The sequence below is a fragment of the Sapajus apella genome, unplaced genomic scaffold, assembly GCF_009761245.1.
Source record: "Sapajus apella isolate SASKATOON/1434 unplaced genomic scaffold, GSC_monkey_1.0 scaffold33, whole genome shotgun sequence".
In the NCBI taxonomy this organism is placed as follows: Eukaryota; Metazoa; Chordata; class Mammalia; order Primates; family Cebidae; genus Sapajus; species Sapajus apella.
This window is the reverse complement of record NW_022436973.1, coordinates 2,812,278-2,884,056: the sequence shown is the minus strand read 5'-3', so window position 1 is coordinate 2,884,056 and position 71,779 is coordinate 2,812,278. Positions and strand designations below refer to the sequence as shown.

At 46.0% G+C, this 71,779-nt stretch overlaps 1 protein-coding gene and 2 long non-coding RNA genes across 3 annotated transcripts in view; 1 reads left to right on the top strand and 2 right to left on the bottom strand.

Annotated features, from left to right (window-relative positions):
- The window catches only part of LOC116562682, a 92,605-nt gene extending 81,809 nt beyond the window's left edge, over positions 1-10,796 (bottom strand). Inside the window, exon 1 of the long non-coding RNA XR_004274055.1 lies at positions 10,158-10,796. This is a non-coding gene — a long non-coding RNA (uncharacterized LOC116562682). The remainder of the gene's footprint in view (positions 1-10,157) is intronic.
- On the bottom strand, positions 2,854-6,270 carry MAFB (MAF bZIP transcription factor B). Its single transcript, XM_032294940.1, has one exon. It carries the CDS (start codon positions 5,860-5,862, stop codon positions 4,891-4,893), a length of 972 nt encoding a protein of 323 aa, XP_032150831.1. The 5' UTR covers positions 5,863-6,270; the 3' UTR covers positions 2,854-4,890.
- A 23,630-nt stretch (positions 10,797-34,426) lies between the features above and the next one.
- LOC116562680 lies at positions 34,427-61,583 on the top strand. The gene is made up of 2 exons (XR_004274054.1): positions 34,427-34,883; positions 57,732-61,583. It is a non-coding gene; the product is annotated as an uncharacterized LOC116562680 (long non-coding RNA).
- Positions 61,584-71,779: the final 10,196 nt, after the last annotated feature.

Below are 71,779 nucleotides of genomic sequence, written 5' to 3'. Positions count from 1 at the left end.
ATGAAAACGGAAGGAGAAAGTTTTCTGCAATGAAAGAGGTTACGAAGGACGGGCTAAAAGAATGGGAAATATTACAGAAAGAAAAAGGATGCCGGGAGGCAAGGGAATGGGGCCTCAGGCTCCCACCCGTCCCCGTGCACGAGGACCCGAGGCTCCCAGCAAGCCCTTGTCAAGCGCCTTCCCCGAACCGCCTCGGTGAAGGTGGCGGCGGCAGATTCAGCCCGCAAAGCCTCCCGCACATCCCTGAGATCCGGGATCGCAAGAGGCGAGATTCGCCCAGGACTGGACGGCAGCCACTCCAGCTAGGGGCGCGGTCCGCTGCGAAGCCCTAGATCGGTGGCCTGCGTGTGCTCCGTGCGTGCGTCCCGGTGTCTGAGCGTGTCTGTCTCTGAGTGCGTCTCCGGGTGCAGGCGCCAGCCTGTCTAGGTGGGATTGGTGCTGGCTGGAGGACTCCCGGCGCTGGAAGGATTTTCCACCCGGGATGTGAAGGATTGTGAGGAGCCCGCGAGCCACGGGGAGCGGTGGGAACGGAAAAGGAGGATGACGGCGGCGGGGTGCCGCTGGGGTGGGACGTGCGAAAGGGCCTTGGGACCCAGTTTGCTTTTCCTGGGCTTGTAGGCTCTAGGGCGTCTTGGCGGGTCTGGACGGCAGGCAGCAGGCCGAGACGTGGCCGGGGCTTGCCTGCTGTGCGAGTCCGCCCTGGAGGCTCGGGAAGCCCGGGCCTCCTCCAAGGAGCTGCCGGCTCCGCCTAACCCTCGCCCGCTTGCGCCCCGGGCGGGTTAGTGCTCACTTGGTGGATTGGTACGGGAACTGACAGTGCCTCAACGGCAGTACCCGCACCATCAATGTGGGCAACAATGTGCATGCAGGGTGTAGGTGTCTGTATATCTGTGTGTCAGTGTGCCTTTACGACTGTGTTCTGGGATTGTCAGACTCTCCGAGATGCAGCTGGTCACTCCAAACCGTCCTGAAGCACTTTGGCTTCTGGATGCAATGTGATGGCATTGGTCACTGGGTCAGTGTCTGTGCTTCTGTGCTCCGGGGAAGAAAAGCCAACACGAGTTTCGACCCTCCCCAGGTCAGAGGCTAAGGATGGAGGATGTCAGTCTGCTTGGGACGATTCCAAAGGGAGTCAGGCCACCGGATTTAGGGCCTCCACCAGCCAGGAGTTCATGAACTTTTTTGTCTCTGAAACCATGCAGTGGGTTTCTTCTGGCACCCCACATGAGCAAAGCCTCTTTCACCGCATAGAGGATACATGTGTACATGCAAAAACGTTCTGTGCAGGAACATGAGCGTCTGCAGTTACCGGGCTAATCAAAGCCCCTTGTTCCTTCATTCATGCACTTGCAAGCAAAGGTACCACAGAGCCAGGCTCAGCTGCCTCCTCCTTCCAGATCACAGCCAAAGCCTTCCCCACCAGACGCATCTTTCATCTTTGGGCTGGTGAAATGAACTGGGTCTTGGAATTAAATTCGAGCTAGAATCCCAAGCTTCTCTCCTATTGAACGACACCAACACATTCTATAAATGTACATGACTATTAATGTTATCTGTATCCTTAATTTTTAGGTTCCCCTCCTCTTCTCTAGACCTCAGCCATCACTACCTCTGGGCTTCCAGGGATTCAGGCCAAAATCTATTCCCTGTTAGTTTCACTCTCCCCTTCCTTCTTTCAGCTCGGATTCCCAGCTGGGGCTTCACTTCTTGGGTCTCCTATGCCTCCCCATTAGGGTTCTGAAACTCCATGTTAAGAACCCTGAGCACAGAGGACCCCAGGGCCTAAAGGCTCAGCCTTCTGGACTGCAGATAATGAGTCTGAGGAGACCGGAGCCCCTCGGAGCTGGCCATTGCCAAAGGATCACACAACTCTAAAGGCGTTGGAGATCCTACTTCACGTCCTAGATGTGTCGGAGGCCAACCCTGTTACAGACAGGAATCCAACGAGGCTGGGAGGGGTTTGGGGTGATCTAGGTGGGCACTACTCTTCCAAAAATACAGAAAAGGAAAGATTCTAGGGCCACCTTCCGTTCAGGGATCTCCAAGCTGCAGCTGAAGCTCCTGCACTGGAGGGATGACCCAAACCCCTCCAACACCCAATCCGAGGAGCCACTAAAATTCAGACTGGGCCACACAGTGCCAGTCTGCAGAGCTGAGGAATCCAGGCCTGAGTGCCAGTGCACCCGAGGCATATTACCCTCAAAAACACAAGTCCACAGAGAGGAGCTTCCTGTCTGGAGGGTTTTGCACCCCAAGATCTAGTGCTAGGTTGTACCTGCTTCCATTAGCTTTGGGGTGAGGGAGACAGACCCCATTCAGAGAAGGTATCTGGCTCCAGGCAGCTCCAGTTGCTCCCAGAGAGATGCGCTGGGTAGGAGAAAGGAAACTTGCACCCCAGGCAGGAGGGGAAGGGCCCCGCCTCAGCTGGGCCAGAGCCCCTAAAAGACTCAGCTTCCCCATCAAGGTGGCAGCTCTTGGCTTCCTAGTCTCAATCACTATTTCAGAGCAGACAGATTAGCAAGTCAGTCCTGGTGACCAAGACTGAAAGCATTTAAAAAGTGCCTGAAAGCACTGAAAAAGTGGCGTGTGCCTGATACCCAGGGACTCCAAGGCTTTTTGACCTGCGCCCTCTCAGCTCACAAGCCAGTTCTCTTGACAGGGGTCTGTACCTAAGTTGGGAAGCAGAGAACACATTTGAGTTTCATGTATACACACACTCACACACTCAAGGAAGGGATTTCCTAGGACTTGGTTTGCTCTTCCATTGGCCATGGAGTGAGAGTACCCCAAAGTTGGTGCGACTCTTGAGGAAGCAAGAGAAGAAAGTCAAAATCATGCGAACGCAGAGTCTTCTAAATAAACAGCATTTCCATGGTTTTAATAAGCAAAATAGGAAACCATTTTAATAACCAAAAAACAGAAACCAGTCTGAATAAAACTACAATAGACTAGGTTTTAATATTTTCATATCATAAGCAGGGTTTGAAATTGATCCCTTATTTTACATGAAATAAAAACAATTTCTGTTGCGGCAGGTTTGATTTCAACACAGTTGAATCTGTAAAAACCAAAGCTCGTTTCTGATGCAGGACAAATATCCACAATATTTAAAACTGCAAGCACCATGCGGTTCATACAATCTTGTTATTACTGTTAATTTATCAACTAATACAAACTCAAAAATGCATCCGGCCAGCAGCGCCAGCAATTTCAAATGGGAACTTAAAAATACACTTTATTTTGGCATTTTTGTCAGTGCAACTTAAATCCTTTTACTGACCTGCAGAAAAAAAAGTAATAATAAAGAAAAACACCCATATCTTCCCTATAACTACTATACAACTGAAGAATTGAAGGGGGGGGACACCACCAAGAACTCTTCCTACTATCTCAAAAGCAGGGAAAGAAACACAATGCATTGGTCTAAAGGCTTCACTTGAAAGTTGCAAAATTACTAGCCAATGTTTGAGTTTCTGGAACATTCTAAAACATGGCAGTTGGTTCAGTGCAATGTCTGGTTACCAGTGCACTGCCAGGGTCAGGGATGGCTAAGCCGCTCACCCTAGGAGCCCTGTGGCTCCTACAATTATCGCAGGCCCAGCAGATTCAGAAGGAACCTCAGGATGTTTCTGGTTACAATAAAAAGCAGAGGGGAGGATCTGTTTTCCTTTCTTTCTAGTTAAGGGTGTCAGTTTGACCCTAAGACAAGGCTGGAGTCCAGTACACTCCTCTGGAATGCAGAACTTGGTAGCTGCCCTGTCCTGCCCTGCCCTTGTATTCCGGAGCTGGGACCTCGGTTCTCTTTCTCAATACCTCTCTCAACACCTACAATGTTGAAAACTAAAGCGGGAGAGGAAAAAGAGGACGGAATGGGGATACGGAAAGGAAAGAAAACATGCAACTTCCAAGCGTGCCCCAAGACAAAGTTGTTTTCTGATGCAAAATGCCCGGAACTTTTTCTTTTTCTTTTCCACTTACAAACAAAAATATCGTAATAATAAACCCAAACAAAGACCCTCAGCTTGCTGCCACGTTCTCTAAGCGGTTTGGCGGGGCGGGTATTTACAAGCCTACCTCTGGGACTGAAACCCCGCACGCAGCCGCCGGAGTTTCCAAACAAACTGCGATCCCTTCTCACCCAAAGAAACAAGGGGAGTATGATCCATGATCAACAACATGCTAAAGTTAAACAAGAAAATGGTACAAAATAGAAATTATTACCATACATGTCCAGCATGCAGGATTAATATTTTTAATGCAGATTTTTTGTATTTTTCTATATAATCGAGCAGGCAATAAAACTGATGAGATTTGGGCGCCGAACGTCCTAACTGAGGCCCATGTCTCAGGGCTGAGAGCCAGTGTTCTCCAAACCCTGACAGACAGATCCGTCTGTCTTTCCTTCTTTTGCTCAGCCTCGCCTCTCGCCTGCCGGGACGCCAGAGTCCCTCTCCTCTCCTCTCCTCGCTGCTCTCTTCCTGGCGAGGGCTACGCTCCGGGCGGCAAACCAGCGGTCCCGGCTTAAAGCGCAAAGTTCAGAAAGCCAGGAGTCTCCAGATGGCCTTGGTCACTTCTCGGGACTATGCCTCGCCGCCCTCCAGCCTGGAGAGAAGTTGCTCCGGGAACTCCCACCCTCTTGTCTCTCTCCGGCTCTGCTCGAGTCTCGGAGGCGGCGCTGGCGTGCGCTACTCTCGCCTTAGCCAAGGTCCCCTGCCCGCCCGCGAGCCCACCCGTCGCCCGCGGCCCGCGCGCCCTTCCTCCCTCTCGCTCAAGTCAAGCAGGTCAAGGCTGGGGCCGCGGCAGGGGCAGGGTCCGGGGTAGTCTGGGACTGGGGACACAGGAAAGGGAGTCCGGGCCGGGGCAAGGGCGGGGGCCAGGACCGGCCACGACTCACAGAAAGAACTCAGGAGAGGAGGGGCTGTCGCTGGTGGAGCCCGCCTCCCTGAAGCCGGAGTTGGCGAGTTTCTCGCACTTGACCTTGTAGGCGTCTCTCTCGCGGGCCAGCCGGGACACCTCCTGCTTAAGCTGCTCCACCTGCTGAATGAGCTGCGTCTTCTCATTCTCCAGGTGGTGCTTCTGCTGGACGCGTTTATACCTGCAAGACTGGGCGTAGCCCCGGTTCTTCAGGGTCCGCCGCTTCTGCTTCAGGCGGATCACCTCGTCCTTGGTGAAGCCCCGCAGGTGGCGGTTCAGCTCGCGCACGGACATGGACACGAGCTGGTCGTCGGAGAAGCGGTCCTCCACGCTGCCGTTGCCGCCTGCCGCCGTCGCCGAGGCCGTTGCGTGCGGCCCAGGCCCGGGGTGGCTAGTGGGCAGCTGTTGCGCCGGGCTGGCAGCGCTGGACGGCGGCGGCGACGCTTGGTGATGGTGGTGATGGTGCGGGTGAGCGTGCGGACCCAGCTCCTCGTGGGCCACGCCAGCGCCCGGGTACGCGTGGTGCGGGTGAGGGTGGTGGTGATGGTGGTGGTGGTGAGCACCGCGAAAGCCGTCGAAGCTTTGCAGCGGCTGTGGCACTGGGTGCGAGCCGATGAGGGCTTCCACCGCGTCCTCGGGCGTCAGGTTGAGCGCCTCGGGGTTCATCTGCTGGTAGTTGCTCGCCATCCAGTACAGATCCTCGAGGTGCGTCTTCTGTTCAGTCGGGCTGAAGCTGGGCGACGAGGGCACGGAGCTACACGGCGTACTGAGCGGTGTGGAGGACACCGAGCCGGCTGGCTGCAGGCGCGTGCAGGGCCTGCCCGGACGTTCCGCGCGCCCCATGGGCTCCTTCTTCACGTCGAACTTGAGCAGGTCGAAGTCGTTGACATACTCCATGGCCAGCGGGCTGGTGGGCAGCTCTGGCCCCATGCTCAGCTCCGCGGCCATCGCTGACGCGAGGCGCAGCCGCCGCTGCCGCCCGGGAAACTTTGCGGCCGGCCGGAGCGCGCCGAGCCAAGCGCGGGGGCGAAGAGCAGCGAGCCGGGGAGGCGGGGAGCGAGGGCGCAGCGGGCCGGGGCCGCCGGCCAAGCCTTTGTCTAGGGACGCGGCGGCGCGCCGGAGAGTCCCGAGGCTGCCAGCACCGCCCCAGAGCTCGGGGCTGTGCCCGCGCCGGACCGGGCCGGGTCTAGTCGGGTGGGGTGGAGAGGCAAGCAGAGCGCGCGGTGGGGCGGAGGGGAGGCGTGGGGCGAGTGCCCGTTGCTCGCTCTCTAGCTCTCTTGCTCTTACGCTCTCTCTCTCGCTCGCAGCCGCTCGCAGCTCGGCGGTGCAGCTGTGTTGGATCGGCGGCGCCGCTGCCTTTTATCGCCTTCCTGATGTCACTGGGGTGCGGGGGCCCGGGCGGCCCGGCGCGCGGGCCAATGGCTGCACGGCCTCCGCGGACCCGCGGCGCAGGGCGGGGCGCGCCTGACAGCTCCCCCGCCCCCTGCGTCAGCTGACTGGCGGCCCGAGCTGCCCGGGAGCTGCGGAGGCCTGGCGGAGCGCTGGAGCGGAGTGGGACGGCAAGCCTGGGCTCACCCCCCTACCCTGCAGGTCCTGGCCCCCGCACGGTCGCCTGGAGTGCACGCCCCACCTCTAGGCCAAGCCACTGCTTTCACCTCCTCGCGCGCTCTCCTCCCTCAGTTCCCTTTGCACCCCACCCCCAGCCCGTGTCACCCCCAAGGAGGCTCAGAATGAGCACCGGGACAACGCCTCCTGGGCCCTTTGTTCCCAAGCGGCCCCCGCCCAGTGGGCGACGCTCTGTGTGTCCTCGTGGCTTCTGGCCGTGTGTGCGGTGCGTTCTTGTTTCTGGAGATCTGCGCGTGTTGTGTGTTGGGGAGGGCGCGGGCTTAGGGCTCGAAGAGTTAAGTTCAGACCCAACTCTTAACCTCGGGGGATCTTTCTTGGGCCAATCGAAGGCCATCCCCCTCCTGGCTGGTGCAGTGGCAAAGCCCTGAGATTCGACTCCACTGGCCCCGCAGCTCCCCGCGCTCACGCACCCCCCCACCACCACCACCAACAATGCTCATGGGGAAGGGGACGGGAAAAGAATCAGCCCAAGGGCTCTGAATTCCTTTCCCCCACCACAATCCTGAGCGCCCGGAGCCTTGGGGCCGAAGCCTGCCCGGGACGGTGCTCCGAGTCGCTCTTCGCTGCTGGAGAGCCAGCCCTGTTTTTGTTTGAACGTTTTGTAACGATTAAGCAGATCCCGGCGTCAGCCCGCCGCGGAGAGGCTCAAACAGGCATAAAGTGCGACCCCAAGTGGCCACTGTGAGCAAAGGCGCCGCGACTGCCGGGCCCACTGCCAGAAGGTTTGGACGGCGCCTCGGACCCAGCCAGGTCTCCCCTACCCGGACCAACCCAAGCCAGCCCAGAACGCATGCTGTGTGTGCACCAGAGCCCAGGATAGGTTCTCCTCGAGCCATGTACAGGCCCTCGGGTCCCGTCTTCTTACTCAGCCGCGAGCCGCGAGCTCTGCGCTGGGAGCCCCTGTTGAAATTCCGTGCCCCAGCGTTCAGGAGTGCCCGTCGCTGCTCCCTGTGCCAGAAGGCCCTGGGCGGAGGAGGGCCGGTAGCCAAAAGTGGAAACGCCACAATGAAGGGGCCCAGAGCTGCCGGATGAGAAACCTCCCCGAAGCGCAGACGGGGACACCGAAGCGCACCGCACTGGGCATCCAAACCGGGCTTGGGCACCGCACACCCTCCCTACGCAGATTCAGGATGGCCAGCATTAACGGGTTCTTCCTGAGACCTCGGCTCAGGCGCTGAAACCGGATAGATTGCGAATTCGCTGGACCCGGAGACCCGACCCGCCTCCCGCGTCGCCTTCTGCTTTCCAGTTTTGGGCGCGCGCAGTGAAAGGCCGGAGAGGCGCGCACTGGGTGAGTGAGTCCCGGCCGCTGTCTGCGCTGGACCAGCCCGACTGACGCCGCGCGTAGGGGTCGCGTGAGCCACACCAGTGAGGACGCGCCCAGATTATTTTTAAGTGTTAGAAGGTAAAGTACTTGCCACCAATTAATATGAAAACCCTCTATTCTCTTGAGCCCTTGGAGAGGCTGGGGTACAGCGTGGTCTTGAGCAGCCTATTTTTAATAAAATGAGTGTATCTTAACTAAAACTTGAACTCAGTATTATGGGGTGGCAACTTAAATGCTGGAAGCGTGAGTCTACAACCCTCTTCAAGAAGCGTGCTCTCCGCAGAAATGAGTTGGCCGCCTGGAGGGACAGCCTGGGCGGTGCCGCTGCACCACACCTGCCAGAAGCTGGGGGTTGGGGACTCGCACTTGGTAAATGTCCAGGTCTTGTTTGCATGCATTGAGAACACACTCAGACCGTGGCTCAGTGGAGAACGTTTGCAGACCACTCAGGACCAGGTGTCTCGCTCGGGTCTGTGCAGACTACGTATGGCTCCGGCCTCAGGCGGCCAGGGCAGGACAAGCACGCCGGACTCTGTTGGTTCCGACTGAACTAGAGCCGGCAGCACCCTCCCTCAGGGCCCTAAGAGACCCTTGGCTCCCAGAATGTTTCTGCCACTATGGACCTCTGCGTGGGCACCAAGGCGGACTAGCCTAGCTGTGACCCACTCCACCCTGGCCCGCGCGTCCCCTTGGCTCTGCGTAACACTCGCCGTCGAGAACTGAGACCCGAGTCTCAGGAGCGTGGCCCACTGAGGCCCTGGGGATTCCTGCGGCCCCAGGTCTGCGGTTCTGGACCTCCTGTTCTCCTGCCAACAGTCTGCCTCCGTCTCAGGGTCTCTTGGACGTGGGCTTTGTCTGGGAAAGTGCGCTCATCTTTGTCCCTGTACCTCTGTCTCTGTTGTGGTCACTCCCTTCGCCTGGGCTTTGAGGTATCTCTGTCCATCCCCAGGCTCACCTCCCCACCGAAATCCGTTTCTCTGCCCCTCTCCCAGCTTAGCCACTCCCTTCTCTGCACACCCCACCCCCAGACTCCCCCACCAAAAAATGTTGGAAACAGCCCTACCCCTGCCAGACTGGGTGAATGATGGAGACAAGCCGGTGGCCGCAGAGTAAAGGCTGCTACTGCGCAGCCTACCCCACTTCATGGCCCAGCCTCCCCCATCCCGGTTACTGCTGCACTGAGCAGCGGGGTCTTAGAGCCCCAAGCCCTCTGGTCTCCTGCTCCCGACTGCCATCGCGAGATGCCACTTCTCATCTCTGGGGTCTCTGAATCCGAATTCTGGGCCACCGGTCATGGATACACAGCAGTACCCGGAGGTTTCACCCTATCCCTAAAACATAGGCAGGGTCGAGGTGAGGAGGGTAGGGGATTACTGCTGCATACCCATTGACTGGGAGTCCAACACGCTGAAAGAATAAAACAGAAGGGATAACAGAAGAAGTGATGAGTCTATGAGGAGTAAAGGGAGAGCAGGAGACACGGAGCGGTGTGTGGAGTCCTAAGGCACAATCAAAGGAAGTCGGAGATTTTGCAGCAGCCACGGCCGCACTAGTGAACAGCTTATTGTCTCTAGCTGCTAAAACTCCAAATTTAAGGTGTTCACTCAAAAGCGACCTCCTCTCTACCCACCCCAGGTTGGGTCAGGGGCTGTGCCTCTGGGTCGCACCTCCTCAAGATTCTTTAGTCACAAATGGTGATGGAGGAAACTCTGCAGGGTCCAAGCCGCCGCAGAGCCTTGGATCGTTCGGGGTAAAAGTAGGGGAAGAGTTTATTCCCTAAGGGAATGCAGGGCCCACAGCCAGCCGCCAGGTATGAGGTTCGCCGTGCTGCCTTCGCAGGCCTCTACTCAGCTAAGGGGATAACTCCAGAGAGGCCCGGCGGCAGCGCGCCCTCCCATGTGCCTGCAAATCAGAGCGGCACTCCTGGCATCCACATTCAGCCCGAAGGTGCGCCGTTCACCCGCCTTTTCCTTACGGGTTGCAGGCGGTTGGTGAGCGAGGAGGCGCCTCTGTGCACACATGGGTGCTGTTGGAGGCGTGCGGGAGGGGTATGTTCGTGTGTGTGTGTGTTTGCGCGCGCGTTTGTGCGGAGAGGCGCAGCAGCACGCGGGATGCGGGAGCAGTAAACTTCCAGTTCAAAGCTCAGTGAGTTACTGGATTGTACTATGCCGAGTCGCTAAGCAGAGGCCAGTGGTCTCAAGGGCCCCAGAGGCGAGTTCTGCCAGGGAGGATCCTGAATCAGGGGACATCCCGCCTCCCGCCTCCCGCCGGCGGCAGGAGCCTGACTTACGCTTTTGCCATCACCCCGATGTAGTGTCACCTGTCTTTTCCAAGGAGCCCTGAGGTCTCTGACACCTTTTGCAAGGCTCAGTGGAAAGGTATTCTGTTGCTCCCATTCCGTGGGATCTGCAGGGAAGTTGTTGTCAAAGTCTATGGCTCCCGACAGGAGACAGGAGGGTTTTCTGGGGGATTTTTGTTTTTGTTTCTTGTCCTTCCTCTTCCTCTTCCCAAAGGCAGCTGTCACTTCCACTTTCCCTTGCCCCATACAACCACTGTCAGATTCCAACTCAGTGCTCCCAAAAAGGTATTCTTGGCTTTCTGGGTCTTGGTGGTCTTTAGGCAACCCAGAGATTTAGAGAGTCCCAATAGGAAGCCAGAGTTACACTGACTTTGAAGATCCTGGCTGCCTCCCCAGGGGACCAGGGATAATGCCCCAATATATGCAGGAATGTGCACACAAGCAAGCTCTCTCTCTCCCCCCATAGGAATTTATTATTAAAACTATTTCACTGTTTCTTTTTACTGTGTTTTAATGTAACCAATAAATAATTGTAAATTACATATTTGGCTTACATTCTATTTCTGTTAGACAAGGCTGCATTAGATAGCCACTGGATAGCATTGCCTCCAGTACAGATGGGATATTTGATAATAGTCACTCTCATTTGTACAGGGAGTTGCAAAGCCTTTTGTCATTCACCTTTTTGTTGTTTGTTATTGTTGTTGTTTGTTTTTGTTTGTTTTATTTTGTTTTTTGAGATAGAGTCTCACTCTGTCACCCAGGCTGCAGACTGAAGTACAGTGGTGTAATCTAGCTCACTGCAACCTCCACCTCCCGGGTTCAAGCGACTCTCCTGCCTCAGCCTCCCAAGTAGCTAAGATTACAGGTGCATGCCGCCACACTTGGCTAATTTTTGTATTTTCAGTAGAGATGGGGTTTCACCATGTTGGCCAGGCTGGTCTCCAACTCCTGACCTCAGATCATCCACCCACCTCAGCCTCTGTCATTCACCTTTTCACTCAACTCTCCCGACTCTGTGAATAGCAACTATTATTATCTCTATTTTACAGAGATAGGTAGGCAGGGAGATAAGAGGGTGGATGCAGATATATCACAGTGTCTTAAGAGCATTATGCATTTCAACTCATTCAGTCATCACAACTGCCCTATAAGATGAGTAGGGTTATCTGCATCTTACACAAAGAATGAGGCTCAAGAGGCTAAATGATTTCTTTACGCTTATACAGCAGTGATGAGCTGGAACTTCTGGTCCCAAGTCCAGTGCTCTCAATACTATGAAGTGTGTGATCTCTGTCTCAACTGAGTAGCTACCTGGGAATTCTGGTGTCAGTGCAGTGCTTCCCCAGCTGTTCTAAGGGTCAGGATTTTCAGCTGTTCACAGAATTGGTGACTCTGTTCAGGTAACGGCTGAACCTTTACCAAGTGCCAAGTCCCTACCAAGGATTCAATTACGAGGGCAGTGTTTAATGTGCCTTCTTGTCAGCGGCAGTCAAACTTTTCTTTCCCTTTTCTCTTCCCTGACTGTGTGGGGCTGGAGAGAAATGAAGGCAGGGGTACCAGCCAAAGGAGAACAATTTTGCAGAGTCCTCTCATCCTGTCCTTTACCCTTGGCCTCAGCCTGGTTTCTGATCCTTGATCCTGCCTCTGGTCTGAGTTTGACCTTCAGCACCAATTCATACATCCCTAAATATTCAAGGAAAGGATAGAGAGAAAGAGCGGGGAGAGGTGGTTCAGTGCTGATGAGAAGCTCAATGCTACTCAAAGCCACTGTCCGGTGAATGCTAACAAGGACAGTTCCCTTCCCACCTACATCCCCCACCATGACCCCAGAGCCAGTGGCAGAAATTCTGAAACCTCATTATTGCTCCCCAGGGCTGAGGCTCTCACCTCCCATAGTCCAACTGTCGCCTATCTATCCTTCCACCAGGTATCTCTGGCTCTTCTTCTAGTACCTTAACCTTCATCCAAGCCACCCTTATCTTTTGCTTAGAGGATTGCAAAGGCTTTGGCTATAGCCTTTCTGCTTCTCCACAGGGCAATAGAGCCAGTTTTTATATGAATCTGGCCATTCCCCTCACCAGCTGCCTGGCTTAAATACAAACACTTTAACACTTGGAAAAAGAACCAAATTCCTAGGCACAGCCTTCAGGCCATGGATGGTCTAGCTTTGTTACCCTCTTCTGCCTCTTCTTGCTGCATCCCTCATCACAATGCTTCAGGCACACTGATTTATTTAAGTTCTTCCACAGCCCAAGCTGTGTTCTGTCACAGGACCTTTGCACATGCCATTCCCCTGCTTACAATGAGTCCATCTCTTGTTTTTGAAGAACTTAGACAGAAGACATGGTCCATGGATCTTCCCAGGCCTTGGAAGGACTTGATTGTAACTGGGGATGGGAGTGGGGTAAAAAGCCTATTAGCAAGGACAAGGTCCTTGCCATTCTAGGGAAATCCCACACACTGGAGTCATAGGGCAAAGCTTGTACTTCCATCCCATCCTTTTTTAGCCTGGATCAGAGCAGACCTCAGGTTTGGGAGAGGCCTTAGGAAATAACATAGGAATGTTCAAGGAAATGGTTTGGTCAGCTAGTCCAAATGTTTTACATTTGAGGAAATGGATTACAAACACAAATTTGTAAGCCACAGTTTGATTTTATAGGTCTGAGTAGAGCCCAAGAATCTGCATTTTAAGAAATTTCCTAGGTGATTCTGATACACGGAGTCCAAGAAACACGCCTTGAGGAACTAGATGGAATTTGATCATGAGCTCCCAGAGGACGTGTCCAGGAGGTGGAGTTGTCTCTGTGTCCTTAGTAGCCAGTGCAATGCCCATACAAGAGGAACTCAATTACAGGTGTGGAATAAATGAATGAATAAATGAAATTAACAACTAGGCAAAGGCTGGTGCTTCCTTACAGTGTGAGGTCTCTGAATTTTCAGGCCTTTTCTGCATACCCTCCAGCCCCCTCCTCTCCCTTCATTAACAGTCATTCTTGAACCAATCCTTCCTTCTTCCTCTGGAGGCCAAGGACCAACTCAGGAAATTTGCATGATTTGAGTCATCCCACCCTCAGGGCCTCCCTGCTTTCACTTTCTTCCTCCTTTGTCTGGATGCTCTTCAAGGGCCCGGGATCCCAGCTTCCCACTACATGCTCACCACCACAGGGAGAGCAAACTTCCCAGGTACAGGAGAGGTAGATGATCTGGGTAGGTGGTAGAGGAAATAATGCAGATTGGCTGTGCCAAAACCCAGGCTCCATTCAGCCAGGAGCTGCTGTGGTCATTCATTCTCTTTTTAAAACAAATTACAGAAGATTGCTTTTTAATTGTGAAAAAATGCGGCAAGGTAGTTTTAACATCTGTGTCTAGAGCTACAGCTTGCTTTTGATTTTTACTCAGCAAATGCTGTGTCAATACGTGGAGACCTACTTCGTTTTAACTAATGCATAGCATTCTGTCCAATGGATGCCCTACAGTTTTTTATCCAAGCTGTATTGATGGACATTTAAGCTATTTCTAATCTTTTGCTATTGCAAACAATGCTGCAACTCACAGCTTTTTACATGCGCCTTTCTGCCCATGTGCAGAAAGCAAAAAATAAAATTGCTGGGTTGAAAGATGTATTTTCTGTGTTAATATTGTCAAATTAGCCTCTAACAAGATGGTACCTATTTAATTTACTATCAGAAATGGAAAATCTGTTTCCCCATAGCCATACCAACAATGAATTTCATCAAGGCTTTTCATTTTTGTTTCAATTTTATCACCAGTGCTGGGAGATGAGGGTTCAGGAGTGAACATGGCTTTTTTCCTCCCCTCCAGGGCACTGCAAACCTTCCCATTGTCACATGGAAGGTATTGTGATGGCAGCATGTCCACAGTGCTGCTGGATCCCAAGTAAATGATCCCTGGTTCTATTGGAAGAAATGGGGAGGGAGGCAGAAAATGCTGCAGAGAAAAGGTGACACTTGGTTAAGGCTTTGAAAGCTGAGCAAAAATTTGCCAAAAGCAGAAATACAGGAAGAACTGATGGTAGGACTGGTCCAAGCAAAGGTATGGAGCAAAGGCACTGCATTGTGCACTTGGGAGCTATTTCAGGGAGTCTGGAGACAGAGCTGAAGGCTTCTGCAGGAGCCAGTACTTAAAGGGTCTTGAATGCCATGCCAAAGAGTTAGAGTTCTGTCCTGAGGGCCTAGAAGATCATCTCCACATCGGATGGCATCTTTTTTGGTGGACTGACAGGCACACACTATGTGCTCAGTAAACATTTGTGGCAATAAAAAGGAGAATCTCAAAGGTATTTAAGCAACATGCTTAATTATGTTTAATTCCTCATGGAGACAGGGTGCATTCCATGCCAGGGACTGAGACCCATGCTTCATTTGGGACACTGGAGAGGTGGCACAGACACACTCAGCTCAGGAATTCTTTTCTGGGCTGCAGCCCCCTTCCCGGCCCTGTGCCAGGTCCCTTTCCCCTCTGCCCGTTAGAGATTGCTTTTGGTTGCTGTGTTGACATGCCCTGTTTCTGTGTTTGGAGCGGCTGTTCAGTGCCATTTCCTGATTTAATATCAGCGCCTGCATAGAGCAAGGATGCACAGTTAGCAGTTTTTGCTCCAAGTATTTTTCAAGTTCCCTTTTGATGTAAGGGTTGGGTTTGCAGCTTCCCTGATTTCACAGAGCAGGGAGGGTGAGATTGGGGGAAGGAACTGGGGGGTGGGATAAGAGGACCCTGAGAAGATTCATCTAGTCCAGCTGAGCTGAGAGACTCCAAGCTCCTTCTGCAAGGGGATGGCAGAGGGATCAGCAAAGACGAGGGGACAGGCTAGAGGGTTTCCTGGGAGGTGTGGCCTCTGAAGCAAGGCTGCTATTATCCTTCTGCATGGGCTTAAAGATGTACATGTGTCAGTGAATATTTGACTCTGTCACAAAAACAAAAGGCTAAAAAGGTTCAATAATCTAACATGATGCAATTCAAACCACCAGGAAATGAAAACAAAATTGGTCCAAAGCAAAACTTAAGAGGGGTACAAGTCCCAGTGGTTCTCAGTTTTTCGGGGTTTGGGGTTGCTTGTTTGTTTGTTTTTGACTGAGCATCTACTATGCCCAAGGATCTCTTCAGGGCTCAGTGCTAAGAGCAGACACTGAAAAGCTCATATTCGTCTGATGGAAACAGATCTTTTTCACTACATTATGGCCAATGTAACATGGGAACATGCTCAGGGACTGTGCACACACAGAAACACACACACATTTGAGGACAGGACACAAAAAGACTGGGCACTTCTTCACCAGAGTCCTTGAAGGCCTGCACTCCCCCACCTTAGACACCTCTGTGACCTGCTGCTGGGACTCCATTCTACCTCTTCTACAACCCACGTGTTGGACTCTTCTCCAAGGTCTTCTGTGACATTTGGGGGTCTTCTGAGAATCAGAAGCCAAAATAGGATTCTATGTGGAAGAGGTTTACTGGGGGACAAGTAAACCTCTTGTTACATGGGGGACAGTGAGGGACTATGTTATATTTAGTTATACTGTGAAGTATAAAGGAAGAGAAGAAAAGAGGAGGCAGGGAAAGCCTTCAGACTGACCGTGATGCTGGTCTCACCCTCATGAAAGGAGAGGGGGAAGGAAGAGTCTTAGATTGCAGCACTGCTCTAGGAAAGTTCCAACCAGGCTCATGGAGATTCCCCAGGCCAAAGTCACCCATTGGGAGTCCCGCGTCTTATAGAAATGAGCCAGCACTAGCATCACCTTCCCTCTCCTGTGCCTAATCAGTGGCTGGGAACAACTGGGAAAAAGCACAGCCTCCTCCGGAACATACCGGTGGAGCCTGAGGGGTGGTAGCTGGGGCTGTCATTCTTTTATGCTCCCTGCAGCAATTTCTCTTGAAGGAGACTTAAGCAGCATGTTTCCCTGGCTGCCCTCTCCCTCCTTCTTCCATCCAGTCAAGGCAGACTTCCCTAGGTAATGAAATTAGCCCAGCAAACATCTTATTGTGTGTTTTCTACGTGTGAGGGACTGTGTTATATTTAGCTTGCATCATCCCACTTAGTCCTTCACAATAACCTTAAGAGACAGGTACTATTATCATTATTACCCCATTGTATAGGCTGATGCTTAAATAAGAGGCCACAGGCTTGCCAGAGACCACAGGTTACAAATGGCAGAGGAAAGATTCAAAGACTATTTGACTCTAATTATTGCTCTGGACTGCTGTGGCCAGGAGGAGGCTTGGAAAGGGTAAGTGGGACCCTCATTTCTCTCTTTGCACCCATCTCTCCTGTTTCTAGGCCCAGGGATGTGTTAACAGCACAGCTCCCAAGAGGGCTTTTCTGGTCTAATCAGGGCTGATGCCAGCTCATTCCAGGTTGGCCTGCCTGACAGTCGACCCCAAGCAGAAGATCCAAAATGCTCACCTGAAATAGGCACTCTCTAGCAGTCACACATCTGCTTTTCTCTTGGGTATCATCTCCTTCCGGAAGCCTCCCTGCTGGCTGGCCCATGTTTCCACAGCACCTTATATATACACTTTGCCCAGAGCATCTGTAATATCTATGTCCACCACCAAACAGCCTCTCTAGAATCAGAACCAGGTCTGAGTCATGTCAGCACCCAGCACAGAAGGGCATAGCACTGGAGGGATGACAATACATGCACCTGGTGCTCAGACAAAGAAACGTGTCCCGGGGCATCAAGAAGGCACCCTTAGAGAGCATGGGACCTTGTCATGAAAGCCATTGCTTTAGCCTTCAAAAGTGCAAACTGGACTCCCTGGCCTGGCTGCCAGGGGCCTCACTAACGCCCAGGCAGTGTTAACAATTGCATTTCTCACTTCTCTGCAGCAGATAACACCTCCCACCCTCACCTCAACTTCTCTTGGGGGCCAGGGCCAGGCTTATACCCCTGCTTCCCAAAGCCTCAGCATCTGCTTGGCTGCCAGTGGCCCAGTGGGTAGCCCCAGCCAAGGAGGAGAGTTATTTTTATTTATTTCTTCTTAATCATGAACTTAATTTAGCTGCTAATCAGGTTACCATGGTGACTTGCACTGGATTTATAGCAGTTTCCTAAAGCGCCTTTTTCACACTCTTTTGGGTAAATGAATAAAATTTGGGTGATGCGCAAAGCGCATAAATATTGGGTGTCCTAGAAAAAGGTCAGATGCATCCGTTTTGTATTTGCCTTTTGCCCTGACTGATCAGGCATAAGAAAGAGCCATGGCTGTGAACAGACTCCAGGTTCCTCTCCCCTGCCCTCCCTTTAAAACCTTCAATGGATCCCTACTGCCAACCAGGTAAAGTCTGAGATTTTTGCAGTGCTTTTTTTGCAGACCTGCCCCTCCATCCTCCCTTCACTAGCACTCCACCTTCCAGTTCTCCTGTGCTGTTTCTTGCATGCTTGTGCCTCTCTGCTTTTGCTTGTGCTGTGGTCTGATCTGGAAAGCCCTTCCCAGACAGCAGGAAAGCCCTCGCCTTCTGAGATCTCCAGAAGGGTTAATTCTCTCCTCTGTTCTGGGAATGACAGTAGCCTGGCTTGTCTGGGAAAGGTTTTCCCCCTTGTTTTGGGACCACTCCCATCCCAGTGTGCTATTTTAGAAAATCTTTGAGCATTCTTACTGTCTCCACTATTGCTTGGACAGGGGTGGGGGGCTACAGCGCTGATCAGCCCAGGAGAGTGGGGCAGGGAAGCTACAAGGAGATGAAACGAGGAGTCGGCATTTTGACAGCTTTCCGTATTCCACTGTGTGAACCTCACCTCCTATTCTATCCAGGTGTTTGGGAAGAGAGGGCTCATCCCGTGGGCTCAGAAGCACTCCTGCCTTAGGCCCTCTGCAAGCCCTCAGTTGTAGCTCCCAGAAGGGAGAATGTCTCTAAGCTGGAGACCACAGTTTCCAGGTTTCCCTTGAGGACCTTGGGGCCGGCTGCCAATCAGTCTGGGGATCAGCCACAATCCATTAGCGAATGCCCAGGGCTCAAGGCGCCAACAGAGTCACCAGACGTCGGCGCCAGATCCTACTCAGGGAACCCAAAGCCACCTTCAATTATTGTCTTGGCCTTTGTAATCAGACAAGCTGGACCCATGGACCACAGTCTGTTTCCCTAAGCTCAGAAGTCCCTCCAGCTCCAGTGCTGGCACGCTGAGTTCACCAGGCACTCACCAGGCCAGGATGTACATGCAACCCAACAGGAGACCACTCTCTGAACCCCCGACCCCTCTGCGGCAGCCCATGCTGTAGGTAGGGCTATGTGAGCACATTAAGTTACCACTCCCCTCTGAGCCTCACTTTCCCATCTGGAAGGTAGAACTATAGTCATGGCAGATGCACTGGCATCAGTGATCACAGACTTACTTCCCTTCTGGCCTTCTAGTCTTGGAGTCAGAAGAACTGAGTTCGAATTCTTGCTCTGCACCTTTATTTGATTTTGCTTCAAGACTGAAGCCAGGAGAGAGGAAAAGTCTGTTTCCAGAATGCCTTTGGAAGAGTGAGATCAGCAGGCCCAGACATCTACAATAGTGACCAAGAAGTGAACATCTTGTGATATGCCAGGCAAGTCCTGAATGGCTGCACAATTTCAGCAGGTATGTTTATCCGTATGTACCATCAGAGGAGTTCTGGCCAAAATGACTCAGAGGATCTGGGGATAGGGAGTAGACATACTGCTCCTCTAACTCAGCATGGAAAGACCCAGGTATCCAGACACAATCACCCAAGGCTTGAGAGAGTCTGGGGTTCTAACCCTAGCACAGTGGCAAACTTACTGTGTGATCTTGGGGAAGTCACTTAACCTCACTGGGCATCAGAGAGTTTTTCTGGAGATGTGAATCCTTCCCAAATAGGGGTGAGGCCTTATGTTATCCAAACCCTTCTCCAGCATGTGAGTTTATGAAGCTGTTTCTGGCCCATCCAACAGTAGTTGGGTGTGGGGAACAATTCTGAGACTTTGTAAAAGACTCAGAATAAAACACAGAAACCCCTCCAGCCACTGGGGGCTGCCTTACTCCACCCCTGCACATATCTTAAGGTGGGAATTAATAGGTATCCATTCCTGGTAAGGACTCAACAAGCATCTTGCATGGAGAAAAGCCAGGAGCTCCTCCTTGACTTTGTAGATGTTACACAGCACTGTGTTTAAGAGCACAGGCTCTGGAGCCTGACTCCCTGGGTTCAAATCCCAGCTCTGTCTTTTACTAGCTGTATGGCCTTGGGCATGTTACCTAACCTTTCTGTCTGCTTTTCCTCACATGTACAATGGGACTCATAGTAGCATATACCTTATTGGATTGTTGGGAGAATTAAGTGAGTAAATACACATTAAGTACTCAGTCTTGAGGGTTGAGTATGTCTCAAACATTTCTCCCACATATTAGTTCTCAAAGCTACTATTATCAGCCCCACCTTACACTCAAGAAAACTGAAACGCAGAGACATTAACCTTCTTACCTGGGCCCTGTGCTCTCTGCCAGTGCATTTGCCATCAGACCTTACTGCTCCCACCTCTGCTCAATATGATCAATGCTCTCCACTGACTTGTTTTGCAAAACAAGTTCATATAGCAATGGAAATAGAGAAGGGAGTTGGGAGTTAATTAGGGCAGGGTGAGCCACCGATCAATTTTAACATTGTTAAAGGAGAGACGACTAGACATTAACATGTGATACAACAAAAAACGATCACAACACCATCTATGGAGGCTTCTAGCCAAAAATCGAATACGACTCTGATCAGGCCTATGGATCAAACTACTGGTTTCCAGGAAACATGGGATGGAGGAACATGTTACATGACACCACAAGGAGGCGCTCAGCTGAATCTAGAATGTGAAACAATCTGCAGGAGAATGACCAAAATTCATCAAGAAACAAATGGCATTTAGAAAAGAGAAATAAATCACATTTTTAAATGTGAGAAAAAGGGAGAACTGTTATAAAGAAACCTAAGAGACATAGCAGTCTAATGCAATGTTTACAGCCTCACTCCAACTAAATGCAAAAAGGAGTTTTTGAGACAACTGGGAATATTTGAATCTCTACCAGATATTACATGAATTAGTTTTTTCTTTGTGTTGGATGTGATAATGATATTGTGGTTATGTTAAAAGAAATTGTAAGTCCTTATCTATTAACAATACCCCCTAAAATACTTATATATGAAATGAGATGATGTCTGGGATTTGTTTTAAATACACCAGCAAGAGGGTAGGGGGCGAGGATACATGCAGGTTTATAGTGATTTTATCTTCTTTTGTAAGTTTGGAAAATGTCATAATAAAACATTTAAAAGGAAAAGGAGGGCAGAGGATGGAGGCAGATCACTAAGTATGAAGAGCTGTAGGTACGGGTTTCAGAAACATTGGTAGGGAATGAGGTTTGGCCTCACGGAGATGGGACTGGGAGGGCACTCAGCCCCTCATGCATTCTCTGGCCACCTAATTGAAAGTAAGCCTTTGCACATCACTCTGGAATTCATTCGTTTTTTCACTCACTCACTCTCCAATTCATTTATCCATCCATAATCCATCCATCAGTTTATTGTGCACTCAACGTACCAGTTTGTTGAGAGCCTACAATGTACCAGACACTGAGGATACAAAGGTGATCATCTGTCCTTGCGGCACATACAGTGAAGGCAGGAGAGTTGAACACTTGTTAAATCTGCCACCATGCAGATACAGCTTCACAAACCCTGAAAAGTCTGAGGAAGGAAGTAGATGGCATGCCATCAAGAAGTTTAACATGGGGAAACAAGACTTGGTCTGGGATGAGAGATGGTCAGGGAAGGTTTCTCTATAACATTTTAGCCGAGACTTGAATGATGAAAAGGAGATAGCCATGTTAAGAGTCCAGAGAAGGGAATTCAGTCAAAAAGAAAAGCAAGAGAAAATGTCCTGGGGCAGGAAGGAGCCAGGGATTTTCAGAAGTGTTCAGTATATAGCAGCTACAGCAGAGTGGGGAGCGAGACTTACAGGCTGGGGGACATCTGGGGCTGTTAACTGCTCCTCTTGAACCAAGAGAAATATCTCCCCCATACACAGAACATGTCATATAGACGCAGAGGCCTCAGGCCAGATGACAAATGCTCCACCAGTTATCAAGACAGGTATGGGGAAAGTGCATGTGGATGAGAGAAAATGTTCTACTTCCTTGAAGAATTTTAATTTGGGACTAAGGTGGAGAGGAAGGGAAGAAGGCCGCCCTGGGCAGAGAAGAGGCTATGACAAAGGGAACCATTGGAATGGCTAAGCAAGTAATACTCCCAGTTAGAGATCTGAAAATCAATGGTGAAAAGCAGGCTTGTGCTCAGCTCAGCCCTCCCTCCTTTGGCCAGCCTCAGTCAGGGAAAGGAAGTCGTAGCCAACTGTTGGGACAGTTGCCCAGTGATTTATGGCCCTGAGACAAAGGCTCCCAAGGAAAGGCCCTGCGAAACTCAGACGTGTTGTTGGAACAATTAGAGCCCATCCATCTATTTGAGTAAGCACAGCATCCGGAAAATGGGCCTGGCCCAGGCTGATCACCAGCTCTTCACGTGGGATTTTCCACATGGTGTACACACACAAGAGCCCAGCAGCTGGAGGGGGGAAAAACCCCATTTTTCAGATAAGGAAAATGAAGCTCTCAGAAAGACAACTGCTCAAGGTCACCAGCTAGGAGATTCAAACTCAGATCTGCTGGCCTCCCAAGGCCACACTCTTTTTGGCATTTATTTCTTACTATCTCCCTGGCAATTTCTGCAGCTGTCCCGGGTGGCTAGTCTCTTGGGGGCTGCTGGGCTCTTTCTTCAGTTTTCCAAGATGGGGCTGCTGTTGCCCCTGCAGAAAGGTTTGGGCCTCAGATCTTGATTCACTCTATAAAGCCAAGCTGGTGTATCCAAAGCCAAGAGCAGGCCCCTCTGATTCTGTAGGGACCTGGAAAGGGTCAGTTGTGTTGGGCCCTTGCCTCCAAACTATGTGCAGTGTCCTGGGCTCTTCTAAGAGATGCATGTTATAAGTACCCCTCAGGGCACATGCACAGCCCCCTGAGCTCATCCCTGCACCTGCACCTCAGGAGTGCTATGTCTGACTCAGCTCTGTGACCCCAGCACAGTGTCTGATCCAGAGAAGCACACAGCAAATGTTTGCTGAATAAAGGAACAGACCTTTGGCATTGGAGATATAGCAGCAAACCCAACTCCAGGAGAAAAAAAAAAGGGATGGCTCATTAAAATAATGAAGAGATGGGAAAACGCTTGTGGCATAATATTCATTGTAAAAAGTGGATGACACAATCAAATAGCGGGAAAAAAACCCACAAAAATTCAGTATACATTTAATACTGTAAAGCAACATGCATATATTTGTGCACTGTGAAAATTCTAGATTAAAATGTCAGCCAAAATGTTAACAGCCCTAGCACTGTGCAGTTGGCTTATGTGTAGTTTTATTTGTTTCTTGAATTTTTTTTCCAAAGTTATAAGAGCATGTGCTATTTTCACAATAAAAGGGAAAAGCTGTAACTATTTTTTTCCATAACAGAATTTTTACATAATACAGTTTAGGATGTTGCCTCCGTCTCTGAATCCAGAGGCAGCTGTGGGGTGCCAGGCAAGGCTCAGATATTGTGTGAGCTCAAAGTCAGCTTCCCCAGTCTACAGACCCCAGGTCCACAGGACCCACACTGAGGCACCAGGAGCTGCCCATTCCCTGTCCCAGTCCTTAGGATAAGGAACGTGGATGCCAGACCTCACAGCCATCTGCCAAATTCTTACCACAGCCAGGTACATTTCCACAACTCCTTTCTCCATAAGCAAGTCAGTAAATCAAAGTGCATCTCATACACAAGGTGGGCCCTTTCTGGTAAAACACAAAAAAACTTAATCTTTGGTCCAGAAGCAGTAGATTGCGGCGGCAAGTCGGCAGCCAAAACCATTAATCTTTGCTGCGTTCCCCAACTGGCCTGAGTAGTAAAGAAGATAATACCCCAGCAGAATCAGTGACCCACTACAAATTGGTCCTGAAAGGTCCACCAGCATAAATAGACTTTTGCTGATCCAACACTTGTTAGGAACCCCAACAAAGAGACTATTGGCTCATCTGATGAGCCGCTTGCAAGGGGCCCTTGCAATGGCTGGTGATGGATGACCACCCTCCCTTGGAGGGGAAGATGCAGCTCCTGGTATGGGGCCCTTTCTCATCTTAAATTTGTCCTCAATAAATCACAGGTGCAGAGAAGCCGGCATCAGTTTCATTACACCTACATGCTCCAGTATCAATCACGCCACCATGGCGGCCTGTCTGGGCGCAGTTCATTTCAAGTGGCTGTTTCTGTCCTGATTCTGTTTCCACTGCAATGTATGCCTCCAAGGGGCTGGGGCCTGGATAATGGGCAGCAGCAGCTTTTCTGTAAAGGCCTATGCTTCCCTGGCCTCAGCACCTACTCCCTCCTCCTTCTCTGTTCACTATTCCCCAAATGGGTGTCACTTGGAGCTCCGTATCCAGTACCTGTGCAAAGGGCTGAAGCCCCAGGATCAGAAAGACTTGTTTTTAGATCATAGTTCTGATATTTGCCACCTTGGAGCAAGTCATTTTCCTTTGCCAGGCTCAGCTTCCTCATCTGGAAAATGGGGCTAATGACACCTGCCTCTGGAGATGAAACACAGAAATAGTTGTAGAGGACCTGGCACAGGCTGGGCACAAAGTGAATCTTCAGTTCATGTCAGTCACAGCTCCTCTCAGCTCATCCCTGGCTGAGAGGCTGGTTGAAGAGAAAGTATTGCAGGGATGACTGACCTTGCTTTCCCTCGTGTACTCAGGCCAATGAGAAAGTGGAAAGTCTGTGGTTCCTCTTCCCTGTGTCCACCTGCCTGGACCATTCCTGGTGCCAGCAAAGGTATGTCAATTATGGCTTAGAATTTATGAGGATGCTGCCACAGCTCGTTTTTTGTCTTGTTCCTTTCATTGTAGGCAGTTAAAATACACTTAAAACTAAGGACACTAGAGAGCTCTCAGACCTCTTCTTAATGCACATAATCAAATACTTTAATGTCATTAAATGCATATATAAGGCTCATCATAAAAGCTGTGAACTTCTTTTTTAACGAATCATAAACGGGAGTAAATGGTTTCTTTTTAGGTAGGTCCTAAGCCAGTTCCCTACAACCACTAGAGGCAGGACAGAAGCACCCCTCTAAGCCTGTCAATAGGCCTCCTCCAGAGGGCACAGCCCAGCTGCCTCTGCTGTGGGGTGGAGCTCTCAGGACCCAGTGGCAGGCCTGTAAATTGTTAACTAAATGAGTAGATCTTTGAGCAGAAGAGAGGGGGGTGCTAAGGACCCTGCTCCTGAGATGGTAAGGAATGTCAGACAGAACAAGCTTTTCAGAAAGACACTTCCATTCACTCTAAACCTACAAGAAAGCCAGAGTGACAGGGCCATTTATTCGCAGAAGAGCTGGGGAGGGGGTAGAAAGGGAATCAGAGATAAGGAGAAGGAGCAGGGAGATAAGTAAAGGAGGGAGAGGCAGCAGGGGAGAGAAAGAAGGTTGGCAAAGCAGGTAGAGAGGGAAACAGAAAAGGAAAGAGGACAGGCTCTACCCCAGGGTCCAGTGTCTCATGCATCACCAGCCATTGCAAGGGCCCCAGTGGTCCAGGATCCAATGTCTTGGTACTGCATATTGGCTCAGAATTCTGAGACCAAGCCTACAGAGCTGCATATATATGCAATACATCTCAGAGGACAGAATATAATAGCAATAAAGACGATGGTGATGATATTGAACATTTACTCTGTGTCCAGTCTAATGTCTAAGTTCTTCACCAGCATGACCTCATTTAATTCTCCTAACAACTCTATACAGTAGCTACTCTATTTCATCAATTCTAAGACATACACTTTCTTTTTCCCATTTTAACGTCTCTAAAATTGAGATGCTTTTAAAAATCACTATCAGCCTGGCAGCAGTCTTAATGTCACTGTCTTATCTGGGAACACACATCAAAACTTGCAGAACAAGTATTTGCAGTTTAAAATCCTGAGGACAATAGAGGAGTGGTTTTTAAAGAAATGCTACCACAAACACCTGCAATGTGACAGCAGATGACAGTCTGTTGAAATGCATGAACACTGACAATGCTGAGTCAGTCTTTGAATGTGAGGTAGTTTTAGAAATATCTTAAACGGATTATTTCACTTTTATTTTCTTTTTCATGTATGTATACAAAGGTCTTATGATAAACGTCTATGTCTAAATAAACCTAAAAGTTCTTTTCATAAGTATAAAAATAAAATTCTAAGTGATAAGAAAGGATTATGTCATGGTTTCACTGGCAATGATTTGACTTTTGCTTTTTAGCATTTCATAAAATGGTACAACATACAAGCTCTCTAAGTCCCATCTTATAGATGAGCAAACTGAGGCACTTTTATTACTTGCTCAAAGCCACACAGATAGTCCAAACCCCAGGTCTTTCTGATTCTAGAACTTATTATCTCAGCCATTATTGCTCTTCATCTCTGACATCTCTGAATTCAGATCAACATAGGTTCTGATGCCAGCTTTGCCACTTTCTGGCTGTGTGACCCATGAGACTGATGTCCAGCAGTCTCTGAGCCATAAAGCAGAAATGCTAATGAAGCCTGCTTCTCAAAGATATAGGTGGGAAAATTTATATATGAAAAGGTTCCGCACAGTTCCTGGCCCCAGAAAGTACCCAGGATGTGGGAGGCTGAAGGAGGGTCTACGTATAAGTCCGTGCACATCCAAATCCGAAAAGCATCCCTTTGCCTCTGCAGCATTGGACGAAAGACGGGTGGCACCAAGAGCTCAGATCTAAGACTGGAACTGTGTCAGTACAAGATGCTCGTAGCACTATCTCAGGCCAGGCCAGTCTGTATAAACTTCCCGGTGCCTGCGAGATGCTCAACTATTCCTTCCTACTAACAAAACAACAGCTTCAGTGACCGTAATAAGTGTATTACTTTATTATTACCATTTATATCTTTTGAATGCCTACAGGGCAGGACTGTTCTAAGGCCTTTGCCCACATTGTAATCTCACAATAACCCCAGGAGAAGGCACATGAAAGATGATGGGAAGGTTCAGAGAGTTGAAGAACACATAGGGCTGTCTCTAGGCATCCTGGGCTGATGCAGAGAACACATATGCCCAGTGTCTTAGGTTAATTTGGTACTTTGGGGTCCAGTGATTCATTCCCATTAGGTCTGAGATTCAAGTTAAGAAGCTGACCTCTAAAAGTCATAAAGGATTTCTTCTCCCCCTGCCCTATCCCAATAATAAATAAAATACGTTTACTGAGGAAAATTTGGAAAATATTTGTAAAAAAAGACACGGTCACACATAACCCCATTGCACAGAGAACACCTCCTGGTGTATATATATATATATATATATATATATATATATATATATATATTTGCTCCTTTTCTCCATTCTTATTTCTAACCATATTTTACAGTTTATGTTATACACACAGTCTTGTATCTTGCTTTTTTCTCTTGGCATAAGCATTTCCCATGTTATTAGAAACTCCTTCACATCATTTTTATTGTTACCAATATTGTTGAATGGGTAGACCATAAGGTCATTAACTAGTCCCTTAATGTGAGAGATTTCACGTAGGAAATTTAATGTCCTCAGGCACAAACGTGTGTGCCTAAACCTTGGCTTACATTTCTATTTCCTTGGGATAAATTATTTACAATAGCATTACGTCAAATGACTTGTACATTTTTAAGACTCCTGATATTGTCAAAATGCGATTCATATTTAAGAATATCTGTTTCAACATATTCTTGCCACCATTGAATATTAGCTTTTTTTTTTTTTTTTTTTTGCTGGGGGAGACAAGACTCTCACTTCATCGCCCAAGCTGGAATACAGTGGTACGATCTTGACTCACTGCAACCTCCGGGTTCAAGTGATTCTCATGCCTCAGCCACCCCAGTAGCTGGGATTATATGCATGTGCCACCACACACCGCTAACTTTTGTATTTTTAGTAGAGATGGGTTTCACCATGTTGGCCAGACTGGTCTCAAACTCCTGACCTCAAGTGATCTGCCCACTTCAGCCTCCTAAAATGCTGGGATTACAGGTGTGAGCTACGACGCCCAGCCAAATATTAACACTTCTTTTATTCTTATTTTGATAACGAAATTTTTCTGATTGTTTTCAACATATCTTTACTAGTAAACATGAACTTTAAAAAAAAAAAAAACTTATTTAACAATTGTATCTGTGAATTTGTGAGGTTACAGCAAAGCAGTTAGGAGCCCCTGCCTGCTAGATTAAGCTGCCTGATTTTGAATCCTGACCCCTCACTTACAATATGCATGATCTTGGGATGATTATTTAACTTCTCAAAGCTTTATTTTTTTTTCCTCATCTTTTAATAGGAATGAGAATAATAACACCTACCTCATAGGATCTTTGTAAAGAATGAATGAGAAATCCCATGTAAATTATGCCTGGCATATAGTAAGTGCTCACTAAATATTAGCTACTTGAATTTATTTGCAAATTATTTTTCATATACTCTTCTCATTTATCTTTTGAGATCTAAATATCTTTCTTATCCATTTGAAAGAGTTATTTTTATAGGAAGAACATTAGCCCTTTGCCACATATGTTGTGAATATTTTCTAATTGGCTCTTAAAGCTACATTCTTTCTGTCTAGATAGTCTCCATGAGAGTATTTTTGGGCAATTCACACTCAGTGAAGCTGAAGGGAAGAGTTAGGTTTATTCAGGAAAGATATAGAAAAATTAAGGAGTTTTTCATTTCCAGTGATGCACCCCAGAAAACATTGCTTCCATTGACAATGCTGCATTTCTAATAGATGCGGTAAGAATTGATGGGGTTTGTTGTACTCACAAAATGATGCCCAACTGGGGAAGCACAGAGAACGTTGCCACGGCTCAGACACGTTGATGCCAGACACTGCACGAAGCACCTCGTGTCAGGGAAAGACGCGCTGGAGCTTTCTGGAACTCACTCTTTCTCTGTTCGGAAGTTGTCCTCATGTTCACAAGGATATTTTGGTAGAAAACCTCCTTTTCCAGTATCTCCATTTGTCTGTCGCCACTTCTGTGTACTCAGTTCTTTTCTGTCAATGAGGGTTCCAAGGAGTGAGAAAGCCTGTTTTTGCTTTCATTTTTTATGTCTATTAAAAATAAACATGCTGAGAAGCTGCCTCCAAGTCTCTTTATCAAGCCCCAAATGACATGTAGCCCTTGTCAACTCAGCATTGACGAACGCAACCAGCATTTTCAAAATCACATTTGTAAGGCATCGGGAATAAACTTAGCTAAGGCCAGGTTTCCCCTCCATTGATCAAAACGGGTTTTTGCCGAATGACGGGCAGTCAGTCGGTCCCTCAATGTAAGTAAGCGTACAGGCAGGCAGATGCTGTTCCCAGCCCACCCACCTGGGCCCAGTTCACAGGACACCTGGCAGGTTCTTCTGCTAAGAAAGCTGAGAAACCCACCTCTTTATGGGTCAGCACAAATGGGGCACATTTTACGCTGAGTCAATTTAATCAATACTTTTCTTGCTTTGGAAACCCAGAGCATTTAGAGAGAGCAAAGCCACACTACACAGTAAAGCAGCTTTAAATTCTAATGAGCTTCTCTGTGCTAATTAATGACTTTGCTAACTGGAAGCTTTCTTTGTTAGAAAACACACTCTTGCCTTGGAGTGACGCAAGATGACAGCTTTTCCTTTCCTGAATATCTTTTATTATCAAACCAGAAAGAAAAGTACTTCATTCCTCTCATCCTGTTAGAACTAATAGATTTTTATTATTTTTTAAAATAATTTTATTTTAGTAACCAGCATTGCATTTTGCCTTGTAAAAGCTAGAAAGTGCAAGAGATCAATTTCTCCTAAATCTTACCTGTCACCCGCCTGGCAGGAAACGGAGCTCTAGAGGGTAAATACAGCCTCTTCTGGAGTAGACACAACAGCATGCCCCCTCCGGCCCCCTCCCACTGCACAGTGAGATTTGGTAATTTGCAAATTGAGCAGCCATCATTATTTTTTAAGGAGCAAACAGGGTCTCCACTCCTCACTAGGAGAATGTGGCCCAATCATTTGTCTCGGCAACACGCGAATTCTAGAGCACTTGAGAATTCTTAGCCGCAAAGCTGATTACTAACATAGGGATGGTTATAAAGAAAAAAAATCTTTTTAATCTGGGAAGGAGGGGAGGGGAAGATGAAGGGCAAGTAGGAAAAGATACATAGAGCTCACTGCTGTGGTTATCAGCCCAAATCAGAGCTTGAACCCTGATTTTTTGTGAATCAGAATTCACACGTGAATGTAGAGATGGAATTTCTTTCTGTCTCTCTTTTCTGCCTTGTTGTTGTTGCTGTCTGACAAGAAAATCCGTCTGGGTCTCTCTGTCACTATCGCCATCTCTGTTCCTCTGTCCTTTCTGAGTACTTGATGAAGACACCCTGCCTGGAAATAATTGCATTCAGACCCCTGAGTCCCACTTAAAAGTCTTTGGGACTGATCGAGATAAATCCCATCAGGCTTTTGTTTCCACTCAAAGTGCCCCCATCATTTATTAGACGAATTAAAGTATCAATTTCTGTTTAAACATTAACAGGGTGATGCCAAATATTAGTCAGTTCCTAATAATTCTGAGGGATTAAAAAGATAATAAAAGTAATAGTCCATTACATTACCTACTTCAGCAAGATTGTAATGAACGTAATAAATTCTGGATCAGGGTTATAACAACTTCCATCTATTTAAAATGAATTTGTAGGGTTACTTTCATTAACTATGTATATGGGGAAAATGATCTGACATATTACTTTAAAAGAGCTGTAAAACCGATTAGGAGAAAATATGCTTTCCAGACAGGGATGCCGGCCACTGGGGACAACTGCATCCTTGGGAAGTCGGAACCAGCTGCCGAGATAGCCCGATTTCGTCCTTCCAGCTCCACCCGCCCACTACTCCGAAACAAAATCATGACAGCATCAGCGCTGGTGAACGAGGGTGAGGGAACCTTCTTTTTCCCCTTCTCCTTTTTTTTTTTTTTTTTTTTTTTTCCTTCCCAGGTATATTCCTACTAATGAACCAGGGCTCACTCTGGGAACTTCTGCAAGGAAATAAACCCTAAGCCTGCAGCCCAGCCTGGCCTTTGGACCCCCAGGGGAAAGCTGCCATATTAAAGGGGCCTATGCCCTCATTGCTAGAGGAGACAAGGGAGCGAGCACTTGACTGCACCACAGAAATTACTGCTGTACCTCGAATGCCCGCTTCATTTATCAATTTCATAGCAGAAAAACCCATATGACTGCCTTGTTCACTCGCACGCTAAATCTAGTCACAGAAAGCTCCCCACTGCCAGTCAAGTGTATTACGCACAAGCCTGGATAAAGTAACTTGAAATACCACTAATGATTTATACTTAATTGAACTTCTAAGTGATTAAAGTGGCAGTAATGAATGAATAACACCCTCCTCATTCCCTTGACCACTCCGCCCAGCCCCTCCAGACAGAGTGGGCCTTGCCTGGGGAAGTCAGCAGGGATGTCAGCGGGGATAGCCGACCGAAGCCATCCTCTGGGCTCCCCAACACTGCTCATCCTGGCTCAAGTGCTCTCACTTGCAGTAAATGACTCCATAAGCACTGAATCAGACCATTGATCCTTTTTATTAGATTACCCAATTGTAAGGTTAATGCGTTTGCATTTGGCAAACAGGGTCGGTGAGCTCAAATCCCAAGCAGGGATCATCAGCGTTTAAAAGGACACATGTGGGGAGCAACTCTGTCAACACATAGATTTGCTGGTGGCAGTAGCCAGATGCTGATACCCTTCCTTCCCCTGGCCCCCTCACCAAAGAAGGTGCCATAAGAATCCACTTCCAGCCTGTGTCTTCCTTAACAGAAGCTCCCGTGACATCCAGGGGGCCAAACCTGCTGCCCATGTCCTCCCCACCCCCGGTGCTTCTGTTTCTGGAAGAAGTAAGAATACTGCAAAAGTTTCAGCCACCTCAGACAGGGACAAAGGTGGATAGTTCACCTCTGGCCAGGAACCTTGCTGCCTTCTCTAAATGGAGGAGAGCCAGGACTTAAATCAGTGACAAGGACACAGGCTTCAGAAACCAAAAATTCTTCTTTTCTGATAGTCATAGAGTCAGACAGGGGCAGCCATTTATACCTAGGCCTCTACACCCAATGTGGATTTATTCTTGGATTTTCTAAATGCATTAACCAAATCCTATTTAAGTGGTCTGCCTTCCTTAGGATTTTCTAGTAAAGAAATTTGTAAGTTGGAAAAACACACTTTGTTGATCTCATATGAGTTCTACATTGGAGAATATAACCATGGTTTAGGGGAAATTAGGTTACCCAGAGAAATCACCCCAGAAAACCATGTCATTTTATAGAAAAGGAAAATGGGGGTGCAGAAAGAATGAAACTTACCCAAGGACCACCCCCACCACAGTGAGTTCATGGAAAAACTCCCATCTTCTGCCTTCCACATCAGCCTGATGGGCCATCCTCGGGTAAGAAAGCAGTACTCGCAGAAGAGGGGGTTTTGAGGCTGCAGCAGTAAAGAAACAGTCTTTTTATACAAATGTCCTATGACACAAGCCATATTTCATACTCAGCTGCATAAACTGGGTCTTTGTCTAAATTGTTCTATGGAGTAAGATTCACTCTAAGTATTGCTTACAGGATGGATTTGTTCAGCATCTTGCCTCTGAGGACGAGGAAGCTGGTTTCATCATTTCCATTCAGTTCACTTTTTCTGCTGTTCATTTTCTAAAGGTGGCTAGGATGCTGGGGAACAACCCATCACGTGAAGTCAGATACTGAGGATTCAAGCCACAGCCCTGTCACTTATGGGGCATGTTATTGTTCTAAGCCTCAGCCTCCTTCATTGCAATAATTCCTCCTTGCTAGATTGTTTTGAAATTAAATGGGATAATATATCTATGAAAACGACCAGTGCAGATGAATCTGTTATCCAGGTAGGGCTCCTTATCCATGACTTTTCTCCCTCCTGGTTTCATAGAAAAAGAGTGATCCCCTGGGCTTTACAGGCAGTAACTGACTGGTGACAGGGAGTCTAGAGACAGCCCACATCCGTAAAGGGAATTATTTCCCATCCCAGCTCCCTCTTGCTTTGCAAGAGAGGCCCAGGCCCTTGCCAGCCTCTCACTTGCCTCCTCTGCTGAAGGCTGGAGACCGTGCCTTCTCTGAATCACTGCTCAGACCTTGTCTGAGTCTCCTAGGGCTTAAGAGGCCATGAAGATAGGGGTAGGGCAATTGCTATAACAACAATTCAATCACACTCCAAATGCCATAATAGTCATTCTTATTTACTTATATTTTTTGAGCACTCTGCCATTTAAGTACTTTTTACATGTGTTTAACCTCACTTAAGCCTCTCAGCAATCCTATGAAATTCAAATGGCCATGCCCACTTTACAGAAGCAGAAATCGAGGCTTACATAGGTAAAGTGACATTCCAAAGTGACACGGCTGGGAGGGGGCAGAGCTAGGTTTTAAGCCCAACCCAGTCAGGCTCCAGGATCTGTACTCCATCACTGTGCCCTGCTCCTAGGACTCACGTTACCTTTGTGGCAGGACCCAAGCCAGACGTCAACAGGGACCTGACCTCTCCTTCCTATTTTAGCCAGCTGACCCATTGAGCCCCAGGGGCAGGTATCTGTTCTCAGAGAAAGCAGAGCATCAGAGGAGAAGGGGAAAAAACATCTAAGTGAGCAACAGCTGACCTCTGTGAGTTATTGAGAAAAATGCCGAGGTGGCAAGACTGGTGGTGACAGGGCCCTGGGGGCCTAAAGGAAGGGCGCTTATCTGATTGGGAGTGCATACGGGCAGATTCTACCTGGAGATAGTTGTAGCTGGGCTGTCTGGGAAGAGCGCAAAGAGAGGCCCCAGCTGGAATAGGCTAGTAATCCAGAAAGGAGTTCCCAGCATTAGAGCTTGCCTCCCAACAAGCTTCAGGCCTGAGTAGGCCAAATCCCGTATCCCCATAGGCCAGGCCATCAGCCGTGGCCTCTGTTCTAAAGAGGACACACAGAATACTGGGGGTAGGGAGGTAGATGCCTTGGGAGAAGAAGCCTGTATATGCATAGACACCAACAGACTCTGTCTCTAAGTGGGTCTGTGCTTGTCTGCAGGGGTGTGTGCGTGTGTGTGTGCATGTGCATGTGTGGGCCCACACAGCATCTGAGAGTGATGTGTGGGACAGTGTCTCTGTATGGTTGTATCTCTCTGCAAGGATGAGGGTGAGTGGGCATGTGTATGAGTGACCATGGCTGGCCCCAGGACCAGCATCTATGGATGTGTGGAGGTCTTCCTGCCCATGACTCAGCTGAGGTGAAGGATGATGAGGAAACAGTTGGTGCCATCAGTGGGAATGTCATGATTCATAGAAGCAGGTTCTGGGGGGCCGAGAAGGAAGGGTTTTCAAGAGTCAGGAAGGGCTGCCTGGAAGAAGGGGCATTCGCTACGTGGAATCTTCCTCCTGAGTCTCTAATGGGCTGGACCTGAACCAGAATGTGTGGAAACCCCTGTTACCTCCCAGTCATATTTGGTTTATTGTCCCAAAGCAGTTTGAGATAGGTCAAGCAGCACAATGAGCTGAAGAGTTAACCAGCCTCTCCCCCTGAAATATAAGCACAAGCTCCCCATCAAGTGCTGTGTTTATGGAAGGAGATGGGAGTAACCAGTACAGTCCCTGGCTTCCTCTGACTCCTGGACTTGGGGCCCCGGAGTACTGCCTGGTGGGTGTTTCCCTGCTGGACTGACCTGATTTTTTATGCACAATGCAGAACAGACCCCTGCCCGGAGCTGGGCTCTGACCCTGTGCCCAGGGCTGCTGTGGGCAACAGAGCTTGTCTCTACCTCTGGTCTGGAGGCTGCAGTGCTTGAAACCCACTTCTAGCACCACCTTTACTGCTGTATGATTTGGGACAAGCCCTTTCAGCAACGTGAGCTTCGGTTTCCTCCTCTGTCAGATACAGATGATTATTTTCCCCCTACCTCAGTCACTGATCCTTGGTAGCTGTGCCTCAAGCAACTCGCTAAGCCCTCTGAGGTTCAGTTTGCGCATCTGTAAAAAAGGGAGAAGAACAACAAATGAGATCATGTGGAGGAAAGCACTTTAAAATGTAAAAAGTACCTAGCATTTGAAAGAAATCACCCGTGAGATGGAAAAGCTTGGCCAGATTCTCAGTTCTTGGCTCCATCTGCAACCCTGGCTGGGCATTTCTCAGAGGATGCAGGCCTCTGGGTGTTGATTCAGTGGCCAAGGAGACTCAGACAGAGAGCTCCAGGGCCCCAAGGACAGGAAGACCCAGGGACGGAGTCTGCTGGTCAGAAGGCACTGGCCCGTGGCTCCCTGGAGCTGTACAGCAATGATTCAGGAAAAGGCTGACAAGGATATTAGCAGCACGGGTTTTTTTTTTTTTAATCCTGAGTCCAGAGAAAATGCACGGTCAGGAATAAAGGCGCCCAAGAGAGCAAGGAGAAGGAAAAATAATCAGAATTAGCCAGCAGGCGGGCAGCGGGAAAAGGGGAAATGCAGCCCCACCAGGGTCGGAGCCTCCGCAGGACCAGCTAAGGAGGTGGCCAGGGAGTGGGCAGGCCTGGGCAGGCACATGAAGGAACTGGGGCCGGCTGGAGCCCAGCAAGCAGGCAGAAGGGAAGACAATAAAAGAAGCCATCATCAGGTGAGTCCAGCACCCCCTGGGGCTGCTGTGGGGCCCCCTGGCCCCAAGGCAGTGGAAAGGGTGCTGACAGAGGGTCTCAGTGTTCTGCGCCCCCATTGTTCAAGGGGCTCCGGATGTGGACACCAGGCTTGCAGGGCAGCCAAGACACTGCCCAGATACTGCAGAAAGGCTGCAGAAGCCTCTGTGTCGAGAGGCCTTCACATCCCACTCTCTCAAAGCTGAAACCAGACAAGGATGACAGAGACCATGGCCCTAAAATTTCATGGGGGCTCTCTCCCTGGCAGTTGGACAGGGCGTATCAAGGCATTCAGGGCGGTGATCCCAGGGCCTGCTTTAAGAGCAGAAAGAAATGGATTTTGATGAGCTGGGGCAGAGAAATCCATTTCCATGGGCACTGGAACTGATGTTGTTCCTAATTGAAACGTGCTTTTCACAAATCATTTAGACTATTAGATGACTTAAGAAAAAGCCCTGGTTCTGAGAGAGAGAGAGAGAGAGAGAGAGAGAGAGAGAGAGAGAGTGTGTGTGTGTGTGTGTGTGTGTGTGTGTTTTGGGAAAGGGCAGAATTAATACATCCACCCTTGATTCCACTGCAGATTCCAAATTAATGAAGTATAAATTAATGACAAACGTGTGTGGCATCCTGGAAGCCCAATGCTTCTGCAACACCCCCTGACGCTGGGTCCTCAGGCAAAGTGCTTTCCTGAGCAGCTTTACTACTAATCTGATATGGAGGAACGGGAATGCATGTCCCCAAGTCTCCCTTGCCATGGCCGGGACCGCAACACCCATTCAGCCAGCTTTTTTTTTTAACCAGGAAAGGCCTGAAATTGAAGATTTGACAGTGTCTATATTAATAGCACAATTATACAGAATTAAATTGTGTGTATGTTAAAAGCATTCATTGGTTAAATGTAATATTTATTACACCACAATTTTGGTAAAGATACCATTTCGGCCTATTTCTCTGCAATATTTAATATTCCAGGAGCCTCAATAAATAAAGGAATCAGGACCTCTCTAACCTCTGAACTTTGTTCCCAGTTCCTATCATGTAGGTTCCTTTCACTGTCAATTTGAGGTAAACTGGGATCTTAGGATTCAGGAGAAGCCTAGAAGGAGTAGAGGGTTACTTCCCTTGAGTACTGCTGATTGCCCAAACCTCTCTGTTAAAAGCTCTAAATTACACTGACTGACACGGGGAGCCCGGCAGACATTCCTGAGAACCACCGCAAGCTCTCAGCGTTACTCTCTCCCATCAGAGCTGCGCTGACTCCGGGTCAGTAACTAAGCAAACACCCTTTTGCATTTGCACTCCTCTCTTGGGTGCCAGGTCAAGGCAGGAATCACCTGGACCTCTCACCTCCCCAGCCCACTGTCTATGGGTCACCTATGTGAACATCAAACCCAAATCGCAAGCCCCCAAATTTAATTTATTTCTACCTAAACAAGTTCTTTTATCATAAAGCAATAAATTTGTCTTGGTGCTAGCAATTTGTTGCGGGTGACATAACATTGCAAATTGATTAATCGCTACTGTACGCAGCAAAATGAGAAAAGCAAGGAATTATTATGAATAGCGTCCGTCTTTTACGGGAGGGATTCATTATTCAAAAGTGCTCGCTGGTGCTTACATGTGCCCTCGGTACAGATTACATCCATTTGCAGACTTCCCACATCATGCTTACACAAATCAACAAACGTGCATTTATTAAGACGTAGAATGAAATCTATTTAAAAGTGAAAAATGGCCTTTTGCATTACTTTTCTTCAAGGAAGGCAAATCTGGGTGGGATGTTCCTGGGACACATCTGCATGGTTGTCACATCAGTGTCTCTGGGTTCTATGCACTCTGGCTCATGCAGGTGCCACCAAATCTGCCTGCTCTACCTTTGACAGTCCCAGGATCAGAAATACCCCACCAGTGGTTTTGGAACCTTTGCTGTAGCTCAGGAGACTTAAACAATTGGCTGTCACTGCCTGCTAGGGAAATGCAGCAGAGTTCTCAGTTCTCCAGAAATGAGCCTCCTTAACATCCCCTGAGAGGGGAAAGGAAATGAATATTAATTATCTATTATGTACTAGACACTATCCTGAATGCTTTCTTTTCATTTATAAAGCAAGTCCGTCTACCTCCCTAAACCTCGTAGGATAGTAACGACCAACTGAAATAATGTGTGCACATAAAGCACATAGTAAATGCTCAATGTGTATTAGCTATGATTACTATTATAATTTCATTTAAGCATTCCTAAGGTCAATGTTAGTACCATCATTTTACAGATGGAAAAACTGAAGCTTAGAAAGATTTCAAGATTTGCCAAATCACAGTCAGTGAGCAGGACTTAGCTTCAATTTAGGATCTGCATCCAACAATTCATTTTTTTTCTAAACCACCCCCACAGCTCTCCTTGACAGTCAAAATAAGGTATATTTGCTTCCTCTGATTCAACAGAGGAGGCCACACACCACCCACATTTCGGCTACCCACACTTTGCCTTCAGGTACGTCAGAGGAGACATTTGAGAGGGTCTGGAGATGTCATGGCCTTCCCCATCTCTGCCACCAGCTGTGCCCGCATAAGAAGAGCCCTCATCTGTCTCTAACTCTTGTCCTTGCTTCTCTGTCTACTTGTCCCATTACCAAAGACCCTTCCAGAAGGAAGCTTGTTGCCTGCCCCAGTGAAACGCTGATGGGCAGCTCAGAGCTCCAGCATTGATTATTCCTACTGAATTATGCTCTGTTTAAAAATAGACTAAGATCTCAACTTTCATATTCTAATTAGATTTCAAGCAACTTTTATAAAATGAGAATGCCTTCACTGTTTTTCTGCTGCCTAAAGGGCCATTAACTGCTCCCCAGCCAAGCCAAAGTCCTTTCTAATCCCTGATATCACCCATAAGATGAGAATAGTTACTCATCAGCTTCCGAGAAAACCATGCTGAACCACAAACCTGTCTCCAGGTGTCCAGAATCCGGGGTGGTCGGGTTAGAAGCCTCGGCATGTAGCTCAAGCTGAGAGTTGGTCCCTGTGAGAGTATGTCACAAGACTACATTTCTCCAAGGGTCTTCCTCAAACCACCTGCCCCGAGATCAACACGGGGCTTATATGACTCTGAGCCTCCCCGAGACCTGCCACAGACTCATCTCGTTGTGTGGCCTGGCAGTCTGAATATTTGATAAACTACCCATATGATTTTTTTACACACTAAAATTTGTGAACTATCATCCCAAGAATTTCTCAAACCTCCTGCCCAGTTTTTTATGCCACCAGATTGAATCATTGGTTATTGAGAATCCTGGTTGACTTACAAACATCCCTCACTTAATGAAGAGGAGATAGGACCTAAGAAGAAATTTGCTATTTTGAGGCCCAGTTGACCCTCTTCCTGTCAGGTGTCCCCACCCTAGTCCCACAGGATATCCCTGGACTCCCAGCAGGACCAGGGTACCCAGGCTAAGTTAGGCTGTGACTCAATTGTTGCATAATCTGCAGACAAGAAAAGACCAGATGCCCAGACATGATGGAAGTGACAAGGGCATCGCTATGCAGTCCTGGGCTCTGTTTATAACAGTCAGAGCCACAGAGCTGTCAAGCACCTCTGTCTCTGCTGTTATCACAACCTGTCATCTTACGTGCCCTTGAGTGTAGTAGTTCTCAAACCTTAGCATCAAAATCACATGAAGGCGTTGCTAAGACACATATTACTGGGCCTTGCCTTCCAGAGCTTCTGACTCAATAGGTCTGTTGTGCGGCCTGAGAATTTGCATTTCTAAAAGTTCCCACATGATGCTGCTGGTCCAGGGACCAGACTTTGAGACTCTAGACTCTACGCTCTATGTCATATTTCCAGTGTCAAGTACATACTAAGAACTCAATTTATGTTGGCAGAATAAATGAATGAATGAGTAAATTATATGAACTACCTTCTTGAACTCTAACTGGGACTCCTCACTCCACTCCACTTCACTTGTGGTTATCCAGCATCTTCTAGATAAGAGCATCCAGGAGGTGTATGTGTCCTGGGACCAGGACAGGGTTTGTGGTTTCTCATACTCACAAACAAAAGTATGGCTTGCTCAGGAGGTCAGGAAGCTAGGCAGGGAGTGAGGTATCCTCTTATGGCCTTGATAAGGGTAATGATGACTCTTACCACCTCAACCACCGGCCAATAACTTCCTGGCTGGGTGACCTGAAACTGGGCTTTCAGACTTAAAGAGTCTCCGTTTCCTTACTCATGAGGTTGGGCATGGATAATTACCTTCAGGATAACCGCAGATTCCATGAGGCTGTATATAAAACAGTTCAACCGTGTCTGTCTGGCACATCTGGGGGGCTTGGTCGATGTCTGTTCCCTGTTCCCTCATTCATTCCCCACAACCCCTGACTCCTGTGAAATGAGTCCCAGAGATGTTTCGGGAGCAATGAATTCCCTCATTTCAGCTAAGCCACCCGTGATCCTGGTTTTGTAGAGATGTACGATGCAACATGATAAATTATTGTTTTAAGCAGAGGCTTCATTCAAATATCCATTTCCCTGTCAAGTTAATTTTGTTTGGATGTATTTTCTAGCGGGTTCTGACTGAGAGCACGGATACTTCATAAACAGAAGAACATTATGTCTTTGGCGCATTCTCTGAGTGACGGGGAGCTGATGGCATTGGGGAGGGAAGTTTTGGGGATTATCATGGCCGAGAATCACCTTTCCCCAATCATGTTAAGTTGGTGGCATAGCTCTGAGGGGTCAACTGCAGTCAGTTCACCTCTGCCTGCAGAACATAGCAAGATCTCATCTCTCCTCAAAATGGCTGAGTTCCTCCAGGAGGGGCATATTTCCTGGGAACACCCAAGAAGGTAGACTTGTTTTTATCAGTCTCTAGTTAAGCCAGGAGCCAAGGCCTCACAGGGATTATCTCATTTCCCCCTCTGCCCCAGAAAACCTAAGGGCGAATTTCCTAAGAACAAGGACATTTTCTTACATACCACAGTGCAATGATAGAGATAGGATTAACATAGATGCAATACTGTTACCTAGTTCATGATTTATATTCCAATTTTGCCAGTTCTCCCAAGAATGCTTCTCATCGCCATTTATTTTCTCAGTTCAGGGTCCAATTCAGGATCACTCTTTTGACTCCTCCAGTCTGGAACTGTTTCCTAGCCTCTCTCTGTCCTCCATGACCTTGACATTTTTGAAGCGTTCAAGCCAGTTATTTCATAGAAGATAATTCAGTTTGTGTTTGTCTGATGATACCTCATGATTAGAGTCCAGTCATGCATTTTTGGCTTACATACCACAAAAATGATATTGTGTCCTCCTCAGTGTGTTCTACCTGTTCCATTGGTGATGTTGACTTCAATCACTTGGTCAAGGTGGTCACCCCCAGTTTCCCTACCATAAAGAGCTAACTTTCCCTTTGTGATTTGTAAGTGGTTGTGGGAAGATACTCTGAGATGATGTAAGTATCCTTGCACTTGTTTTAGTCTCCATCGATAATTCTTACCTGGATCAATTATACTGTGATTGTTGCAAACTGGTGACTTTTCCAAACCCACCACGTCTTCCACATTTCTGAGTGACATTATACTGTAAAGGAGAGCATTTCCTTCTCCCTTCTATTTATGCATTCATTTATTTATTGCTAACACTATGGGCTCAGAGATTCTTCTTTTATTCAATGTGCTATAATCCACTATCATTGCTACCATTGTTTAATGCTTTAATTGCATGATCTTATTGAATCTCCTAACAGTTGGGTGGTATGACACTATTATCAGAGATATCTGCACTTCCACCTTAGGTCCTGAAGCAATGTCAGCAAGCCTCTGGTTCCCAACTCCCAAACCCAGGCTCTGCCCTGGAAACACTGCCTTCCCTGCAGGGCTCAGATGGGGAGACAAGAGGCCACACATAATGTCACCAAGTCCAGACTTCCCACTAAGTACCAAGGAAATGACCCTACAGGATAGAAGGAAGCTTGACTTCCCTAGCATTCTCTTGCTCTGTCTGAGGCAGCTCAGCCTGGAGGCACAGAGGCAGTTACACTGGGCTGTCTAGTGACATGATGTCCCCAGGGACTCTTGACACAAGCTACTTTTTGTAACTGACTGGACATGCTTGGCCACTCCTGAATTCATCATTCAACAAATATTTGCTGACCACCTACTATGTGCCAGGTCCTGCGCTAGCCTGGATTTACAGCAGTGAGCAAGTAAGAGGAGGTTCTTGTTCATGGAGCTTATATTCAAATGAAATAAACTTTAATCAAATGATCCCTCAAACAAATATATGGCAATGATGGGGATAAGGCCTATAGCAGAAGGAATCATTGTGATAAACATCCCCAGCAGGGGAGTTTGACCTTGTTTCAGACATGAGAGAGTAGTAGACAGGTTAAAGTCAGTGGTTTAAAACACACTGTTTGAGACTATTACTCGAAGTGGAGATTCAGAGAGGTTAAGTAACTTACCCAGGGTAGCACAGCATTGGAGTCCAGACTCAGATGCAGGTCTGCTGACTCCTCAACCCAACATTGGTGCAGCTCTTCTGTCAAAGTGGCTCCTTAAGGGACTCCAGTGATTCTGGGCACAGGGCCCGTGTCCATCTGTTTGTTCAATGTAGCACACTTTGTCTCCACTGTGACACTGTGGGGTCTTGCTAAGGACAGTCAGGGGAAAATGATTCTCTGATAAGCCCAAACATTCTCTAAATCAATTTTGATTTATTTTTAAGGACTAATGACAAGAAAATTGAATGCGCCTGAATATTAAAACAAGGTGTGTGAATGTATGCCCATCACTGGACATCAGAGGTCTATAACTGTGCACAGGCTGTGAGCTAAGCATAGCGGGAGGCTGAGAGTCTCCCAGATGGGTCCAAGGCCAGAGCCCATGATCTTAACCATAGCACTGGGCGACCTCCCTGGAGATGATTGGCTGGCTGGCTGGCTGGCTCACTGTCCATCTGTCTGTCTTTCTGTCTAGGAGGCTGCCAGCAAGGCCTTAGCCCTGGGAGCAGTGAGGCAAATTCCAAGAGGGAGAAAGGATGTCCATGCCTGCCCCTGCTGCTCAAGGGATCAGGAAGAGTCGAGGTGGGGGCAGCTCAAGCTCATGCCTGCACCCTGCTGCACACCTATACCAACACCCCCAGCCTCCAGGTCTCCTCTGGCTGGCCTTGGCCAGCCCTGGCTTGATACCTGATCCCTGTAGAAGCTGACACGTCAGCATGAGAGGGATCAGGGCAGACACCGCTGCCGCCACGAAAGCCTCAACATGACTTCAGGGAAAGAATCTGAGGACACTGGCCCAAAAACTGTTCCCCTCACTCCACACTCAGAGAGATGCATTTATAAATTCTTTTATACATATAAGAATAATGGCAGGGAAAGAAAAAGTTTCAAGTTAAGTGACCTGACTGAGTTTACATGGCTGGAAAACTGGACTCAAAATCCAAGTCATATGTTTTCAGAGTTTATACATTTAACCTTTTCTTCAACAAGCCATCTCCTTGTATAATCAGGCAAATACTTGTTCAGTGCCTGGTACGTCATAGGTTTCCCCATAGGAATTTGTTTAATGAACACATGTAAATATGTGTATATCTGTGTTTGTGTGCAAATGAAGGTGTCTGTGAGTGTACATCTCTGTTTGTGTAGGAGTGAAGGTGTGTGTGCATGAGTGTACATGCAGGATTGCATGTAATGTGGATGTCTTGAGTCCTGAAGCTATTACAGATGATTCATTAAGATCAAGAACAAGGATTCATGATCGTCCCTGTATCTCAGCTCTTGTTTATCTCATGCTTTCCCCTCTGGAAACAGAGAAGAACATAAACATTCCTTCAGCTTTAGGATAGGGAAATAATAGCCAAAAACCCACTTGACACATGGCATGATCGGCAACCTGATGGAACTAAAAGACCACAGCTTTGGAGCCAGACAAACCTGCTTCTTCTCCTGGTTCTACCACTTATTGGGGTTTAAGTGACCCTGGGCAAGTCACTTCACCCCTCTGAGCTGCTGATTCCTCACCTGAAAATGGACATGATAATACCAACAGTGTTGTTATGAAGATTCAATGTAGGGAAATTTCCCAGCACCAAAGTCTGATGCATAGTAGGCTCTTAGCATACCGTAGGTCCCTTCTTTCTCCTTAAAGACAGTGTCATGGTGGTCATCTTAGTACATATGTGCTGCTATAACAAAATATCTGAACACAAATTATATAGACCAGAATTATATCTGAACAGAAATTATATAGAGCAGAATTGCATAGAACAAAAATTTATTTTCTCACATTTCTGGGGGCTGGGAAGTCCAAGATCAAGACACCAGCAGGTTTATTGCCTCATCAGGGCTGTTCTCTGCTTCTAAGACAGTGCTTTGTTGCTGTGTCCTTCCGAGGGGAGTGTTCCTAAGGGGAGAAACAGTGTCCTCACATGACAGAAGGCAGAAGGCTGGACACTGAGGGAAGCATTTTTTATAAGGGCCTTATAAGCAAAAGGAAAACTACAGTGCCTTGGCGCTGGTAGAATGATGATTCTCAACTTCAGTTGCACATTGGAGTACCTGGGAAGCTTCAAAAAGTCCTTTGTCTTCTCTCCCCCACCTCCCCAAGAGGTTCTGATTCAATTTGCCTGAATGGTGGCCTGGGAACCAAGGCTTTTAAAAGCTGCCCAGGTAATCCTAATGAGCAATCAAGGTTGAGAACCTCTTGTCCATAGGGCCTTTCTGCCATTTATTGAGCCACTCATGGGATCAGACCTTGGACAGCCTGCTTTGCAGCTGTTCTGCCTGGAGTTTGCTTTGTCAGCTTAAGCCAGGGTAGAGAGGGGGAAGGGGGAGAAACTCACAACATCTAAGGCTGAAATCCTCTTATTTAAATTGGAGGCTGAATTTCCAAATCAAAACTGGAGACTCACAAGGTGAGTGTCAGAGATCTGCTGCACAACCTTGTCCCTATAGTTAATATTGTATTATACACTTAAAAATTTTTAAGAAGTTAAATCTCACATTACATGATCTTATCACAGTAAAATAAAAAATTTTTAAACTCTCAAGACTCTTAGCCTAACCATTTTTTTTCTAATTTGTAAATGTATTAATATGCAAAGTGTTTTAAGATATAAACATGTCTTAGATATACATTCAGCTAAATGACCTTGCTAAAATAAATAAAAACCATTAAACCCACCAATATTTAGTATGTGCTATGTGCCAGACATTTTACCTGCAATATTTTCTCAATAATTACTGCTCACTACACCCTCTGAGTGTCCTGGGGCCAGTAAAGATGGTTATGTAGAAAATGCAGTATTTCCTAACTTTTAGACTTAAACTCCTAGTGTTTTAGACATAGGCCTCTCCACAGATTTCTGAGTCATTTTGGAATTTGCATGCAAAATAAAAGCTTCCTACATAATTGAAATTATAGTCAATTGACCGTGAAATGGAAGTGTCCATGACCAATGAGGTGTTGGGTGAGGGGAGCTTATTGTGCTCAGAAATGGGGCCTCCAGAGCCCCAGGGCTAGTTCCCTGGCTCTGAAAGAGAAGCCCACCTGAATCCAGCCTGTTGTCCTGGCCAGCCCCCAGCCTTCCCCCGGTCCCTCTCTCTGTTGTAGCTCCAATGGGAGACATTCTGCTGTACTCTTGTCTCTCTTGGTTGAGAAATCCTCTAGAGGAGGGCAGTTGGGAGCAGAAATGTCCATGTGGAAATTTTCCTTTCTCAGGCGATGGCCTTGCAAGAGAAGGAACTGATGAGCCACACTAGGGTATGGGATACCCAGAGAGAGAGAGAGAGAGAGAGAGAGAGAGGAGAAAGAGAGTGGGAGAGAATCTCAGAAAGGTAGATGCAGCCCAACTGCAGATAAGAAGTTTTAACTTTTGGGATGCATCCAAGAGCCATCAAAGGCATTCAAAGGGACGTTATTTTATACAACCCATATTTTACAAAGATCACTCTGAAAAGAGTATTTGAGGGGAGCAGATGCAGGCAAGGAGCCCAGCCAGTCAGCTTCAATGATAGTGCAGCCAGGATGTCATATTGTCATGAGCAATAGCCATGGGATGAAGGAAAAAAGAAGGTGGGAGACTAAGAATGTGGCTAACTGGGACACAGAGAAGCAATAAGAACCTGTGCTAGGGTAATAGCTAATATCACAGCCCTGTTAGAAGGCACTGTTATCCTCATCCTACCGAAGGGGAAACTGAGAATCAAAGAGGTTATATGTCTTGCTAATAATTGATACAGCCAGGAATTAAATACAGATCCATATGTATTTCTGTGTTAATAAATAGGTAAAATATTAAGGAGGGGACAAAATTTTGCTCTTGTCAGACTATACTCAGTGTACTGCATTCAGTTCCAGATCCCTATTTTAAAGAGAAACTTTGATTGGTTAATGTAATGTATACAGAGAAGAGTGATGGGGCAGTCAAGGAGCTGAAAATTGTGTTGCATAAGATGAAAGTTATGGGGCATACACTTGGAAAACAGTGGAACTGGGTGGTATGTGATGCTGTGTTCAAATATTCTGGGTCCTTCTAAAGCCCAGGGAGTGAGCAGAAGGAAAGCTCTGCAAGAGTGAGCAAAAGCCAGAGAAGACATGCTTTAAACTTAGGTCTTTGTCTTGAAGACAATGGGAAGCCATTGACAGTGTTAAGCAATCAGTGACATGCTTTCATTTTGAAAAGATCATTCTTGGAGGTGAATCCAAGAACACTTTTTTCAATAAATTGTATGTTTCCTTCATATGTATTCCAGTACATATCCTGGTAAGTTTATTACCTAGGATTTTTAAAATTTTATTATTGAAATAAAATTTATTTGTCCATTATGTTTTCTAACTGGTTATTTGAATTTTAGATAGGTTTTTTTTTTTGTATATTTATTCCATATTCAGCCTCCTTAATGAACTCTTTTTATTACTTCCAATTCTAGTTAATTCTCTTAGGCTTCCAAGGATGATAAATACACCTTCTACAAGTAATTACAATCTTCTCTTTCAGTAGTTACAAGTTGTAATTTTTTTCTTGTCTCATTGCATTTACTAGAATTTCTAAAACAGTGATTCTCAACATAAATTAGTTATTTTCAACCAGGGATGACTATGCTTCCTAGGGGGCATTTAGTAATGTCTAGAGACATTTTTAGTCATCACAACCGTGAAAATGAGGCTTCTTGTGGGTAAGGGGCATTCTTAATGTCAATGAAAATGCTTTTTGTATTTAACTAGTATCTACAGCTTTGACTGTTAGTGTAAGGCAGAAATTTAGTTGAGTGGAGTCTTTAAGCTATATTAATTAAGATTTTTAAAATCAGAACTAGATATGGAATCTTATCAAATTCTTTTATAATTTTCATCAAGATTGCTTTTTACATTTGTCCTATTCTTACATTATAATAGTTGACTTCTTGGCTCCACTGACATTACTTTAGAAAATCATTGACCATTGTTAAATAAGCATATCTCTGCTGTTTCTCTCCCTGTAACACACTATAAGGAATTGCCCATGTGAAAAGCAGCTTGATTACAAATCAATGCCAGTAATTTGGAGTGTCTGCCCTTGTGGCTTTCAATGGAGACTCATATATGAAGCCACCATTTGTTTCCTCTGAGTTCTATTGGCTAAATATGGATACCACGAGCCTCTTGTTGCCCTCAGCTGCTCTGAAGAATGACTGCTAACCTCTTTGAGGTCTCTCTAGATCCTCACTCCCACAAAGTGATTTTTTTATACACCACAGAAACAGACAACATTAAGGCAGACAATTTCAAATATACCCTCATAATTTGGGGGAAATTCACTCAGGCATGTTTGCATAACACAGTAACAAACAGAAACTTAATTTTTAATATAGATTTCCTAATATTAAGCTATCTTTCAGTCCTGAAATAATTGTGTGCTTATGGTAAATGATTCTCTCAAGATTGGACTTAGTATCCTAAATTTTTTGTAAATATACAACATTCTTACTACATTCAAAAGTAAGAATGGTCTCAAGTTTCCTGTCTGTATAACTTTGGTATGAAATCATAATAATTTTGCTATCTCTTTTATGTTCTAAAGCAGTTTATCATGAGATTAAAATATTTAGATTATAAATTAGAAAAGATGTACCTATAAAACCACCTGGTTGTTGGTTTATCATTCTTAAAAACTTACTCTGTAAAGTTAAGTACCCCTTTTTCACTTCTAATGATTTGTGGTAATATTTTGACCATCTTACTAGTTGTGCAAGAGATTTGATTGACATCTGTGGAACTTCTCTTGGGTTTAGTTGTAAATTTTATTGTTTCTCTCATTTTTTTTTTTCTTTTGGAGACGGAGTCTCATGCTGTCACCCAGGCTGGAATGCAGTGATGCCATCTCTGCTAACTGCAACCTCTGCCTCCTGGGTGCAAGCAATTCTCCTGCCTTAGCCTCCCAAGTAGCTGGGACTACAAGCATATGCCACCATGCCCTGCTAATTTTTGCTTTGTTTTGTTTTGGTTTTTGTTAGAGACAGGGTTTCGCCATGTTGGCCAGGCTGGTCTCCAACTCCTGACCTCAGGTTATCCACCCGCCTCAGCCTCCTAAAGTACTGAGATTACAGGCATGAGCCACTGCACCCAGCCTGCTTCTCTCATTTCTAAATTATCACTTTCTGTTTTTGTCCTTGAATATTGCTTTTTACCTATTGTCTAAAATACACATTTCTCTTATTTATTGGGTAAGTTGTTCTTTGGTTTTTTTTAATTCTTTCTTATTTTAATAGTGAATTTACTTAAGGAAATCTATTTATCATTGAGTCCAATTTTGGCCATATCCCAAAAGTTTGCGAAATGATGTTCTTATTCTTTTTATCTGACTATCCCACGTCTGCTGGTTTAAGTTCTTTCTAACCCAAAGGTTTTGTTTTCCTTTCCATTAATTAAATATTTTTTTCTCTAACCTTTTCTTATTGTTTCCTATATTTATTATATTGTGGTTAGAGAATTTGACATATAACTTTTATTTGGAGAAAGTATGGATTTTTTTTCTTTTTGGCTAACATATAAACAATTTGTATTAATATACCAAGAGTTCTTGAAAAGAAGCTGCTTCTCTAGGATACAGTCTGCACTTTGGGGTATACATCACAGGGGGAACACAGGATTTTCTAATACAGTATAGGGAAAAAATTAAAACTTCAATTCAATATTTATTTTTACCATGTTCCTTTTAACCTCTATTTTTATATGTTTTATATGTCTTATAGCAGTAGTATAGAACATTAATATTATTAGTAATATGCACTATTGGGAGCATATACTTGAAAAGGTTTTAAACATAGCAGTACATAGTAAAAACGATAGAGACTATCAGTCTAAAAAGCACAAAAGTCAATATTTTAATACAGTGGTATGTCTACACAATTAACAAATATATTTATATTTAAACTGTATGCTCAAAATGTTTCACATGTAGGGATTCACATTAAAAAATGTTTGGAAACAATTGTATTATCGACAATAATTTTCTAAAGAGATAGAAAAGCTTTGTTTATCAGAATTCTAGGAAGGCAGGGAAAGTAATTTGGATTCATAGGGACTGTTATCCTGAAAATAATCCACCAAAACAGTGGGAGTAGACTCTACCTCCTGTTTAAGCGTCATACAAACAAAAAAGAAGTCAAGGGAAGTAGGAGAAGGTGAGGTCAGGAGGGTTTAGGGAGCATTTGACAGCCCTGAGGCCTGGAAGTGGGAATGAATTGGAAAAATTTTATCTAAATTTCGAAGGGTCAAAGTATATATTGCTGAACTCATAGGTATCCTTACATTTTTGGTCTGTGTTAAATTCCTCTGCTATTATTGTGCTTCATCACTTTTTTCCTAATGTTATATTATTTGGCACATCAAGATTCACGACCTTTTTTTTCTTATGGATTTCTTCCTTATCAAAATAAAAAAAAATTTTTTTTCTTTTTTGACAAGATTTCACTTTGTTGCTCAGGCTGGAGTGCAGTGGTACAATCATGGCTTACTGCTTCCTCAGTGTCCTGGGTTCAAGTAATCCTCCCACCTCAGCCACCCTAGTAGGTGGGACTACAGACACATGCCCCACACCCAGCTACATTTTTTTTATTTTTTAATAGAGATGGATTTTCACCATGTAGCCCCAGCTGGTCTTAAACTCCTCAGCTCAAGCAATTTACTTGCCTTGGCCTCCCAAAGTGCTGGGATTACAGGTGTGAGCCACTATGCCTGGCCAAATTGCCTTCTTTTAATGTCTTTTATGTGGAGTCTATCTTGTCCTCATATGTCATTTTGACTTAGATCTAAATCATGTACAAAGTTTGTAGGTGGTTTCTGTTTGTTTGTTTGCTTGCTCACTCTCTTGCTTGCTTACTTTAATCTAATTTGAAAGTCTTTATATTTTGCATTAAATTTTATTCTATTTAAAGACCCATGTCCACAGAGGAGGTCTATAGAAAAAAAAATGAAACAAAAAACAAAAATAAACATAGACCCAGAATTCGAGATCTTGCTGCATTGTTATTTTGTACTGTTCTTTGTGCTTTTTTGTTATTAGTTTTGTTTTTCATCAAGACTATGACTGTTTTTCTAAATTTTTAAATAGTTTAAAATATAAAAAGCACTAGAAATAATATATTAAAATATTCCCACAAACTCTGTTCTCTTTGCTTTTTTTCTTCTCTAAGTGTATAACCTTCCTATATTCCCGTAAATCATTGCCTTTTCTTGGTAAAAATTATACTTGCACCTGTATTTTTCTGTTCATTAATATAGTCAATTAAGTCATTTTTGTTGATGACTCTTCTGTAAAAGAGGTTAAAAAGCATTTTTAAATTTATCCCCAATCCATTCCTAACCCACTTACATGTTTTCATTAATATAATCTAGAATTTTTAGACCCAGGTTATTAATATTTCATTTTATGTTTGTTTATATTATGTTCCTCTATTCCAGGAATTGTTTTTCAGATAATTGCATTGCTAGGTAACCATATTTTTGGTTATTAAAATAATAGATATGCTTAACTGATTTTAATGTTCACCGTTCTGCCTTTTATCTTGATTTACCCATTTCCGTGTCCTCAACTTTGATTGATTTCATTCATGTGTAATATAGCCACAAGAATTTTATTCACTTTGCTTTTTGTATTTTAGGATGGGCTCATAAATGATATGCTTTGCATATATATCTTTCTGTTATCTTAGCAATTGAACAACTTGACTGGGAATTGCATGCCTTTTTCTCTCAAAATTCCATAGACATTGTCCCATCATCTTGCAGTTTTCAGAATTGTGGCAAAGTCTGAAAGCAATGTGATGTTTGTTCTTTATGGGAAAATTGTTTCCTTCCTAGATGCCTGTAGAGGTCATTCATTTATTAATACAGATATTCAACAAATATTTGTCAATCACTGACTATGTGCAAAGCACTGATCTAGACAGCAATAAATGGAACAGAGAGAATGAAGAACAGAAAATTAAGGCAGAGAGAAAGAACAGAGAATTAAGGCAGAGAGAAAGCTCTGCCTTCATGGAGCTCTCAAGCTAGCCAGGGAGAGAGGTGATAAACAAAATGAATAAATATGATGTGGACTCTTTATTATAGAATATTTCTGATGATAACACATTCTAGGAAGGAGGTTAAAGCTGAAGAAGGGCATAGAGAGTGGGACACATGACAACTTAAATAGGGTCCTAAGGGAACATTTTAATAAAGTAGCATTCCAATAAAAATCTGAAGGAAGTGAGGAGAGAGCCATGTGGCTCTCTGGTGAAGAGCATTTCAGGCAGAGGGAAGAGCATATGCGGAGACCTTGAACTGAGAGCTTGCCTGATATGTTCAAGGAATACTGGGGAGGTCACTGTGACTGGAGTAGGAATGAGCAAGTGGGAAAGAAGAAACTGATGAAATGAGAGTTATAATGAAAGGCCAGATCATGGAGAGTCTTGTTAACCAGTGTCTATACAGGTCAGCCTTTCCCAAGCTGAGATTCCATGGAAAACACACGTTGAGCATTGTTATTTTCCAAGAGGGAGCTATGATAAGTAAAGCGTCCCAAATTAAATTGTCTGTGGAATCCCATTATGGCTGAAATGTTAGTATTCATTCACCCATGCACTCAACAAATATTTATTGAGCACCTACTATATGGCAGGCACTGATCTGGGCATGGAGGATACAATGATGAACAAAACAAAGTCCCTTCCCTCATGGAATTTTCATCAATGTGTAAATAACGAATAACAAACTCCTGTGTATGTGAGATAAATGCTATGAAGGAAAAATAAGGCAGGATAAAATAAAATACTTGTAGAACACTTGTTTTGCTAAACATTGATCTCTTTTCTTCATTTTCCTAATGTATTACTAATCTTTCAATAAAATACTAAGGTTTTTCTTAAGGTTGAGAAAGTTCTCTCCTAGTTCACCTTCCACTGTTACTTCCTTTGTTGTTCCAGTTTCTTTTAAAATTTTGTTTTTATTTTGAAATTTTTTGGGGGAAATATTTTAAAGTATTTCTTATATGTGAAAGAATATACACACTGGTCTCCTTTGTAGAAACAGCAATGATCTCTATGTTTAAGTGCCATTCTCTGTTCTCTATGTACCTAATCTCTTTGCTTTTGTTTCTCTTATAGTCTGCTGGAGTTTTTCAAGTTTATCCAAGATTTATGACTATAAGTCCAGTGTCTACCTATTAGTTCAAATACACAGTTAAAATCTCTAAAAATTCACCTTTTTGTGATCACATTAGTTTTTTTATGTTAGGTTTTTCATTATAAAAATAATAGCTAACATTTATTAAAAGCATACTTCATCCCAGATACTCTGCTAATAGCTTTACATGCTTTATGTCATTTACTACTCAACTCCATGAGCAGGCACCTCAGTTATCACCACTGAACAGATGATGACATTGAGACATAGAGGCATACAGATTAAGTGATTATTGACTATTTTCTGCCTTGCCAATTCTGCTCTGGGCTGCATCTAACATTGATTTTAATTTTGCTTCTTTATATTTCATCTTTATGGATTTCATTTACCTTATTTTATTTCTAACTCCTCTCAGCTTGCTCCCTCCATATCATACATTGGTGTATCATCACCTTATTTTTATTTCTTGTATCATAAACTACATATTTCCAAGAATTTTGCGAAAGGACAAGTCAGGTGTGTTCTAAAATGTTCTTCAGTTTACTATCATCAAACTTTTTCAAAAGTAAGTTCTTCCTCTACATTCTGAGTACCATGTTCTCTGTTTTATGAGGCAGATTTTCTCTGAAGCTTCATATGCTTCTTTTTTTTCTCTGTTTACTTAATTTCTGATCCAACGAAAGAAAGTAAAGACAAGTCTGCCTAGGCATATGACTTTTTTGATAAAAAAATGAAGAAGAAGAAGAAGAAGAAGAAGAAGAAGAGGAGGAGGAGGAGGAGGAGGAGGAGGGGGAGGGGGAGGAGGAGGAAGAAGAAATAAGACTTTCTTTGATTCCTCTTTGCTGGCCATCTAGGTGCTATTTGAATCCTTAAGCCCAGAATTTATGCCAGAGAGCTGGTGCATATGACAGCCTCTAATTCTCTCTTCCATTTTCCAATGTTTTTAGTCTCAAATTTACTATGAGTCCAATGGTTCATAGGGAGTGAGGCTGTCTCAGAAAACAGCCAGCTGATGATGTTACTACAAGAATGTCACATACTGCTGAAGAATCTGTATGAACAGTTAATTCAAACTCCAACCCCTGAATGCCCATGTCTGTCCCAAGATTAGCTTCTTCCCAAAGCCAGACCCACATCCCAAGATGACCATTACCTATTGCATGCACTTCCACCCCAGCAGCATTACAGTGCTGGTCATTGAACTGATGGAAGAGTACTGCTAGGGTGGAGTGAGGAAATCTAGAACTCTGGCCTCCTCAGAACATAATTCCCACAGAGTCAGGGTGAGGAAGGCTTCCTTCTCTCTGGTGAAGGACTCATTTGGAGATATAGATACAGGTTGGGGATGGGGAGACTGAGGCTGCCTTTTGCTTTTTCCCTATGTGGCCCCACCCTCTGTCTCAATACTTCATCTGTTTCAGTTGAAGGAAATTAGATGCATATCACAGATTAATATTCCAGGATCCTGGTGCTATTAAATATGTCAGTATTTGTGTGTTTTCATAAACATTTCAGTGGAAAGATAGGTAAGATGAAACAGAGGTGATCAACTTAAAGAGAAACAGGGAGGCAAGCTTATAGTGGGGGATAGGCAGCTCTCTCCCCCAGTATACCCAAACTTCTGACCTTACTGTATTAGTCCATTCTCATGATACTAATAAAGACATACCCAAGAGTGGGTAATTTATAAGAGGTTTCATTGACTCACAGTTCGGCAGGGCTTGGGAGGCCTCAGGAAACTTATGATCATGGCAGAAGGGGAAGCAAACACATCCTTCTTCACATGGCAGCAGGAGAGGGAAGAATAAGGCCCAAGCAAAGGGGGAAGCCCCTTGTAAAACCATAAGATCTTATAAGAACTTACTCACTATTACAATAATAGCATGGAAGAAATCACCCCCATGATTCAACTACTTCCCACCAGGTCCCTTCCACGACACATGGGGATTATGGGAACCACAATTCAAGGTGAGATTTGGGTAGGAACACAGTCAAACCATATCACTTAGGTTAACCTTACCCCAAGGTTAACCCTGAGCAGAGCAGGGACTCTCTTATCCCTATCACAGATGTGTGCTGGGTCAGGCACAGTGGCTCACACCTGTAATTTCAGCACTTTGAGAGGTCAAGGTGGACAGATCACCTGAGTCCAGGAGTTTGAGGACAACCTGGGTAACACAATGAAACCCATTCTCTACAAAATATACAAAATCTAGCTGGATATGGCGGCATACTACCATGGTCCCAGCTACTTGGGAGACTGAGGTGAGAGGATCACCTGAGCTTGGTGGGGTCGAGGCTGCAGTGAGCCATGATTGTAACCACTGCATTTTAGCCTAGGCAACAGAGGAAGACCCCATCTCAAAAAAATAAAAATAGAAAAGATGAGTGCTGAAAGTGTGGACTCTGGAAGCAGGCTGCTTGGGTACAAATCTAAGGTTTACACTGAGCAAGTTACTAAACCTTTCTGTGCCTTAGCTTCCCCATCTGTAAAATGGAGATAATGACAGAATCTCTCTCATAGTTATTATGAGATGTAAATGATATAATACTTGAGAAGTACTGATAACAGCACCTGGCACATAAAAATGCTATTGGTTGATTGAGTGATTGATTGACTTAAGGTGGCCAGAATTGGCACCTAAGAGCTTCTTCTAGGCATGCATAGTCTATCCTCATGGGCTACTTCCTTGATTTCCTTTGCTGGGATTGGTGCTTTGCTTAGGGAGACCTGCTTTGCCTGGCCCTAGCCCCTAGCCAGGTTCTGTCCTTGAGGTCTGGGCTAACTCCTTGTCCCCAGGATCCACAGGCTCCTTCATGAGTGGGCTCAATGATATCAGGGCTATTACTATCCCCACTGTACAGATGAAGCAAGGGTCCTAAAGGTTCAGGGCTATTAAATAAAGGGGATGGAGTTCAACATGTAAAACCTGAAGAGCATAGCCAGCTCTCTGTCTGCAGAGGAGAGAGACTTTGAGAGTTCTGAGGCCCCTCTTAGATGAAAAAACTTTAAGCAACTTAAAGAGCCCCAAACCAGCACAGATCTGGTGCTCTGTAAATATTTATTGGAGGTTTATAGAGTAAAAAGTTTTGTCCTCGATGAAATTCTCAACGGGGTACAACTCTGCCCCCGGTTAAGCAATTGGCAATGTCTGGAGACATTTTTGGTTGTCACAACTGGTGGGAAATGTTACTGGCATCTAGTGGGTAGAGACAGGATGCTGCTAAACATCCCACAACGCACAGGACAGACCCCCATGACAAACAATTGCCCAGTGTCAACAGTGCCAAGAATGAGAAACACAAGTTTCTGAAATCAACTGATGTGTTCATCTTCTCCTTATATCCCGGACAAGACAAAAGAAACTAGATATCCCCAAACGCCATAATCCCCAAGAAGGGCTCTGTGCCTTGTAATTTACCTCTGTAAATAGGGCTCTCCCTGTGCCTCTCATCCCCCAATTCGGTCATCTCCTTTTTCCTTATTTTGGAGGCAATCTCAGAACTGTCCTTAAAGACAAGAAATTGTGGATTTCAGGAGGAGGGTGGAAACCTCGTCCTTTGGGAGAACTGAGCTGCTGAACAAAAAACTCAGCAGGCAAGCCCCTCAGAGCTCACAGAGGATAAAGCATAGAATATTTTAAATTTCAGCCAGAGAGAAGTGACTCTGCTCCTTCCATTCAAGAGCTTTTGTTTTGCATTTAAATGACAAGGGAGAGGTTGGGGAGAAGCCTGCAGCTCCAGCCTCTGTGAGAAGGGAAGTTGTCGCCCCTCTGAAGTGGCTGCGTTAATGTCATGTCATTACACCGTATTGCTGCACAGGTTAATATAATTGGGTGACGATGTGTGAGCAATGATCCGTGCCGTGTTACAGCTCTGAAACAAATGACATTTAACCAGCCAGTCTGTAAGGCTCCTTGTTATCTACATGGTGAGCAATTGAAACGGAGAAGCAGACCTCTCGATGAGCAACTGATGAATTAGTTGTTGGGTTTCCTCGACAGCCTAGATTTATAAGAGCACAATTCTAACATAATTTATTAGATCTATAAACAGACAGATCCGATGTTTTTACTGAGATTACATCTTGTCACCCTCAGATATTGTGTCGCTGACAGCCCTGTTATAATTTAATTTTATTATTCTGATAAGGTGTTGTTTCTGGGGATTTATTTTTTTCCCCCTAAAAAGACACTTTCATTTTTAGCTGGAAAGGAATCAGAAACTTTCACGCTAGCAGATCTCCAGTAGCCGCCCAGACAGCTTTTCCAGACTGTGACTATAAGCTTCTAACGAGCAGGGGCGAAGTTTTACCATGAATTAGTGCATGGCCCTTGGCCTGGGGAACGTCAGAAAGATGTAAGGGAGTATCTGTGGGATGGCAGTGGGGCCTGTTTGAGGATCTTCCTCTTGTTGAAACATCAGCCAGCGATTGATATCCTTCCATAGAGTTTCTCACCTTTGCAGGCTGTCTGCCTCTCTCTAGGCCTTCCTTTCAACCCAGGCAGGACACAGGAGAGTCTACCCTGGCTCTGGCCATCACTCGTGAGCATGAAGCTGACACTTGTAGCTTCCAGCCCAACAGTCTCCCACAAAGCTATTCTAAGCCAACTCTTCCTGACCATGTAAAAAGAGGGGTGCATGTCCACTCTCAAAGCCCCTCTAGCCAAAGGGTCACAGGTCTGAGTGACCATACATACCAGTAAAGGACACTGGCTGTCCCAAGAACTGCAAGGGAGAGACAATGCTAGAGTTGTATGTCCAGTCCAAAGAACAGAAGACAGTGAGAAAACACACCACTTAGAGATAATCAGATTAGGGTTGATATCCCTTCAGGTAGCTGTGACTTCAGGCATTCCACTTCTCCTTTATGAGCCATTGCCCATCAGAAACATGGGAGTCACAACACCTGCCTCATAGTCCTGGTGAGAATAAAATGAGATAATGAACAGAGTGGTGCTTTATTAGCTAAAGTACTGTGCGAAGGAAGGATACCTTTATTAGTAATAACATCTCTAAGCTCTAGAGATATATTTTTTTCCATCTGGAAGGGATATTTTTATTTTTGCTGTTATTTTATAGTAATAATAATCTTCATATAGCTTTAAATTTTACCAGGTGCTTGTATATGATATTGGGTAACAAGCTCATTTTTGTCTGCCAATCGTTTGGTGAAGGTAGGTGACTTCGTTGTCTCCATTTCATGGATAAAGAAACTAAGGCTCATGGAAGTGACCCAGAGTTACTCTACTAGTTACAGGATTCTAGCTTAGGAACAACTCCACATCCATGACTTTGTACTTCCAATAAAATCAGGGCTTTCTCTGCTCCAGATTCAAATGAAGCAGGGCATGGCTCTGTGGACAATCAGAATGAAAGCTTGTCACTAGCTCCCTGTTCTCGAGAGTTCAGCCACAGCTTGCTTGTAGGAGAAATGATTTGGGTCGATTCAACAAAAGCCTGGGGTAGGGGTGCTCTAGGGTTTCAGCCATTTGCTTTCAAGGCCCCATCCCCAAGGCCAGAGGCAATTCTTGGAGTCATTCATAAAGCCCTCCGTGTCTCATGGGGAGAAAAGAAATTAATATCAGAAATGGCAGCGTCTGAGCGGCAGCTTCATAACAGGCTTGAACCTCGACCTCTCGGCTACATCTGGGAACAGCTCAGCCAAGCAAGTCATTGACTCCCAGAGTCCTGGAACCCAAGATGTACATGTGGGCTCATAGGTCACCCAGTCCAGCCCCCTTATTTTACAGATGAGGAGGTTACATTCCAGAGAGGGGAGAGGGCCCTTCCAAGGTCACACAGTGGGTCAGGGGCAAAATCAGGGTTGGAACCAGGTCTCCTGGTTCAGGGCTCTTTCTAGTATTGGGTTCCCCATCAGACATACTATATCATTGGAAGCTTTTATGAGACCCAAAAAACACAGGCTCCATCAAAACACCAAGTACACAATGTGCAACCCTGCACAGATCTGTTAAGCCATCACTGCAGTAGCAGAAGTTCTACCTGGGAGGGAGGCCCATACCCCATCACCATTCACCCCCTTGCCCTTGAACCCCTTGCCTCAACCCACTATGAATTCCAGCCCACCCTTCCTCTCCCAGTTGCAGCTTCATCTTAGTCTTAAGACTTAATGCTAAGAGGTGCTGATTTTCTGGGTCTCTTTATTCTCATTAAACTTTTCCTTCTAGACAATTCAGCTTCAGGCCACACTGGTAAATGTTCTCCAGCCTCATCAGATCCTCAAGACTCTTTCCGAGGAGCAGTATGCGAAGAAAACCAAAGCTTTCAAAATACAATGTCAGCTGAAATATCACATCTTCAGGGAGGCTTTCCCTGACCCCAACCACCTCCACTCAAGACTGGATCGTTTCTGGCATCCTTTGCAGGTAGCTCTTAGAGTTTGTAAGGAGACTTGGATGTGATTTCTAGATCAGCACGTGTCTCTCCCACTAGAGGGAGCTCCGAGAGTCCAGGGTGCAGCTGCTTTTGTTTGCTACCCTGTGGCTAGAGTTTTGTAGGGTGCCTGCCATGAGGCAGGAGCTCCACAAATATCTGCTCAAGAAGGGGGATGCAGATGAAGCTCGTCCTCACCCACCCCCAAAAGGGTGAGCTTCTCCTGGAAAATGGGGAATCCTGGGGGCTCTTGGAGGATCCAAAGAGGGTGCACCTTTAAGTAAAGGGATGAGTCCATCTTTAAAGGGAGGGTTTGGGCTGAGACATTGAACAAAGTGATAGCACCCCATCCCCACTACTCCCTTAGCCCTAAGGATGTTTTCTGTTGCCCACAGCTGAAAAAGTGCCCCTTGTGGTGGTGGTGAAGGGGGGTGGGTTTACTCAGGATGGAGGTGGATGTAGAAGCACCTCTGTGCTTCCCAAGGTTGCTTCAGCTTCCAAGGGCACCTGCCTAGAACCTGGCAGCCCATCAAGGCAAAGGATATAGAAGGTAGAAGAGGTAGGGCAGCCTGGTTCCTGTAGGCTGGCCAGGAACAAGCTCAGCCGCCATAAGGAACAGGAAGAGAGGCCCCTGGATGCCACCATGAGGCTCCTCTGTAGCCCGTCTTTGGGTCCAGAGGGAGCAGCCATGAGCCTTGGGACCCAGCACAAGGGCTCCGTCTAGGTATCAGCAGTATCAGATCAGCAGAAACTGCTCAGAGTAACCAAAGCAACATCTGCAGCCACTGCTCTTCAGAAACAGCTGACCAGGGTACCTGAGGACACAGTTCAACTTACATTCTGGGCAACAGGGGAAGGGATAGCCCATGCCTCCAGGACCTGGCAGCATCCAGAAATAAGGGCTCCTGGGAAAATTTTGCTGGGGACACAGGCACAATGTCTTTGAGGATGATCCTACAAAGTCTGCCATCTAGGATGGCACAGTACAAAAGAAATAGAATGCAAGCTCTATATGTCATTTTTAATTTTCTGGTGGCCACATCTTTTTAAAAGTAAAAACAGGTGAAATTAATGTTAATAATAAATTTTATTTAACCCAATATATCCAAAATATAATTTCAACATGTAATCAATATAAAAATATTATTGAGATACTTTTTTTTTCAAAATGCAGTGAATATTTTAAATACATTGGCAGTATATGTCAGTTCTGAATAGCTGCATGTGGATAGTGGCTACTGAATTGGATAGCACAGTTCTGGAAGATCAAGTCAGCCTTCACCTTGACAGTCTTATCTGGTAAGTGGGCATATCTCAAAGTTGTCAGGTGTCTGAAGGCTGCAAATGTGACATGCAGAGCTGCAAGGACAGGTGCAGAAGCAAGGGGTTTCATAAGCCAGAGATTGCTCACTGGGTTATGCAATTTCCTCTCAACAAAACCAGGCTTATGCAGCATTCTGGGGAAACTTTCTCTGGTCAGGGAGACCCCGTGGCACTGGTTTTGTGGCTGCCCTGCAGAAATGCTCTGCTTTGAGCCTGAAAAATGGAGTTGTTTGAAACGGATCCAGGTTTTCAGCTGCCTAGTCCCTGCGCCCCATCTGCCAAGCACCAGGAGCGAGGCAGATGCTGGAAACACATCTGTCAACCTGCCCTGATGGTTTCTGGCTCTTCCTCCAGCCTCTCTGAGCCTGTGCTCCCACCCTGGAAGATGCCGGCACTCTCTGGGTTTTCAGTTCCTGATCCCCACCAGAGGGCAAACTGGGGCATCCCTCGAGGTAGCTGCCCCAGAGAGTGGTCCCCCATTCTCAGCAACTGATAGCTCTATCTGCTTGCTGTCTCCCACCCCTCTGACACAGCCCGTCTGAGACAGGAAGTGGGGTGTAAACCCAGCAGTCCCCACAGATACAGTAAGCAGCTCTGGGAAGATCTACATGGGCTGCAGTGAAGCAAATCCCAGCATGGAGCAGGCCAGTGCCTGCATGACAAGCGATCAAACCTGCTTCTACTCCCGCTCTGCCTCTCTCTCCGATAATATGAGCCCTTTTGAGGATGAGACGAGAGTGTGTAAACAAAGCTCCTGACAATCAGTACTCAACAGCTTCTAGGTAGAACAAGACAGAGAGCTAACAGGGAAAAGAGAGGATGCCTTAACCATGGTGATGGCAGGACTAGACTCCAGGTCAGAATCTGTTATTCCTCCTCTGGGCCATTACAGGTCACCATCCCTGGAGGTTCCTGAATGATTTCAACATTATGTAGTTTAAGGCGGAAAAGTTAGTCCATCTGGTTGTGCATGTATGGGCATATTTTATATGCCTAAAAAAGTCATGAGTTAGAAAAGTTTAGAGTGTCTGACTCTCCTCTGTCATGCCAGCTCCCAGCTCAGAGCCTGGACCAATGGAGGCGCTCAGTAGACACAGTTAATCAGACAGGAGGAAGAAAAGAGTGGGAAAAGGAGGGAGGGAAGGGAGAAGTCAAGAAAATTTGGTGGGGGCGGAAGAGGTGAGCAACAAGGAGACAGAGCAGGAGGAAGAGGTGGAAGAGGTAGTCCAGGGTCAGAGCTTCCGGCTGCCCCAGTCCTGCATCTCCAAATGCAGCTCAGCCCCCTTCTCCCCACGGCGTCTCTGGCTTGGCACCCTGGCTTGAGCTGGAAAGCCTTTTGCCAACTCCATTTTTCCTCTTAAACCATCAAGGAGTCTAAACGTCAGCTAAATAAGGACCCCATATGTGGAAATACTCATTCTCACATTGATGTTTTTCTTGTGAAAGCACGTTGTTTTATGTGCGGGTGGAGGAATTCATTGTAAACTGTTAAATATGATGTAAATGCTAATTTCTCTGCATTGCCCTGTAAAGGAACTCCCTGGGAAGTGCATCTGATGGAAGACCATAAAAGAAAATGGTAAAAATAAATTAGGGAGAAACGCGGGTGGTAGCATACGGTGTCTGTTTTGCCAACACGCAGCCGTGTGTCCCCTCTCCAAGCTCTGGCCCTAACAGGAGAGGATTTGCATAACTGCAGTGACAGATGCCACCGCTTCCCAGCAGCCACCCAGCCTTAACAACTTTTGGGAAACATTCTGCCAGGGTTTGCTTCCAATAAAAACAGTTTTTTGAAAATCACCAAGCATTTCTCCCTTTTGCAATTTTTAGTAAAACTATGGTTCCTAGAGGTTTGGATTTCAATCCTAAAAGGAAGAGGCACAACTGATATGATGAAGATCTGGCCTTTAAAACCAACCTAGGTTTCAGGTTGCTCACCCAGGCTTGCAGTAACAACCTTTTCTAAAAACCTCTGATGCACTTTGGCCACCTTCAAATGAGAACATGGCAGGTGTGTGGCGAACACAGGCCTCTTTCTCCGTCAGTAGCCTGGCCTGTCTCTGCACTCTGCTAACCAAACCCAGCTCTGGATTTTAACCACAACCCAAATTTTGTCACACACAAAAGAATTAGAATCCAGGGTCACACAGCTATTTGTGGGATGAATATTAGTATATTCTTTGCAAATGCATGATGTATGAACTGTATGTATTTCTTTGATAAATTGTTTTTAAATATTTCCTCCTTTTTATTAATTGAAGAGGAGCCTCGTGTATCACTGCCATTTTTTCCTGTTTTTCACATAAATTATTTCTTGCAACGTTCGTTTGTATTATTATTGCCGATATTAAGGCAAAGACTTTTTTGCCTTGTAAACAAGATTTTGCTTACAGCTAAATGAAAGAAGTGAAGTTAATCACATTGAAATAATAGGTTTAAAAAGGTAATTCAGTGGTGTGGGAATGAAGTTTAATCTTCAGCAATAGAAGCCATGCTGAGAGAAATGGCAGAAAAGCTTGTTCTGTAATTAAATGGTATTTATCACAGGCAGGTCAGCTCTGCTGGGTGAGAGGCTCCAGGACTTCACAGAGAAGGAGAAGGCAACTAGGGCAGACAAAAAGAGTCCAGAGTAGAGCCTGCAGATTGCAAGAGTGGCCTGGGAGGAAGAGTTGGGTGCAGTGACACCTCCTGGGGTCCAGCTGGCCAACCTTGCACATGTGTATCTCAGCCCACAGCAATGAGTCCAGCAAAAATGCCAAGAGCAGCTTCCACATCCCTCTAGAAGGGACCCAATGTACAGCCTCCCTAGTCAGCATTATACCACATGAGCTTAGAATTTACACGACCTGGGATCAAATCATACAGCTGGTATCTCCACTTTCTTCATCTGTAAAATGGAAATAATAATGCACCCATCTCCTGGAGCTGCTACGACAATTAGCAACACAAGATGTAACATGCCATGTACCATGCCTGGCACTGTGGCAATAATCATTGCTAATTATAGCCCACTAATGAGGATTCAGACCTCAGGCAAAGCTAGTGGAGGCTGAGAATCTCTAGCCCAAAGAGGAGAAAACTGAGCCTCTCAAACAGATGTTTATCAGGCAGCCTTCTGCAAATGTGGTCAAACTTGTCAGCAAAGCTTCAAATCTGGTGTAAACTGAGGGCATCAGCCTGCAGCTGAGAAGGCTGAGGGCTGATTTCAAGATGGTTCTTGAACAGCTTTCTGCAAACATGGTCAACCCTAATAACAAAGTGAGTCAGTGAGTTGAGCCCCATCCCAGATTTCTCTTTCCTCCTGGAGCTGGAGGATATGAACCCCAGATGGCTTGGCTGGACTCAGACCATGCTGTCCATCTGAGTTCAAGCCCTGGATCTGCCACTTTCAAGGATGTGGTTTGAAATAAGTGAACATCTGAAAATGAGAGAAAGTGACAGTACTGGGTGGAGAGGAGGATGGAGTTAGATAATTCAGGGAGAATCTTTAATGCTGCCAAGGCCAAGCCTTTTCCTCTCTTCCTACCTCTCTTTGCTAGCTGCTGGCTGTTTCTTAGAGGGTTTTGGCCCTTTCACTCACACCCGAGCTCATTAATAAGATCCTCACACCACTGTGCTTCAGGAAGACCAAAAGACCCAATGAAGGAATGTCTGACTTTAGGGAGGACCTTCTTATTTTTAACTCTGGTCTGCCTGTCTATCAGGGCATTTGCTGGCAGGAAATTCAAGCATCCCTGATCCCCCTTCAATGAACCCCATTTCAGTAGGGCCTGTTTGGCATTTACAGGTCCCTGGGGTCCATGTGCTGTTGAAAGATGCCTTAAAATCAACCTAGTCCTCAATTGGCCCATGTGCAAAAACATACCAGGGCATTCTTCAACGTCAGGGCAGCTGAGCCTGGCGCCACTCCAGCTTTCATCCCTAAGAAGCTCGAATTCGGGTCCTTTATTAGCCCTCCCATCTTTATTAGTGTTCCGGAGCAGAGTGTCTGCAGCTAAAGTTATTGAATTTTCACTAAAACCTCAATACATGCACGACCCTTTTGTACTTTCATGTTCAAAAAGGTACAGACTTCCAACCGCCATCTCCTGCCTCTATCCGTATCTTTCCTCATTACAGGCTGCGGTCCAAAACCAATACGAATTAAATAAATACCCCACTGAGAGCTGCACTTTGGAGAATTGTCTCCTTGCTGTATAGATGTGGGCTATCTCCAAACAGCACCCACATCTTGTATTTTATCTTATGTTTGAAAAAAAAGAAAAGAAATTAAAAACCAAATAGTATCCAGGAAGGAAACGTTTGCATAGGTGAATGTTTCATCTCATTCTTCTCCCAGCGTGCCCTCCTCTTTCATCCCATAATGGCTCTTCTCAGCTAATCTGTCTTGAAAACCCGCAGGTAGAAATGTTTATTGATACACGGCTGACATGCAACTCAGTTTACAGAGACTATTGAAAGTGCGTAAATAGTAAATTTCACGTGATGTCTACTTATTAATGCAATTCCACTCTGAACATTTCCACAGAAAGAGGTTTTGCCAGATGGGAGATAAGTCTTATGTTATGGATATCCACGCAAGAAAATATTTGGTTTCCATTCTAAATGTCTGATACAGGCTGTCCCCAGGATTGCATTTTTCAGGGCAAGTCACCAAATTCAACATCAATTATTTTGCCTTTTAGCAATTCAAGGTAAAATATTGGGGTTTTTTTGTTGTTGTTGTTGTTGTTAAAAAAAATCACTGAAATCTCATAGAAACATTTCAGCCCACCATTTCATATGAACACAACCAATATTTGTATAATTTTACAAGAGCAGCTTTGACCATGATTCACATAGAAGCATCCTGTGCCCTGAAACCACAAATTCAACTTCCCAGCAGCTGGTAAATTTAAATCCCTAACATAATACCCACAGACATTTGTTCCCTTAGATCCACCCAGGATCTGATGTAGCCAAACAGATAAGCAGAGAGGAGGAACTCACATTTCCTTTATGCAGATCATGGAGAAATATGGCAAGGGGGTCCATGCACTCTGCAAGGCCTTTATGGTTCATCTGTGGAGCTGGAATAGGAAATCAATGGCTAAGTCCAGACTGGGGCGCTGAATTCTTCCACGTAATCATTTTTTCCTTCCTCTAGTCCCCGGCCCCTCCTCTGTTGAAGACTTAACATTGCCTTGCTCATTTAGAGCCTAATTGAGACTCCACTTTTATTTCATCATCCTTCCCCTTTCATTGATCATTGCTAATTTTCTGGCTCAGTGCCATCCGGGGAATGGGTTTCCTAACCCCAGCAGAGGTGCAATTGGAGTCATTGAAATAAAAATGGGTTTGTGCTTTGTCTCATGAACAAAGTCAGCTGATGTGAGTTGCTGACCAGAAAACTCAGGAATACCTTCTACCTGCCGCTCTTCTACCTCTGTGCTAGCCCACCGAGACTTAAGAAATATCTCCTCTGCCCCCTGGAGCCCGCCTGGCATCTCAGAGCATGTGACCTCAGCATCTTCTGCCATGTAGATAAAAACACCAGCACAATAAGGAAGTGATTCCTCCCCCACAGGTGCAAAAAAGTGTGGGTGGCCAAGTGTAGCTGTACCTCCAAGTAGCCAGCTGTGAGAACAGTACATCTGTCTGCAATTTCTCTGTTCAAACTGAATCACTGATTCTTCACTCATGCCTGAGAACATGTGCCAAGGAGAGATTTAGGACCACAGAGTCCCCACCTCCCCTCCTCCAGGCATATCAGGGTGGGGGCAGGGAAAATTTATAAGGTGCATGTATCAGAGCTTTGAACTTAGGCAAATATAAACCTAGAAAGAAGAAGGTAGCCTACCATAAAGGATCAGAGGGGAACAGTACTCAACACGCTATTCCAACATAATGTTTATACCATCCCTAGAGGGGAAAAGAATCATAACTGTGAGAAATGTGATAGAACTGTCAAAATTATATGAAATCAGCTTCATAGATTGTGAACCACAAGTCACACTTCTATTTGTTCTATAACAGGGTAAAAATGGCAACATTTCCATCAAGATATGAAACAGAGGCAATAATAGCACAGAAAAAGACCTATCAATGAGATATTCAAGTTCCCTCTACACTCTTACCCATTTCTTTCATCTGATACCCAGGAAGCCTGCTGCCAAAGTTTAAGAATCCAAATCTTGCAAAGTATTTGAAGATCTGGAAGCTGTAGTATGCTGGAGTCAGTTCGTACCAGCTCCCAAGAGTCAATTGTTATGTTTTCAGGAAATTTGCAAGCTGGTTAACATCATATTGGTAACTCACAGAATTGGCCATTATAGAAATGGGCAAATGCTATAAATCAGGAAGTTTCTTTTTTCGGAGAGCTGGTTGTTAACCATTTACTAACATCATGGTTGGAGGGCTCTGCTGAGATCGGTCAACATGATAATTAGATTTAGATTTAGCTCCATCAAGTTCTCTTTCAATGCTCTCAAACTGCTTAAGCTCATGATTTTCTAACTGCCAACAGCAAGTACCTTGCATTCCCAGAAGTGCCTAGGGATAAATGGGGAAAGGGGACAAGGTAAAGAATGAGCCTTATACACACCCCTGATTTAATAGACCATCTTGGCTTTGAGCTGTTAGAGTAGGTCTCGCTACAGGTTCCCTTTTGTCAAAGGTTCTGCTGCTCTAAAAGCTTAGTTTAACTGAGATTGCTTCTGTGGGTATCTGTCTGTTTCAGTCCTCAGAGAGAGGAGATTTCTGCAAGGCCACACAGTGAGGGCAAGGCTGTGGGAGAAGGACCCTGGATCCTGGACCCAGCTTCCCGTGAACTCGTTATATGACCTTAGACAAGCCCACTTTTCTCTGCTGTACAGGTGCACTTGGTGATCACTCAGGGCACTGTTGGCTGTGAAATTCTGACATTCAACGCTGAGTTCTTGGTCTAAATGGACTCTTGAAGGAGTGTGGAATAATTTAAGAAACTGAAAGACGAGAGACAGACCAATGCCATCTGATTTTCTAAGAGAAAACATGGAACCATAATCCTGACCCAGACTCCTGAAGTCTAAAGATCTGCTTACTTTCTAGATGATTCATAAGCCCCTGGAAAAGGAACATCAAGAACCTGCTTGGATTCTGAGGCAACAACCCAGCCAGGTCACGAGTTGGGGCATCTGGGTCATATAGACCTAGATCCAAGTCCCAGCTCTTCTACCTACGTGCTAAGTGGCAATGGGAAATTTACTTAACCTTTCTGATCTTCTGTTTCCGCTTCCATAAAATAGATCAAAATAATACCCACTATCTAAGACTTTTGTTAAGATTTAAATGAGATAAGCCACGGAAAGTGCTTAGTATCACATTAGCCCAGACTAAACACTAAATAAAGAGCAGCTATTAACATCATTATTTCCTCAGGTGATGGGGCTAAATTGAGAGACCAGAGAAATGAAATAGACTTGGAATTTGCAGTCTCAGCTTTGACCTGTGTTGAATCAAGCGTGGGACCGAGCTGGGCCTGAGCTTCTAAGACTGACTACACTCATAGGGAAATTTTGGGGGTAGATTAGCCAGGAGGTGATTTTGCACAAGTCAGTTTGGGTTGGAATCAGTTAATTTTTTTTTATTTGAAGTGAAAAAAGCAAAAACATATACTCAAGAAGCCACGATGGGCTATTCATATCTTGGGCCTGGGCCAGGGACTCACGCCCAGGTCCTCTAGGAAGAGGCTTTGGGAAGAGAACGGTGAGGCTGAGCTCTGAAGAGACTTGCTGAGACCCAATGCATCAGCAGCCCATGTGGCAAAGTGTGACCCTAAGAAAGGAAGCCTGGACTTCTCACTTCTTCACCAGACCCAAAGCAGCTTTAATCAATGGGGATGCCAAGAATGGTACCAAAGTCTGGGATACTGCACACCACACATAGGCATTTGCATTCTTGCAGGGAGCACCAGCGGAGGTGGAAGTAGTGAGGTGTCCCAACATGATCCGTGGGTTGCAGGTGTCAGCAAGAAAGGAGGAGCAGGAGAGAGAGAATTTAGCAAGTGCTGTTATGTGGGGAATGAGACTTATTTCTAAACATATAAGAGGCTCCATACAAAATTGGGAGAACTTTTCAGAGGTCCATAAATGGAGCTAGAACCAGTAAAACCTGGATGATTTTTGTTAATATGGTTCTGAGTTTAACCCCAACCTAGGGTTCCACATTTTGGACCTGGAATGAAGCATGCATCCATTCAGCTGATGCTTTCAAGATATCCTTGTAGACAGGTGAGAAAATGTAAGCTTCGAGGTGGGGCCATGACTAGCTGAATATACCTAAAAACAGAGTCTCATCTTGGTGCAAAATTAGAATCACCTGGAGAACATTTTTTTTTTTAATAGAGGCAAGCTCTCCCTCTGTCACCCCGGCTGAAGTGCATTGGCACGATCCTGGCTTACTGCAGCTTCTAACTCCTACCATTCCTCCAAGAAGTACAAGGTCTTAAACATATCTTCTGACTCTTAGACTGAGCCTCCTGACTCTGCAGCCCCATGGCTGTCTTTCCTGAGTCATAGGATGCTCTAGAGTGGGTACCTTGGGTAGAAAATGAACCACAGGACTTTGAATATTGCTCCTAGCTCTGAACACCTGTGCTGCCTCAGAGGCTGAGCCTACCCCAGTGACCCATCTGCTCCCAGGCCTGGCTTCCACCAAGGCATGCCAACTTCCTGAGACCTCCTCTCAGGAAGGAAACCCCAGTCATCATAAAAGGAAAATAAGGAAATAAAATCTTAATAGGATTTCATAGATGATATAAAATCTCTACAACTCTGGGTGACAGACACTAAAAAAGATCATTTAGAGAGAAAAAGCTTTCTAAGACTTCCTGTGGAATTGGTTGTCTGAAGAAGCTTGCATGGCAGTCATATATAATGCAAATGGAGGCAGGGCCACAAGGGTCTGAGATGACTGGGGCCTGGGATCCAGGGAGAGCAGCTTGGCCCACTGAGGAGGCACTCAGAGTCATGAGGCAACACGAAGACATACATCTGTCTGCCTTATGACTTCACCACATCCTTCAGGCCTTGGCTCAGCCACTGCCTCTTCTGGAACCTTCCCTAACCCTCCCCCCGACCCCCCACCAATAGACTATGGCCTTCCACTTCTTCCCCAATACTCCTGGGACATGCTTCCATTAGACAGCAGTGTTTCTCAGAATGTGCCCACAGAACACCAGCATTGGTACTGACTGTGCGCACAGGCTCCTGAAACCCACCCCTGGGCCTTCCATTTCAGAATCTCCAGGAGTGAAGCCTAGGCATCTGCATCTCCAACAAGCTCCATGGGTGTAGGTGACATTTTCTTGAGATCTGTGGGCAAGGAGGAGCTCATCCTGTGAAGATCTGGGAGCTGACAGAGAATGGCAAGTGCAAAGATCCTGAGGTGGAAAAGCATTTGGGAAGTCTGAGGGACAGCCAAGAAGACAGTGTGGCTCGAGAGACAGGCGTGAGGGGGAAAAGTGGAAGGAGCTGAGGCTGTTGATATATCAGGAGCCGGATTCTGGTGGGAAGAGTTTAGACCTTATTCTAAATTAAACAGAAAGCCATGAAAGTCGTCTATTGAAGACTGAATTATTGGTCTCAATTCTTTTTTTAGAAATAGGATATCACTGGAGTACAGTGATGCAATCACAGCTCACTGTGACCTCAAACTCCCAGGTTCAAGTGATCCTCCCACCTCAACCTTCCTCCCCCTGTAGCCAGGACTACAGATGTGCACCACCATATCTGGCTATTTATTTATTTATTTATTTTTAGAAACAAGAATCTTGCTATGTTGCCCATGCTGGTCTCAAGCTCCTGGCCGCAAGTGATTCTCCCTCCTTGGCCTCCCAAAGTGCTGGGATTACAGGGATGAGCCACCACGCCCAGCCTGGTCCCAATTCTTTATCCCACTATTATAAATTATATATCCACACATTTGCTATGTCTTCATGGTGATGAAGTGTACTCCCTTTCTCTATGACTTTGAACCCAGCCACATGACTTGCTTTGAGGAACGGGTTGGTGGTGGGTTTGTTGGGAGCTGAGGCTTGAAATGTTCTTGCACAGCTGGGCTTGCCCTCTAGCGTTCCTCTTTTTTCACAAGGAGAAGAGCATGCCTTGGGTACCCATTGACCCAACGAGGATGGGAAATATATAGCGTTAAGCTGGACCCAACCTGTAGGCCAGAGCCAAACCCCACCTAGATCAGCTGAGCCTCAGCCAACCCTCAGACACATGAACAAGAAATAAATGCTTGCTGCTATACAGCACTGAGTTTTGGGGTGACTGGTTACATAGAATTACTGTGAAAATAACTCAGTGATAAAAGTTTTCAGCAGGGGAGTGATTTAATAGCTGTTTTGTAAAGATCACTTTGGCAATAGCCAGGAGACTGGATTGTGCAAGACACATGGAAATGAAAAAATGAGCTTGAAGCCCATTGCAGCTGTCTGGGCTGGACCCCACCGTGGGTTTGACTATGGTGGTAGTAGTGGAGATTAAGAGAAGCTAATGGATTCTGGATGTATGTGGGAGACAAGAGCTGATAGGACTTGCTCATAGGCTGGGTTCTGGGATGTGACCACACCGTTGTGCAATTTCAGAAGGAAGAATACACAGGAAGTGGTGCAATTTGGCACCACTGGATACAGTGAGCAGGGAAATGGAGAAATCAAAGACAGATGAATGTCCTCTAGATTTTTGGCTTATGCGACTGAGTGAATAGCGGTGTCGTTTACGAAGAGATGAAGACCTGGGAGGAAGATTGATGAGTGTGTTGGGAGGGGAACCAGGAGGACGAATATCTCTGTTTTGGACATGATAAATTTGAAGGGCCCATTGAATCCAAATGGAAATGTCACGTAGGCAGTTGGATATATGTGTCCAGAGCTCAGTGGAACAATCAGGGCTGGAGTTATAAATGAATGAACCAACACTTGATGGTGGTGTGGCATGCCTTTGCTTGGTCTGTTCCCTTTGCCACATCTTCACTGGCCACTTAGCACCAATTTCTGCTTTAAGGCCCAGTTTAAACATCACCTCTCCAGGCAGAGTTTGTTGTTCTCACGTCTGTATTCCCAGAGTTCACTGTAAATATCTCACATGTTCCAAATAGCCTGCCTCCCCAACTAGACCACGGACTCTGAGAACCTTTGTATTCCCAGCACCTAACTAAATGCTTGGCACATAGAAGATGCTCAATAACATCATCTTCCTTCCTTCAAGGCATTGGACTGGGTACTTATAAAAGCAATGTTCCATTTAAACTTCTCCACCGTGCAGAGGGTATGTTGTCATTCCATTTGAAAGTTGATCACACTGAGGCCCTGAGGGATTAAGGTCCTGCCCAGAGTTTCTGCAAGTGGAAGCATCTGGATCCGTCTGATTTCACTGCCGGGGCTCTTTCCACGTTGCCTCTGCCCCACTCCTGCCTCGCATCTCCTCCCTCCTCCTGCTCCCTTGCAGCCCTCCTCCTCCCTGGCAGAGCTCCCACACTGCCTGCGCCTCCACACAGGATGTGCTTCCTGAAGTTCCTGGTCCAGATGGCCCGCGGAAGCTGCTCCTCATAAATCACCAGGCCTCGCAGAGCTGTGCTCAGCCACTTTCTCCTCTCAATCTCCCCAGGTCCCGGTGCGTGGGCCCCATCTGCCCAGTCAGCAGAACTGGCTTCTCTAAACTGGGGAGCAGGTCTGTGGTCTGCCTCCCCAGCAGGGCCAGGAGCCATGGAGCAGATTCCTGGGAGCTGATGAGGGGACTCACAGAGCATCTTTGTTAGGGACTTAGAGGTGACTAAATGGGATGCACAGTGATTAAAGCTTTGCCCCTGGTGGAGGTGCAGGTGCAAAGGGTTATCAAATCCACCTGCCAGCCAGGCCCTATCACCACTGGATATTCAGACCCTTTTGCTCCCTAAGACACCGTGCCACAGGGCAAATGCATGGTTGGCATCACCAAGTCCCCAAAACATTTCCCAATACAGATCAGCAGCTTCAGTGACAACCTCTTGGAGGCCCGGTATACCTTGGACAAGTCACTTCCCTTCCCTGAACTTTAATTTTTTTATTTGTAAATTCCAGATAATAGTATCTGCCTCTCGGCTTTGCTAAGGAGCCAATAGATGGTGTTTCAAAAAGGCACATGGTGAGTCCCCAGTACATGGTAGGAATATAAGTGCAAGGTACCCTGGGGTATTGCCCTACTCAAAAATGGGCCAGAAATGGGGACAACAGGGACCCGAGTCCTTTTTCTTCCCATTACATTACCACCATCTCCTTAATGTTCCCAGAGCACCGATTGATCTGATGTGTCCCTCCTCTGCCTAAAAATCATACTGCTGTCACCTTGGGCAGTAATTCTCCATATCTTCTTTTCTGTAACTTTAAAAGCTACAATTTGGGACCACATATTTGGAGGCTGTGGCAAAGTTGGCTGGCTGCCCACCAAAAATGCATGCTCCTATTCCATGGTACAAGGCTGTCAGATCATGGTTGCCCAATCAGAATGACATTTTCTAG

Excerpts from the sequence above, each read along its gene's own strand:
- MAFB (XM_032294940.1), bottom strand. The coding sequence starts at position 5,862 with ATGGCCGCGGAGCTGAGCATGGGGCCAGAGCTGCCCACCAGCCCGCTG.